This window comes from Anastrepha ludens, chromosome 2, assembly GCF_028408465.1.
Source record: "Anastrepha ludens isolate Willacy chromosome 2, idAnaLude1.1, whole genome shotgun sequence".
NCBI classification, from domain to species: Eukaryota; Metazoa; Arthropoda; class Insecta; order Diptera; family Tephritidae; genus Anastrepha; species Anastrepha ludens.
Window position 1 is genome coordinate 82075565 of NC_071498.1, and position 65266 is coordinate 82140830.

Genomic DNA, 65266 nt, shown 5'->3' on the forward strand with positions numbered 1-65266 from the left:
GGAAAACTAATAGGTGTTGCTGACTGATTACCCGAAGTGGAGTTGGCTGCAGATTTTTTGGTTGCTTGTCTCTTCTAAACGTCATGCGACCAATTACATTCAATTACATTGTGCCGCCATTACATACACACACATATATATATTTACAAATTTATAAGCGTTCAAAATGATGGCAGATTTGCATCAGACGGAACTTCCTTTTTCTTTTCCTTTGTTGTTGGGTACGCCAAATTTATTGCAAAGTAATTGAAATTAAAGAAATTGAAATGAGTAGCTAAAAAATGAACATCGAAACCGTACAGAGGTTGCTGTGCACACTTATGCAATGCCTCGACATGACTATTTGTTAGAGCAAATATGGCTGCAATTTTATAGGGGTATGAACATATGCACATAGGCATCGTCAATTTGTAAGTTGCATTGTGCGTGTATGTGCGCGCACGATTAACAAAATCACAAAAAGGTGATCGCAGTGGCTCGTCATCGTCCACAACCACCGCTCTGTGTGCATTGCCGGTAAAAGTAGTTGTAAGTTGCTGGTGCCAATCGGTATTTCGAGGCTTTGAAGCTCCAGCCAATTGGTGGCTTATTGTTTTGTGAGCTTTTAGTAAGCGCGTTTTACGCCAACAACAACTGCAACACAAGTAATAACAACAATTATGGCAGTGGCGTAAATTTTGTAATTCAATTAAGGCTTCCAACAGACAAACACAAAATTGCAGCTCAAAAAGAGCAATCGGGCAGTCAGACAATAAAGTCGGGCCAAAGCCGCGCTGGTAGCAGCCATTTTAGCCACTCAGTCATTTAGTCATTTAGCCATCAAGCTTAGACTAGAGCTGTATCATTCAGGTGGTCAAAGTTACGAAATGCATTGAAATTGTTATTACTCGCTTTGTTATTACTTTTGATTATGCTTTTTTAATCCTTTTTTCATTCGATTTTTGTTTAATTTTTTTTTTGTTGTGTTGCACTTTATTGTTGGTTTGGTCATTTGATGGCGATTTCATTGCTTTTTTGTTTTTATATTGCCTTCAAATTGTGTTGTCGTTGTTGCATATTTTTGTTTAGCATTGTTGGGTTTCCATTGTATTTCGTTCAACGGTGTTGCAATTGCGTTAATTGCGCTTAAAATGTAATTAGTTGATGTTGGATGTTCAGATCTCTGTTGCGTTTGTTTGTAGTTACTTGTAAATGTAACGCCACAAGCTGCATTTTTGCTGTTAAATTGAGCAAAGATTTGATTATTATTTTTAAATAATTAGTTTGCATTTTAGTTTGTAATAATTATTAATAAATATATGTTAAAAGCGCCCGCAAGGATCATTTTATTTTATTTCATTTTATTTAGTTTATTAAATTTCATTTCATTTTATCCTTAATTTTATTTATATAATTTATTTTATTTTATTTTGTTTTGTGTTATTTTATTTTATTACATATTCATTAGTTTAATTTCTTTATATTATTTGATTTAATTTTTTTTTATTTCTTAATTTTATTGCATCTTATTTTATTTCAATTTGTTTTATTTATTTTAGTTCAATTTAACAGCATTTGCATTTGTTTAAATAGATTTTTTACTTTGATTTATTTGTTTTATTTTATTTATTTTATTTCATTTACTTTATTTATTTTATTTTATTTGCTTTAGCTTAATGTAATATTATTTTTTATTTATTTTATTTATTGAGTCATATTAACAAAAAGTAGTTTTGCTCAAATTTGGAGGAAAAGCTGTGATTTGGGCCATTTGCTCTGTTTCATATTGTATAAAACTTGTTTAACCATTTACTGTATTCGAAACCTAGCATTTGGTCAGATTCGTATCAATAAAAAGCAGGAGTCTAAATATTTGCAGAAAGAATTCTCAGCCTGCTGCCTAACTGACTCAATACTTTTTTTATATTTTTTGCACAAAAATGTAGCTAAAAACTCAACAATTTTTTATGTAAAAATTGATTTACGCATAATATCACTACTGCCGCTCTTGGTCGAAAACGAACTTCGAGGGAAAAAACATTTTAAAGAAAGAACAATAGGAAGCGGCAGGTATTTTAGGCTCTTTTCAACAATAATTTTCGTTAAATTCTCCTCGTCTTCTGAGTGTAGTTCGTTCTTGCATTATGTAATATGACGCACACAATATTAGAACTGAAAAATAAATGTTTTTGTTTGTTTGACAAATAATGTCAAAAGTAAAACAAATACTTGCTTCAAATCTTGAAACTTTCTCAACTAATCTTAGTTTCTGTTCATATGACTTTATGAAGAATTACTGCTTTTACGTTGCTCAGAAATTTTTCTAGAATGAACTGTATTTAATTATAATAATAATACAAAAAATTCATTTCATTTTGTATTGTTTTTCTTTATTTCAGTTTGTTTCATTTTATTTAAATTTTTTTATTTTAGTTTAATTATTTTTTATTTTAATTTTCTATTTTATTTATTTTCTTATTTATTTTCGTATTCATTTTACTTTATTTTATTGTATTTAATCTAACATTATTTTGATTCACTAATTTAAAAAAATATCGTCAGTGGCAGTATAATATAACTGACAAATATCACGCAATTGTTTTGGAAGTCTTACCTCTTAATGAGATTCTCCCGGTGGTCTAGAGCTCGAATATTTCGGACTTTTCAGGACTTTTTTTTTTATATTAATAAAAAAAAAAACGATATTCAAATTTTCAATTCGTTTTATTTAACTTCTTTTACAAAAATATTTTTTTTTGTTTTTTAAAAATTGCGCTGAAGTTGACCCTCCCAGAAAATTGTACCTGGAAGGTATTTTCCATTTTGGCTCTTTCTTTATCTGAAACACAAAACCAAAATATTATTAATCAGTATGACTGCAGCTATGTTCCGTACTAGAATAAAAAAAATTTATAAAATGGCGCGGTTTTGAATTCGACACTCTAAAAATCTGAAATAATAAAATGATTCTAGTACGGGCGATAGCCATTGATGTTGTGAACAACATATTAAAATTTCAGACAATAGTTGAATAGTATTTAGTTTTTTGACAACACCAGGCCGAAAAAAGTCGTTTCGAGATAAATGAGTTTAAAGTTTGAGGTACAGGTAGTTAATGGGCTGTAGAAGCTATAATATTGGGAACTTCCGCATGAAAATTTGACAGCATATTCTTAAGTTACTATCCTTTGGAATATCGAAAAAACAAAAAAATCGATGTTTTGAAATTTCTAGACCATTATTAATTAAAACAAAAAAACAAACTTAAGCAAAAAAAAAAAATAAAAGACGGGTTTCTCTTTAGAAAATATGCCTATTCGTTTTAGTATTCTAGACCTTTCAATGCTAGATTTTGTAATTTCTTTTAGTTATAAATCAACACTGTGAATATTTCAATCATTAAAATATCATTTGTTATAAACTAGGCATTGCAAGCGCCCTCCGGATTTTAGTATAGCTGCGAATCATAGTTTCCACAAAATAAAAAATGAATTTTATGATGATGATTTCTATCGGTCACGTCGTTTAGAACCTTCAAGATCGCTAAAATACGCACCGAGAATCGAGTGTTATTTACAAAGTTTTTAAATTTTATTAAGAGCTTCCGACGATTTGGTTGAGTAGAACTTGCTCAAACCACGATTTCCTCTCATATACTTTCCCGTCGAAAAGATACAAAGATATATTTCACACTACAACAAAAACTGTATAACGCAAAGTTTCAAACTTTTGTGTGACGTTTTGAAAACTTTAAAATTTTTAACCAGAATTTCTAGAATTTTTCTAAGTATGCAGTTTTATAGGCCATTGAATTTTAGAAAGTGCAATTCTCAAGTAACTAAAAATGCCGTTGCTTTTTCATAATTTTTTTTCGCTGTGATTGTAACGGCTTCTCTTCCATACAAATTGTAGGTATGTTCTAATTGTTTTATGTGGAAGCAAAAGCCTGGCAGCCGTCAACAGACCAACCAAGCTGGAATATGTACTTGAATTGAATGGTGTTACAGAAACATTTTGCCGATATTTTCAATGAATGGTTGTCGCATCCGAAAATAAAGGTGCTTGAAAATGAATATCACCATAAATATCCAGGGCTAAAAATTTTTGTATGTGACGTACTATACATTTCATTGAACTTTTTGTTCATTGCTTCATTGAAAATCATTGGTGTTATAAAAAATTTACGATATACATATTTGTATGTATATGTACAGTATATCTGTATTGTATGTAATTAAAACTAAAAATAGGCAATATCTCCCATATCTTCGATTTATAGAAATTTTCAAACGTGACGAAAATGGTGCATCACAGCCAAAAGTGGCCTGTTTTCAATACCATTGATGAGTGAACTCTTTTAGCCTATGCAATCCTTACGGGGCGTAAACATAATGTTAGCGATATGTGTAATAAAGTTTTCCGCTCAATAACTTTCGCGCATATTTTATTACTTCCACTCTCTATGCTCGTGCTCGTAACTCACCGCTGACATCTTCATTTAAGTTCGGCTTTTATGTAAAGGGTAGCATACGTTAACTTGGTGGGTGTATATAATACGATTTTCACCAATGTGCGGTACTTACAATTTTACTTCAATTTTAGTTTATTGAGTAATTAGTCGTATACGACCGTAAAAATGAGATCACAGAGTGAAATCTCTTAAAATAAGTACCCAAATAAAATAGAATAGAGGACTCTCACTTCGCATAATATTTGAGATTTCCATCACTCAAAATCATTTTTTAGTAAAAAAGTTATTCAAAAACAAAATTGGATGACTAATATTGCGCCGCCTTGTATAATTAAGGTGATTGAAAAACGCTTGACCCTTATATTACATATATATCTCGCTTTCAATCAATACGGCAGCTGCGGAACAGAAATATGGATCTTGTCTTTTTTCATATGGAGAAAATACTCAACACCGTCAAGGTTTTTTTTTTAATTCTGTTTTTTTTTTAATTCTGATAAAAAATTTGAAATTTGGAAGAACTTGCCGTTTACTTTTTATAAATCGCATACAAAGATCAAAGTTTGATTTATATTATACCTATGTAGTACAGAATGCAATATATTTTTATAAAAAATAATAAAAATCTAAAAAAAGGGAAGAAAAATAGTCAAAACTAGTCAAAATATTGCTATAATTTCAGGCAAATAGAAATTTGAGAAATATTTGACCTTTTAAAACCAGTTTTTCCATGCTAGTTTAACACTATTAAATGTTTTAAGCTGAACGATTCTACAAACTGCGATATGCGCAATCACTGAAAATGTTAGCTGCTGCCTATGGGGACTCTGTGCATATGACATCTAAATGAAGAAGCAATTATTGATATGGCGCTTCCCATAACTGGTAAAAAGCCTATCCAAAATCATGGTTTTGTGGACCAGTTTCCACTTTCTTAATTGCCGCAATGTTATCCACTCTGAATTCCTTGCGCAAGGTCGGACAGTGAGTAAATAGCATTTCTGAGCAAGCTGCAGCATTTGAAGAGAAAATATAGTCTCAGTAAGGCGAAATTCTGGAGAAACTACTCGTGGTTCTTCACCAGGACAATGTAACGGTTTACGTACAAGTACTGACCCGGCAATTTGACTTAAAATAACAGTTTCGCATGCACCTATTCTATTCCTATTTACTTAATCATGACCACGTTTAATTTTCATTTTTTTTTTAAGTTACCACTTCGTGAAGACAACCTGTGAAATCATGCAACATTAAACAATTTGTTAGAACGGAATGAATTCTGGAAGGCATTTATTTCTTGTTCAATCCAGTGGTTACTTAGGTATATACAACGAGAACGCTTTTATAGGTACTGAAAGTACTGTTAGTTGTGCTTCTCTAGGGAGTTTCACGCAGGTGAAATGAAAGTTTTGCTTGAGAAAACTCCTATGTAAAATTTTGCGAGTAATAATTTTCTAGAACATTTTAATCCTCCAGCGACTTTCCAGGTTTGTTTTTTGAGAGATTTCTTAAGGTTTTAATTGGAATCTAATGGGTTAAAATATTCTACGAAAATATTTCCCGCAAAATTTTATTGTATGGTATTTCAACTTTTCCTTTCGCTCAGACGTATATGTATTTCAACTTTTTTTTCACTTGTTTTTAAAACAACTCGGCCGGGAAATGAAAACTTTAGTAGGCCGTAAAAAGAAATTCGAGTTAACTTTTCTTTACTTTCAGTAAACATTAATAAAGAGCACGATCAGGTTTAAGCAGCCATAAAATTGTTTTACAGTGTAATTAAACCGTTTACTTTTTACTGACAAATTCCCGAAACTTTCTGGATATCAGCTACTTAATTATGTATATGTATGTACGTTTGCAAATGCTCTTACTTGCATGTTCACTTAAAGATGTAAAAATATTAATTGATAGCATCGACACAATACATAAGCTGTCATTTGCCGAACACAAATTGCCAACAAACTTTTACGGAAATAAAAGTCATGGTTGTGATGGTAGTAACTTATCCTTTGCAATTCATTTTTCATGTTGACGAAATTGCATAATATTATATTAGTGATGAGGAAATGTTTGCTGGTGGTATAAAATTAGTTTTTTGCTATTTTACCAATTTACCCATGAACGGATTGTAATATTGAGAAAATGTTAAAACAAATTGCTAACGGCTGCTACGGTTGATTATACTCATATGTGTCAGACATATCAGTCTAAGGTGATGGGTTCAAACCCTACAACGTAGTGGGAATACCAAAATGGGGAAAACAAGTTTTCTATTGTAATAACTGCTGCGCTTCCTAAGCAACGAGCCATGCCTACGAAGACATTCCAACCACAATAAATCACTTGTAGAATATCACCACGCTGCAAGTTGGAAGAGACGAGTTCAAGATTGGATGATCTAAACTTTTTTTTATAAGAAACAAAAACGCTTCCTACTGATTTTTCGAGTTCTCATGGAAAATTTCGGGCGTCATAGAACTATAGTGCTCCATTTTTGTGTTCAACATCTAGAACTGAAAGAAAAGTAAAGCATTAACATCTGCCAGCTCTCAATGTTCATAATAAATCTTATTAGTGTTATTTGTACTTCAATGCAATATAAGGAATATCAGCGCCAATAAGGTTTCTGTAGCAACTTTTTGCTGTCATATATTTGTGCACAGCAGCGAAGCTAACGCTATGTAAGATGCATAAATTGTCTTTGCCGGAGTTGGGGGAAGTGTGCAAAAATGTTCATCAAAAGCTAAAGTTAATGAGTTTTTGTTTTGCATGTCGCAATTTGTTTGTCAGTTTAATTAAAATAATCGAACAAACAAACGAAGCGACTCACTTCGCGACGACCTCGAAAAGTCGCTTATATAAACTGCATTGGGTGCGCAGAGTGGAGGGGGAATTTCAGTGCTCTTGATAGCCAACAACTAACAATGATGTTGTTGATAGTAACAAATAGAAACAGGGTGCTGTTTTTAAGAATGTTGTATTCAAGGAAGCTATTTGGCTGTCAAAGTTCGTTTGTGTTATTAGTTCATTTTGTTTTGTTATGCACTCAAAGCTATCGTTAAAACGCACCAAGCGCTCAGTTTTTATATCCTCGCGCTTGTGTGAACAAGGTTTTCATAATTTTGGTACACATAACGGTGGCATGTAATAGCATAAAGAATGATTGATATATAAATATGTTGCAGCCCGCGAAAAAAAATATAGTACCTAAACATTTTTAATAGTTTGAAATATTTCTCTTTTTGTTCGAAAAATTGTACTAATTTCAACCTTTTTAATCAGAAATAAAAAGAAACATTGCCATCAAATTTTAGTAAATATAGTAAAGTGCTAGTTTGAAGTTACTAGAAAAATTCGTTAAGTTTTTATAATTGTTTGTCTTGACGGTGCGCATTTTCTCCACATAACAAACAGAAAATACGTAACACCGTCAGTGAAAAAGAAATTGATCAAAAATGAACAAGAATTTTAAGCCATTTTTTCATACTAAAATTGAATGGGTCATGAACGGCTTACTCGAAATTTGAAATTTTAATGAATATTTTTGGGATTTCTTTAAATCGTTTCAAGCTGGAGTAATATGATCTATATTATATAATGAACCATATTTTTATAAAAAAGAGTTTGTAGAAGTTCGTTTGTTTTAAACTTGCGTTTTATTATTTTATAAGATATGTTAGTGGGTTCACAATTTCCCAATTTCCCAATTTCCAAACACAAATGAACGATAATGAAATTAATATGCAGGAAAGGGAAAAAATTTTTGCTTACAAGCAAGCTGTCACAACTTAAAAGTGCTACCAGACTTAACTATACATACTAATTCGTTTCCACGACAGTCGGAGCGACCCCGATTTATATCCGGCCAAGGACTGTCGCTTCCAATGCCGAAATCGGTTAAAAAACCACACCCACTTCCCATATGAAATTAGTTTCCAAAAGAGGAAATTTCATGATATATATCTGTTTCGAAAAAGAAAAATGAATAAAATTTAGTACAAGATATAAGAAAATAAAGATATATGACACAAACAAAATGGTGAAAAATGGGAGGTGCCAAGCCCAACTCATAGGTATATCTGAGTTGCTATACATTTTGCTACCCACTTCATTTAGATCCGACAAATATGATTGAGATTGGATAAAAATCTCGGCTACTTCTTAAATGTTAGGACTAAACTTCCGTCTGTCCCTTTGATATCACAAGCCATATATAAGTATAACACTCATTGTGCAAGAGCTTAATTGATCCCAAAAATTATTACTGTATGTGCGTATCAGAGCGACCATACACATTTTTAATAACCCGGATTGCCGTCACCTCATCGCATCTGTAAAGAAGCTGTAAAATATTCTATAACCAGTCAACAGGTCAGGAATATAATAAGGAAAATGATGCATAACCAGTTATAGAAATCAAAATCATGCGTTGTCACTATGAAAAATGTAGAATAACAAAAACAAAAAAAAAAAACAAGCAGAAAATGTAAAATGTATATTTGCAAAGGCTACATCCACCCATTCACCTGGTTAGCAGCCTTAATGAGTAGCAGGTATTTAATAAAAAATTGGATTAGTCTTTTCGTTTTGTTGCTCGCTTAAATATTTGGCAAGATGTGGCAAATTTGAATGTAACTATTTATTTCACATTTTTTTGTTATGTGATGTGCATCAAAAGAAAAGTATTGTAAAATTTTTAATTTTGTAATTTAATTTTTTGTATGTATAGGTATATGGTAGGTATAATAAAATACAGATTTTTTTTCTTTATTTGACTTTATAGGATAAGTAAGAGGGATAACAATAAATTGTGAGTAGATAATATCTACGTAATTTATACAAGTGTGACTGGGATTCAAGAGAGTGAGTAAAGATCGGTCAGCCTGCCAATTCTCAATCCACAACTTGCCAACAATCGCTGACAACTCGTTGGCCCTGCAAAGGGCATTCATGTTGCCGACTGCCCCGCGCTGTACTTCATTGTACATAGAGTTTCTTATGGAATGACATTGACTACACCAAACCACATTGGTACTAAATATTTTGTATTTATTTCGGAAACATGGGCCGCATCGTCAGATGCTTACCACAAATTAGATGCTTATCATGCATCACAATATCAATATTCCTTTCTGATACTATTGCCTATGATACTATTTTAGGTGAAAGTTTCTTAGAGTCTCGTTTTCTGCAGTAAATATGCTATTTTTTCGGACGATTTTTCGGCCCTACACTCATCAATCACAGATTTTTCTTATCTTTAAAAAAAATTTATTGCAAAAACTACCCTGTCAAGTTGAAAATGAGAAAAAGCAAGATGACAATGAAATAATGTAAGATTATATTAAAAAATATCCCTTTTTATATTGGGTGTTTCTTGAGCTGAATTAGAACTATCGATACGATAACTATGGTTTAACAGCTGGTAAACTAATTTTGTTGACATTTCTGTTCAGTGATGGTTGGTAAGTTATCATGAAACGTTTAACGTCAGAATAACTCCAAATTGTGGAAATTTACATTGAAATAAATAAAAATAAATCTGTTCCTGTGGTTATTTCTTTCGAAATGTGTACTATCGAGCCATTCTGACTTAAATTTTGCATCCAAAAATTAATCAGCTAAACATAGACATTGGTTCCAACCAGTGGCGGCGCTAGACCAAATGTGTACGTCGGCGACATCAACTTCGCGAGGCCTCTTTACTTCGCAGTGAAAGAAAACGAAAAATTAAGGGAACCAAATTATAAAATAATTTATGAGTATACGGAGTTTTATTGTTAATAAAATGATGACAAAAAATTATTACACACAGAAATTAAAATAGTCGAAGTTTTCGTCTTTCAGACTCACTTAATTTTTTCAGGATTGTGTCGTAGTTAAGTCTAGCCGCTATTTCAGCTTCGATTGACAGAACTGATAACGCGGGTAGTCTGTCTTGGCTCATTGTGCTTCTCAAATGGGTTTTTATCAATTTCAACTTTGAGAAGCTTCTCTCAGCGGAAGCTGTGCTGACCGAAACTGTGAGCATGATTCTAATTGTAATATAAACATTTGGATATATCTCCTCTAAATTATTTTCTAAAATGTATTGGATGTGTCGTTTCGCGTCGTTGATAGAGTCTAGTGAATTAGTTTTAAAAAGCAAAAGTTCTTCATATAGTTCGAAAGGCTGTATGCCACTGTTTTCGCCTTCCCGAAGTCTTGTACCTAAATCAGTACAATGTTTGAGAAGATCCTCTTTTGGCATAGATTTCAAATAATTGATATCATAAATAAAACTAAATTGCTCAAAATATTCATTGAGCGCTGTAAATCGACATTCAGTATCGACTATTATAGCATCTACCATTGTGTTAAAATAATTAACTCTGAACTGCATTTCAGGAGATTCAACTGGTTCATCAGTATGTTCGTAACTAAGCATTCGTTTTTTCCTGGCTATTCTTTTTTCCTTAAATTGAGACTGAATTTCATAAGTACTTTTCTCCACAAATAATCTAGCTTCTGTTACGCTTTTTTCAGATCCTGTATTTTGGAATTCGTGAATCCAGCTACAAAATGAGCGGAAAGTATCAATAGCGACTAGCAAGTTGACTTGAACCGATTGCCATAGTTTACTTATAATATATTGTTTACACGTAGCAAAACCTCATACCACACGTGTAATGCAACAATAAACTCAAAAGTTAGCATTTCCTTTAAGACTGCTTCACTGTCGCTTAGAGTTTTGGAATCATCAGTTTTATTTTTCAGTTCATTCACATATTCGATGACATCATCAAGTTGTAAAAATATTGCTTTTACTGCTCCGATTCTACTCTCCCATCTCGTTTCAGACAGAGTTTGTAAAGTCAATTTTAATTTATTTTTTACTATCTCCCAACGCTTGCTTGACTTTGAAAACAGCACATAGATTTTATTGATACGAGTAAAGCCGAAAAATGTTTTGGCTGTTGTTGAAGAGTTTGCTGCATCTATCAATAGTAAATTCCAACTGTGGCATCCGCATGGTGTAAAGAATGTTCTTGGATTTATATTGAGCATTCTTGTTCTGATACCTTTGTTAATTCCGACCATATTGGCGCCATTATCATATCCCTATCCTCGACAGTTTTGGATATCTAGATCATTTCTTTCCAGTTCTTGTAATATTGATTTTGTTAAAATAATAATAATGTTATTTTATTAACAATTTTCTTTTTCGGAGTTATTGATATGCGCCCCGACCAGTAAATACCCCGGCTACGTCTCGGCGCCGCCCCCTCCCTTTGACTTTAAAGTCGTTAAAAATTTGAAGTTAAAAGTTGGCTTACCTGAACATTAGGTATGAAATTAATAACAAATAACGTAAAACTTTTATCCACTAGAACTGTGCACTAGAACGTCGGGGTGATAACTTTACAATACAATAAAAAGAAACTTTGCGTTTGCGAGTCTGCAAGTTGCCGTATGAAGAAAATTACTCTCACAGACAAATGAAATATAGATAAATAAATTAAACAACACGGGGATTCCCCGTCCAGAGTCTCGTACGCCGTGCGCGAAATCGAACGTTTTCGCACTACCCGATTATACGATATTGGTATCGGACGCTCATAATGAAGAGCACACACACACATTATGTTTCTATATATGCTAAATTAAGATCTTTTGCACTTAAAACTAATTTATTTATTGCATTCATAGGTTTACCTACACCCATGAATTCAATAAATAAATAAATGATAAATGCCACACACATTACTTACAAACATTTTCACCCAATACAGATATCGTGTCGGGTAGTGTGTGTGAGAACGCTCATTAGGGCGAAGCCAGGATGATTGGCGAAACGAAAATAAATAGGTAATTCGTTTTTCTGCGAGGCCCCCTCAGGCGCGAGGCCGTCGGCGGTGGCCGACGTCGCCGACGCCTAGCGCCGCCACTGGTTCCAACAAGACGGCGCAACTTGCCATTCAGTGCGCTTAAGATTTATTAGATTTAGTGGAAAAAGTAGCCAGAAATTGGATTGGTTGAGTGGACTATGTAACTCGTAACCACGGCGAGCATATGCGGGATATAAATATTCGAATGGGATGATTAATTTGGCGCCACCTAGTATTATATTATACTCGTATTGAAATGAGAATTGCAAATGTAAGTTCAAAATGAGAAACCATAAAAATGATATTGGGAAATGTAAATGCATTGACTTTTCGTATTATCCGCTTATTTGTATTCAAGTGTCCCTCTCTAGCGCAATTCACATGAAAACGGCTACAATAGAAATGATAATCATAAAGCACTTTTTACCATATTTTCCTAAGCAAGTGCAGGCATTTCCAATTTGTTTACTGGCAGCCGAAGAAATATGCCGCGCGCTGTGTTGGGTGCAAATATGGGTTAAGGATGCATGTGCTATTGCTGTAGTGATGTTAGTTGTTGTTGTTATTTGTACTAGTAATTGGTTGCATACTTACGGAATTGATTTGCAAGGCTTGCAAAAGTTTTGGGTTGCCATCAGACGTAGGCGTGCATGTTGGCGGTAAGTCGTACTGCCTTTGTAGCTGTGCTCGCGCTTGAGTGGTTGCGTGTGAAAAACCATTTACTAAAGTCGTGAAATTTGCATTTATCTTCCGAGTTCAGCGCGTGCTATGATTTACAGATTTTCTTTATCTTTGCATGCCGTGTTCTATTTTTCTCTCTGCGTTTTGATTTTCCTTTTATACGAGTAGTCTCCTATGGCTTTTGCAAATTTTCCAAAATGTATGCAGTTTTGCATAGTAAAAATCGATCAAACTGTGCTTTGTCGGATGTGTACTGCGATTTGTAGGCTCTTAGGTTTCCGAACATATTTAAGTATGTGTGCACATATCTGTAAATAGCAGCTATTACAAAGTGCAGTAGCGTGTCAGCAACGTCAGTGTCAGGCGCGGCAGCTTTTCAATTTTACTAGCGTTATGTGCTTCCTAACACATATTGACATCTATTGATTGTCGTTCGCCTGGTGCAGCACCCACGTGCACCCATACACAAGCGCATTTATTGGCATTTCTACAAAAATAGCATTTCTGATTTTTCTCCTTTCTTTTCTTCCACTACTGTTTTGCGCTACGACATGTTTCGTTTCCATAGCTCTGCATATTTAACATACATCTGTACATTTGTATGTAAATGTTATTGTTGCAAACCTTCTTACTACATACCTGGCGTAACTTTTGTTATTACTTACCTATTTATGCAAATTTATTTATGATTCTTTATCAAGAATAGTTATGGCGCTTATTTCTACAATATTTACTTACATATATGCCTATATTTTTCTCATAATTTTCGGCTGTTTGTTATTTTCCATCGTTGCTGATGATTGACTGACACTACCACCCATCAACATATTTTTCGTATCAGGCAACCCAGAACCGAGTTATATGACTTCATTGTTTACATTCAGTGCTATGCGACAAAACAGAAACTCGCTTTCGGTTGAAGGTTTTGTGAGAAGAAAGATAAAATACGAACAAAATTTCTATTATTTTGATGTTTCATTTCTTATGCAGGCTTTGAACCAACGTCCAGCTGTTGATAAACTGCATGCATTAGTTAGGCTGCAAGTATAGACAAATTTGGTTGCATAAAAAAAAAATCTGTGAGCGTCAAGATAAAGTGTACACCTTGGCTTTAATATTTGATGGATTTATTTTTTATAATTTACCAAGAGGATTTGAGGAAAATATTATTTTCTTTCAAGACTGTATTGATATATCTGTTAAATAACGAAAAATAGTTTGATTTAGTTCACAACAACAAAAGCGATACAAGAAAAACAAGAAATAATACGTATTTGTAGCATCAAAATAAAGTGAAAAGTTAACAAAAAACTTAAAAAATCTATATATAAATACTTTGTTTGCGTTCCTTTCAACTTGAGAACTGCTTCTAGTCTTCTTTGTATTGAATATAGTAATTCTACAGTCAGCCCAGGTAAAATTTTCTTCCATTCATCCTGTAATATAGTTTTTAAGGACTAATACCAGTGCTGTTTTTTTTTCTTTCGAATTGGTCGATTGAGATGTTCCTATAAATGCTCAATTGGATTGATTGGATTGTGGAGGGTGGTTTGCAATGCAGTTAAGCGCCTTGGTCAGCCGTCACTGCCTGATTTTGGAGTTGAATTTAGCAATGATTTTTGTGACCGCTTTATGGCTTCGATCAACAACTAATGCAATTTCGTGAACAGATTTTCCCTCTCTATGAATTTCGAGAGACGTTTGTTTTCGTATTTTATTTTTTATTCAACGCTTCTTCCCATATATGGCTACGAACCATTTAGTAAAGTATAAAAAAAATATTAAAACCAGGGTGTGCACTTTATTTTGACGCTCACAGTATGTATTCAACACAATTTTAAAATATAAATTTTGAATGAGAATTTATTATTTTCTTATTGACAAGTCGAGCCCTGTGCGCAAAATAGACTTATCTGCTTTAATTTGCGATTTTCGTTATTTTTTATGGGAGATGATGTCAAATTTTCATAACTATATAATGAACAGATACGAATTTAGAGCAAAAGCAATTTTGAGGTAAGTATGTATACTTGATAGAAAGTGAGCAACATATAATATTTGTGAGGAAAAAGAGGTTACGAAAAGCCAAAACCATTACATAAAAGGCTACAAAATATGAAAGGTCGCGATGCGAGCGTCTTTCCGACTAAAAGTGGGAATAAAATATGTGAAAATAAAGGATCTCTCAAAAGTGATGCCTAGATGGCAGTAGTGAATAATTTCGGTACCTTTTTTATGTCATATCTGACATTTGTCAATTAGTTAGTTGTTCAAATTTACACAATAGAACAACGCGTTAAAATTATTGACATTTTTATTAAGATGGTCGGCCTTTCAGAAAAACATATCGCAAAATTCGTGATTGTTTTGGTGAAAATAATGGAGAATAAGAATTTCGAGAGACTAGTTCTGTCGAGGATAGAAAAAGGACTGGCAGATTTTACCTGTTGACGAGCTCATGGCGGACCTTTAAATGATTAATTATCACCTCAAGAGCCGTAGTTTGAATAAAAATAGTGAAACCTTTTATTTTAAAGCAACATATAGGCGCGCCTTTTGAAGGACCCTTTATTATTTAGGTGATTTCTGATTAATTTGTTTATCCGACATGATGTCCAAAACTCAACTTTTGCAAAATATTCGATTTTAAAGATTATTTAAAACAATTTGTTTGTGAATACATCTTTGCGCCATTTATGTGTAGCGAAAAGTTCACCGAGTGTGATCGGTTAGAAAAAAAGAACCAAAAGAAGATTGGCAACAAAATAATGCAAAAGGACTTGCTTGCATGTTTAATGAGCAAGAGCGTAAAAAGGCGTAGATGAGGCAGTAATAAAAAGCCAGTAGTCTCAAAGAATGCCAACAATTTCTGATGAAAGTTTTCATATATCACAACAAATTTTAATATCCGTGAGAAAATGTAAAATTTTAGGAAAACTTGCTGTGCTGAAATAAAGTGATTCACGCGTTATAACAACTCTTGTGAGACTTGTGAACACTTGGATTGAGTAGTTACCAATTCTACCCCATTACTCCTTCAAATCTCTCAACATAAAAGGAGTATATAAATGGTAATAACTGAAAAGAATCAATAAAGAGTATGCATTTTGAAATATTTTTGAAAATCGTTTTCATTTGGGATTTTATATCGGATTCGGATTTCTTTTGCCTAAAAAAGCAACTGCGAAACATTTTTATAACTTGAATAGTGAAGCTCACCATATTGTAGAGCAAACAGAAGAATACCCAAGCAATAAGATAAACAAAAATAAGTCCAAAGAACTTTTTTTGGAGCAACAGAAAGTTGGTAATGCAAGTTCGAGATTTATATGTGCAGGATTCGGACTTCAAAAGATGTTAAATACATCTCATGGAAAGAGTGTAACTTTTATATTTATACTTTGTGAAAACTATTAGATTTATTATTAAAAACTTATTTTTTACTTAAGTGCAAATAATTTAAAATAATAAAAGAGAAAACAGAACACCAGCTTTGTTTTAAAAGAGTTTTTTTACGTAACTGCCACAACATCAGACAGTAGCTTGATATTGTTTTTTTTTAATGCAACATCAAAGCTGCCGTTTGGTATGTTATGGTACTAAAAAACTGCCCCTCGGTTGGAATCTTCGCCCGTATTGGAACCGCTTTCGCATTACTTCAGTGTGGCGTTCTATCTTTCTCATTACAAGATTTATGCTTATGTGCCTGCATCCAAGCCCCGCTTTTCATCCGGAGTATATTTTCCGCGAATCCACTGATGATTTCCCACGTTTCCTTGCTGCTTAGCAATTTGTCGATTACAGTTTCGGTGGCTATATGACCGACTGCATTAACCCACGTTCAACGTTATTGTTCCCAACACGTGCGTTGGAAAAAGGTGTGTACAGCGTAATCTTTAGCTGCATTATCGTATAGCCTGTGGGGTGTTCGCTTTTACCTATTTTGAACAGTTTTTTTTTTTGTTGAAAATACCAGTGCCCCGAAAGCATTTGAGTTGTATAAAAACTTACTTCACCGAAGTCCCTGCTGTTACATGTGGTGACGTATTTATAAGTCTAGCCGTCCATCTACCACGAGCAACATCAAGACGCACTCCACAAATAGGAGGAGGAGCTCGACTAAACATCAAAAAAGGGTGTACGCGCCAATTATATAATATACTCGCTTATAGGATTGTTTGTTATAAAATATTTCAAATTTTTATTCCTTTTTTTTATTCAAATCACCTGTGTATATCTTTGAGATGGCCACAAAGAAAATAGTTATTTAGCCTAAAGGTGTTAAATCGATTGATCTTGACGGCCAAATTGCTGCAGAAGATCGTGAAATTATTCTTCTGCTTTTCAGTCTTTATTGGCCATTTTCCAGTATTAAAAGTTTGTGGACTTTTTAATTCTTATTTAATATCAATTAATATTATGTCATAGCGCAAGTCTGTACAAATTTAATTTTTGTTTTTGCATATACTAAAGGTAATTTAGTACAGACATAATCACTTAGCCAAAGCCTCAAACCGCTCTAACTTCCCAAAGCGCGTTTTCATTTACAATACTCTTGACTATACTTGCATACTTATACAGTGGTGGTCACGATTTTAGCACACTATAATGCAGTGACATTCATTTTGCGTTTATTGCTTATATTCAAATAATCTAGCGGCAATATTTATCCCTGGCGGGTCTTTGTAGAAAGGAGAAAGAGAGGCCTTATAATCAGAACCTTGTTTTTTTCTCCTTACTTATTAAAACTGGTTTAAATACAAGCACCCTGTAATAATGGAGGACACGAATTTAGCACACATATGGATATTTCTCGTATATTTTCAAAGAACAAAACATTAGTGAAAGAAAAACTTAATATTTAGTTGGATATCCACCACTCTTGAGAACAGCATCGCATCGCCGTGGTAGACTTTCCACTAGGGCAGCACATCTCGTCTGGGGTATTCCATACCAAGCAGTCTTAATCTCCGACCACAACTCGTTCAAATTCCTCGGTTTCACGGCTCGAATATGCTTCTCGACATCATTCCATAAATTTTCAATCGGATTGAGATCCGTGTGATTGAGCTGGCCGCTTCAAAACACTAATTTTGTGATCCTTCAAGCAACTCTTCGCCAATCGTGAAGTGTGCTTAGGATCATTGTCATGCATGAAACGCCATATTAAGGGCATATTTTCCTCCGCATAAGGAATCATGACATCAGTTAGTATGTTTTTGTAAACATATTGATCCATACGCGAATCTATTTTGTGTATGGGTCCAACACCTCGCTAGGAAAATGATGCCCAAACCATGACGCTTCCACCACAATGCTTCACCGTTTTTAATGTGTAGCGAGGATCATGTTCCTTATTTTGCGGTCTCCAAACATATTGTTTCCCGTCAGATTCGAGACGACAGAACTTCGATTCATCGCTCCATAAAATATTTTTCCAGAAATTTATTGGTTTATGGATATGTTCCCTTGCAAAGTTCAGCCTGGCCTCCAAATTTTTTTTTTGACAGCAAAGGTTTGTGTTGAGCTATGCACCCACGCAACCCGTTTTCATTTAAACGCCTTCTAATGGTTTTGGAAGATATATTTATTCCATATTCCGATAAAACTTGCGATTTTGTGGCATTAGAACTCTTAAAAGGGTCTGTTCGCGAGGCTTTGCATATTAGTAAATCCTCCCTAGCTGTTGTCTTTCGGCGTCGTGGTCGTTGTTTTACCTTCTTAAATGTCTTATGGCGCTTAATATGAGCAAGAGCATTATAAATCATTTTGCGTGAACACCTTAGAAGTCGGGATATCTCAGACACAGAGCTCCCAGAAGAATTCATACGTTGAATTACTTCCCGCTGCGCTTCGGAGCACCAAGAACCTTTCGCCATGTCTAACATATTTTTTTTCACATTAATTACAATCAACATAATAGCTAAAATATAAAAACTTACCATAAAGTTCAAATACTTAGAAAAAATTTAGTGGGAGGAATTATTTATTGATATGTGCTAACTTCGTGTCCAGCTCAAACAAGCAGCTCTTGCACTCAACTGAATTTTAAGAAAAAAATTGCAAAACAAATGCTACGGATTATAACGGTTCTTGTTATTTTAATTGTAAACAACACCCAGAGAAAAATATTCGTAGTGAATTGTCGAAAAGCAAAGAGGAAAGTGGGACAGTGTCAAGGTTGTGTATAGTGTGCTAAAATCGTGACCACCACTGTATATGCGAAGCTTATTACGCCTCAAGGGCTTCATTGTAGCCTTGTCATGCTTTTTCGGTAGAAGCGAGCAACAAGTACGAGCACATACATATACATATATGTTCATAGCCTTTATATTTGCATGCATAAGTGTGTTGTGTGTATATACGGCATTTTAATTGAGTTAATTGAAAAGTATTATATATATAATTTTTCTGCTCAAATGACATTTTAACTGCTTGAGAGAATTTGACCGAAAAATTGTATTGAAAATTACTTTTTATGTGACAGGTTGCAAACTGAACGAAGTAGAGTGTTCTGTGAATATTTGCTTTTTTGGTATTTTTTATGAATACTTAATTTTACAAAGTGGTAATTTTGCACTGGCTTAGTGAAGATCCAATTTTCCGTGGATATAAATCGGAATGGATGACGTCATCAGAAATGTTTATTTACGCATTTTCATAAGAGTTCGGTCTGATTACAAATTGTACACAGAAGCATCGCTAGTACTACAAAATATTAAAGCAAGGGAAGATGATATAAAAAAAGGGCGTTATCATGTTGTGGAACACGATCAGGCTCAAATTTGGAGCTCACCAAAAACCCGACAAAGGATGTAGGCGCCAATTATTTACACCAGTGCTCAGGGCGGAATAATGCAAGGTTTTGAGCTTTTCTTTATTTTTTTATAAATATTTTTTTGTTAAGTTTTTATTTTCTATTTTTTTATTTATATATTTTTATTTTAATTTTTTTTCATTTAAAATTAAAATTTTTTTGTTTTATATATATATATATATATTTTTTTTTTATTTAATGTTTTTATTTACATTTTTGTTTTTTTATTAAATTTTGTTATTTTTGTTTAATACTTTTTTTTATTTAATTTTTTGTTTTATTTATTATATCTGTTTTATTATTGTCTTATACTCAAACTAATTTATCCGTTTTTAACATCCACCTTTTATCTTTCCTATCTCTAATCTTTCTACTAATATCTATCCGGGTGTAGTACAATGGTCTACTGACTGAGTGCTTGGACTTGTCCAATCCCCCACAAATCTAATCTAATCTAATCTTATTGTCTTATTATTTTTTTCTGTAGTTTGTACTACAACAAACACCATGCAACTTAAAATTTCAAACTTTGTAGAAAATTTAAAAAAAAAATTCAACAAATTTTCATAAAACTTTCAAGAGTCTGTAGTTTTATAGCCTGCACAATAAATAAAGGACAGGTCCTGCAATAAAAAAATGTAAAGATAGAGTGAAATGGGAGGAAATGAACCATGACAGGGTCCCAAATAAATAAAATGTAATCTTAAATTATTTATTGACAAAGCAACCACAGAGCGGGGGCAGAGGGGATACTATTACTTTTATATATAATACAATCTGATTTTAACTCCCCTGATTATTCTCCACGACCAGGATATTCCATGGCATTTTTGTAGGAAATCTGTATGGATAATTTTTTTTTTTTTATCTTTCTATTCATGCGCTTGGGTACATTCGCCTTTGAAGATTATACTAATATACATTTCAACTACTTCAGTTATAATTCTAAATAAATACCAATTCGACGTCTGTAATAATAAGGTTTGAAGTTGTAGCCAGTGTATCTCGTCTATCTTTTTCTCTTTTCCGTGAAGAGATAAAAGATTTAAGAACTGGTCCGGTCGAACATCATTTTATTTGCAAAGATTTATTAACATTTGTAATAACACAAAAAATAACTTTACTCGCATTTTAAACAAAAATGTAGGAATCAGCAGAAAGTGTGATCCGAATTCAGTGTGTGAGATCAATGACACAACGAGTCGGCCAATCACATGCGCTGCGCTCACTTACTCTCCGTGACATACACAGATCGCACGGAACCAGCTCTTCAAACTTGTTAGAGCGTTGGCAGCAGCGCAGCAACAATAATTACAAATAATGCGGATCACCACTTGTTCACGTCACTCTATGCGCGACACCTCATTTGCGCCTGCGCATAAACACGTTCATAACAAAATTTATTAGTTGGCACTGACGGCGTTTTTTTGCTACCTAATTAAAACGATTTCTAAATTTTTGCATTTTTGTTGTTACACTTGCTTAATAGGGAAACTGTGATTTTCAGTCTTGTGTTGTTTGTTTGAGTGTGACGAGAGTACGAAGCCTCAACGTAGCGACACGACGGTTTGGAATGTCCCATTCCTAGTGTGCATTGATGCGTCGTCAATGACGAATATCTTAGAAATTGAAATTTAATCGGCAATGATTGTCATTGTTCGGCCGCTCTACCTATGTATGTATATGTTGTTGTTGTATTTGTTGTAATTGTGTTTTATACGCTAAAAACAGCTGATAATTTTTTTTTTGTTAGAGGTGCTGGAAAAAAATGAACTCGCATTACAGCTCAGTGCGCCAAAAGGGTTAAAGACCTGATCGAAAGAAATGTGTAATTTAAACGAGAAATATTGGGTATGAAAAAAATAAAAAAAATATGAGCTAAAAAATATAAAATAAAAATAAAGGAAAATATGTAAGGAATGAAGCTAATACTAACAAAGTATATTAGAAAAAATAAATTAAAATAAAACAAGTGATATATCGAGATTGGATTTTTTGATGTAATGTAAAGAATATATGTAAATAGGATATCAAAAATATTTATAATACATGTATTTTTTATTTAGATTGAGTGAAGATAAAAAAGATTTGTATTTGAAACAGCTACTAGGCGAGGACGATGAAGATATTTCGGATCCTTCGGTGCTAGTTAAGACGACGAGTGGTTTCGGAGCGGGAATAGAATGCACAATTCTCGTGATACTGAAGCGTCAGATAATCAAGAATTCAGAATCTTTTTGCGCCAGCTTTCAGAAGAGGTAGCTATGCCGGTGATTCAAGAGCGAGCTTCCAACCAGCAGGTTATGCGAAACCACGCAACGAGGCTTGCAGTCGGAAGTTAGTTAGTTAGTTCGAAAAACCAGTAGTGGGGGAAGTACCTGCTGACAACCAACGTCGAGACGTCACTGGCAGAAAAGTTGTAGTTGGGTCATGCTACATTTGTAACGAGCAGTCTATTCGTAAGCGAAGAAAGACAAGGAAATGTTGTGTCGAGTGCGAGAAGCCCGTTTGTGATGAGCACTCAGTCAAGATCACTAAATGTTTACATTGCGATAAGTAATTTTGAATTCCGCTACAGATTAATCATTAAGATTTAATTATTTATATGTATATTATTTCTCTATTTATTACTTTTATTCTTTACTTTATTAATTTTTCACGTATTACTGACTGTGCAAATAGTGCAATGTCGATGTTTTTTTCGTAACAATCATATTGTAATAATTATTATTATACCTATACAGTATATTTATTCAATAAACAATTTAAAAATAATATAATATATAATTATTCTTATTAATTTATTTGTATAAATATAGTTTCATGACATAATACATGAATCTCGTGTTTTCTATATAGGGGTACCCGGGTGGCTTATACATTTATTTTTTTTGCAAGTGTAAAAATTTTAAAGTAAAAAATATTTTCAAAATATGTTTAATGCATATTTCGATACAAAATAAGTCAAACTATGGGGATCCATGAGGAGGTTGACCTGTCTCTTTAAAAAAAAAAAGTTATTCAAGAAAATGTACGTCGATTGGCACCCTGGTACCCGGATGGCAACACAAGAGTTAAAAAAGAAATGTAATAGGACTATGAATAAGTTCGTGCGGTTTTTTTCGAAATTTGAAACTTTATTGACGTAAAATGGTTACAAATTTAATATTCAAAATATTGTCCATCGCTTACTACTACTTTTTCCCATCTTTCTGGCAATTCACGGATTCCCTTTGTGAAAAATTCGGTCGGTTTTGCCGCAATCCACGAATCGATCCATTTTTTGACTTCATCGTAATTACGGAAGTGCTGGTCAGCCAGGCCATGTTGCATCGATCGGAAGAGATAGTAATCGGATGGCGCAAGGTCTGGACTATACGGCGGGTGGGGTAGGACATCCCATTTGAGCGTTTCTAAGTATGTTTTGACCACTTGTGCAACATGTGGCCGAGCATTGTCATGTTGCAAAATAACTTTGTCGTGTCTATCGGCGTATTGCGGCCGTTTTTCTCGCAGTGCTCGGCTCAAACGCATCAATTGTCGTCGGTAGACATCCCCCGTAATCGTTTCATTCGGTTTCAGTAGCTCATAATACACAACACCCAGCTGGTCCCACCAGATACACAGCATAACCTTCAGGCCATGAATATTCTGCGCCGACGTCGATGTTGAAGCATGGCCAGGGTATCCATACGTTGCCCGACGTTTTGGATTGTCGTAATGGACCCACTTTTCATCGCCAGTCACAATTCGATGCAAAAAACCCTTTCTTTTGTGCCGTTGAAGCAGTTGTTCGCATGCCATAAAACGGCGTTCAACGTCTCTTGGCTTCAATTCATACGGCACCCAATGGCCTACCTTTCGGATCATTCCCATGGCTTTTAAACGTTTGGAAATGGTTGATTGATCAACTCCCAAAGTTTTTGCAACCTCTTCTTGCGTTTGAGCCGGATCTTGATCGAGCAATTCCGCCAATTCGGTATCCATGAACTTTGGCGGCGCACCCTCGCGTTCTTCGTCTTCCAAGCCAAAATCACCACTTTTAAAGCGTGCAAACCACTTCTGGCACGTTCGCTCAGATAGAGCATGCTCACCATAAACTTCCACCAAGATACGATGACTTTCGGCTGCTTTTTTCTTCATATTAAAATAATGAAGAAGAATTCCCCGCAAAAACACATTATTTGGCACGAAATTCGACATTTTCAAGTGTGGTAAAAATATTGTTGTTTACGCTTCAAATAAAAAACTTATACTGACGTTTGTGCCTTACGACAGTAGCTCTCCAATGAATGTTTGGAAATGTGGATCGATGGAATAATAATCAAGTTACGCCATCTGTTGTAAAACCGCACGAACTTATAAATAGACCTATTATAATACATGTATATAAATATATATATATTAGGCCGGGTCGATTTGTGGGGAGGCAAAAAAATCGCCCATTGCTCTGTGAAAATCATACCTCTAAAACGAATTCTGACGTCCCCCAATTTGGGGGACACAACATTAACTTATTAGATATTTATTAAATCATTCAGCAAAAATTTCTATTAGCTGCAATAACCTCTTCGATTCGGGTGCAGAAATGATTGCATGGCCGAGTCAAATACTCCCTATTCATATTGGCCATAACGGTATTAGTTGCAGCCTTTAGAAAAGAAATGCTGTTATAAGGATGCTTATTGGTTTCACCCTCAATTACTGCCCATAGGTAGTGGTCCAGGGGATTAAGGTCTGCGATGCTAGGCGGTCATAGGTTTGGTGTTATGTGGTCATGGAAATTTACAGTCATCCAATTTTGTGTCACCATCACTTTATGGGAAGAGTCCGACTCTTGCTGAAAGAATGGGGTCTTAAACCATAAAATGGGGTGGAAACTTCATGCGCATGACAACAGTATCCTCTGTAGGATTGGAATGTAGCCAATTGCCATTCTGGTAATATCTTCCGTTGATCTTTTGGACTTGGTAATATTTTTTTCGTCAGAAAAAAAGGCGTAACAGTTCAAACGCTTCAGGGTGTTTAGTTCCGTTTACTTATAGAAGGTCTTTTGATGGGATAACTCGCTGTACTCGTGTTTGTTCCGGAGAACTTCCTGCACAACTTGACGGATGAGACCCTCAGAAACATTAAGCTCCCTCGCAGGGGTTCTCTTTTTTTGAAGGGTCTTAGTTAATGATTGCTTGCAGTTGTTGAATAAATTCTGCAGATCGGACAGTATCAGTGCGTTTGTCGGTCGGTCGTGTTAACTTGATGCACAGCGACGATGGCTTATCTGAAAAAGAGCAAAAAGAAAATGATTAGTTATAGTCAAAATGGGAAGTTATAGCCACATATGTATATGCTACTCAAGAAAATTAATTTCAGTACTCCTCAGTGAAGCATACGGAATCACGATATTTTTTGCGTAGGGATGGTTAAAATTAATTATGCCTCCAATGCTTCGATTTCTGGAATAAACGAATTGTTAAACTGAATTCTAAGTATTATCTAATATTCTTTCTCTGTAAATTATAACAAATGTTACATTTTCTTAAATTCATTACAATGAAACTAGTAAATTGTGAGTGTAATTTGTTTTTGATTGAATTATTTAGCATTAATCAATTTTTCATAGTGTGTAAGAAATACTGCATTTTCCGATTATTAAATGAATAAATATGCATGTCCTCAACTTCCGTATGCACCCTGTATATACGAGTGCATATACATATATACATAAATGCTCGAAGGCGATATGCACATACTTGCTGTCGTTAATTTGTCGCAATATCGATCAAACAAACTAGCAAAAACACAACCCAGCCAAAGAAGAAAACATTTCTCAGTGTCGAAACTAAAATAATATTAAAATGCCACTGGTTAAAATCACGAAGCCAAAACTTGAATAAAGTTTCAAACAAAACCAGAGCAGCGCATAAATTTTGCAATTTCATGTTTGATGGCAAAAGTTTGAATAGCCCGAGCTTAACAATTTCATTTTAATTACACTTATCTTGTTTTTTTTTTATGAAGTACATTTATTTAATTTTTTAAGTTGCTGTTATTTCAATCAACCGTGTTATTTAGCCCCGTTTTGCATGAGTGCGCTCTCAAAGGCAAACGAAAAAACTGGACGAGGCGAGGGTTGTCGCTGGTTGTAGGCCACTTTATATGTAAATATGCACATGTGTATGCGTGTATGAGCATTGCTTACAGCTTAGGCCAATTAAAGCGCGCACACGACGCATATCACTTATTAAAAATATGTTTCATGGTAAAATTTAAGTGTTTAAAAATGTCTGATCACGACGATTCCATTATGGACCAGCTGCTCTCCTATCAGCCAGCTTCTTTAGCGTAAAAATTATCTCATCGCTCTCTACTGCGGCTTATGCAACTTTCATATCAGCTACATATACAAAATATAAATACATATGTATACATGTATGTGTACATATGTATGCCACTAATAACCCGGTAACCGATTGAATTCAAAGCTATCACATTACAATTGTAAATTGCGGCTGAGGCAAGCGGCTGTTGTTGGCAAACCGACACAGCGGGCCAACAGTTAAGCAAATCAAGTAACCAAACAGCCAATCAACCAGACCCAAAGTTGAGTAGCAAAAAATAGAAACTGGAACGCTTTTTTATATCATCATTATGTGGACGAGTGTATGGCTACCCTTACATATACATATTTATGTATGTAAATGCTGGTATACATATGTGCATCCACCCTCTATTAAAAAAAATTAACTTTTTATAATTCAGTGTCAAATATTTTGTCTACTTCTTACAAATTTAAGATGATTTTCCACGCTCTATGCTCCGCTAGGAGTTAAAGGAAAATATATATGTATTTCAAATTTTCAAACAGGTTATAACAAAATAATACGTTTGAAAAATTTTCTATCACTGAATCCACGTGAACTCGAAAAAAGTGCTGCCAAACTCAATTACGGAATCTTTATATTTCGACACCAGCTGGCACGAGGTAAACAAATGAAAAGACTTTTGCAATTATTTTCCTTTTTTTGCTAATAAGATTAATTCTATTGGGAGTGCGATCTGTAAAATATATGAATACTTGAAATGTAGCGGAAAATCATGGAGCGTATCCTTTGAAATGCAGGGCACCTTGTAAAAAAATTCTTGGATGCTAAAATGTATATCAAATTTAAAAATTTTAAAAATTAAATTAAAATTTTAAAATTTTTCTATCGAACATATCGGCTGTTAAGTTCTTCTGCAACATTTTTCCAAAATCTGCCTACCTCCACCTTTTGGCATTTGATGTAACGCTGTTAAAATTCTGGATTTTACTTATTTATTTTTAATTTATTCATTTAATAATCTAAAAATTCACTTTTTATTAAAAATTATGAAAAACAGATTAACGCAAAATAATTTTATTGAAAATAAATTAAAGTTATAATTTACTACTTTCATTTTAATATATAAAAAAAAGTGAGATTTCTTATAGTTTACAAAGAAAGAATATTAGATAATGCTTAGAATCAAATCAATTCATTTAGTAACATTTTGAGTGGTACTTTGTGGAAGAAAAATTTAGAAAATTCATTAATTCCAGCAACCGAGTGTATTTCGGATATGGTGTTTAAATTTTAGACCTCAAACCCAATATTACATGAAAGCAAATGGGTGGTAAACAATCATCAATAAAGAATTTCTAAGTTTGACATAAAAATCAATCGCAGCTCTTGTTTGAAACTCATTTTCCGACTGCAATATAAAATGTACTAACAAAGATGACCCAGTAACTATGTAATAGCCTAGACAGAAGACGGTGTTAACCGGGATTATCAGCGCAGTTATTTCTGATTAAAATTGCAGTGCAACAGACGGTTGTTACGCAGATTAGTGAACAGCTGAATTGTGTATTGGATAGTTTTGGCCGTAACAGGTGGAGCGCAGGGGACAAATACCTGTATTAGCTAAAAAAATTGCTATTTCTCAAACTGCTCCGAATTATAAGTGCAACCTAGCATTGCATCCAGTCTTTCTTATTCTTTTCTTTCAAAGTTTCAATAGATATTACTATAATTTTTCGCCAATGTTACCATGGAAAATTCCCCTAATCCGCTTAAATTATTAGAATTAAGTGTACTTGTCAATCCGCATTAGTTGAACTTAATTCCTGAGATAAACACGATTTAAGTTGTTAATCCCGTTTAACGCCACCGTCTGTCTAGGTTCTAAAGTTATTTATATCCGAGCGTCGTACATATTTCATAGGATGACAATACCGAACTAGTTTATCGAATTCCAAAAGTTTGCAAAAAATGGCACTAGCCCTTATTTTAATTTATAAAGAGTTTGGTTTTTGTGGAAAACAGGGTGTATGTAGATTTGCAATGTTTTCAGTTACATTTTTCTGGTTTTTAATGCGAGCGTTGTAATTAAATATGAAAACCGCAAAAATGTATTTACGTATATATATTTTTTACATTTTATATATTGCACTAAATATGGATGGCGATAGGCAAATACCTATAAGCACACACCACAAACCGAATAAATGCATCGCAATTTCATAAGTGGATACGTGGATTTGATACTACGAGTACAAGGACAATGATGTTAAAACTTGTTTTCTGTATTAAATATGTGAGTAAACTTCTAGACGAATTTGGGTGGTGTCCATCAGGACATCTGAGTATCTGGGAAGCGGTAAGAAGGGTTTTGGCATGAAGGCATTAAAGGGGGCTGACTACTGCTAGATGAAAATTCGAGTAGGTTTTTGACCTTTTTAGACCTCATTGAATTTTATAAGAAATATTTAGCTTAAGTAACAGTTGGAGACAAAATCTGTTGAATAAAATAATTTTTAATGAATGGTGGTTTTGACGTTAAGCGTCACAAAAGATGTATTACTTATATGTCAGTTTATCGGCAAGTTTGGGTGATACTTGGAAATTGAGTATTTTGTGCACTCTCGTGTACTTTTTCATTTTTTTCTATTTTAATGGTCGTAAACGTAAAATCCAATGCTTAAACAATCTATCTTTCATAAAAACAGAAAGTCATACCTTTGTTATATGGAGAAAATTATAAAACATCGACGCGATTTTTTGGCAACTTTAAACTTATTTAGACTACAATAAAATTTAAAAGTGGCATAGCAAACATTTTTCTAGAATGTCTGATTACAGTTTTTAATTTAAATAAATAAATTTTTTTGAAGTTTGTGGAATTTAACTAGACAAGATCTATAATTTTATTTAAAAAAAAAAAAAAAAAAAAAAAAAAAAACAGCACCTCTGCTTGCTTACATCCAATTTTTAATTGTGCTAAAAAGCAAAACAAACAGCGCTCCCCGTTGACCGCAACATTGCTGCCGTGTTAATGTTCGAGTAAAAATTGGCCAATAATGGACCACTTTTAAAAGCACACAAAACAGACACACGATCGGGATACATCGACACCTCTACGACTATGAGTGAGCTTTCCGAGTCTTAAATACGGAAATTTCTCAGCAAAGATTTTTTGAGCAAAATTGTCGACATTTTCTAGCTGCCCAAAAACTCAAGCAGAGGAGAGCTCTCGAAGAAGACGAAATTTTGAAGTTTTTACAATGTCGCATAGCTCGACAATAGGATCCAGATTGAAAGTAATTTTTCAAAGTGACCCATTTCATACCAAGGTGGCAACGTTGGTGTTTGTTTTGCCACTTTTTCGAGCGCGAGATAGTGTCAACACTTAATTTAAGTAGAAAACATGATGATTTAAGATCTTTTTTATTAGACAACTTCAGGGAAAGATGCAGGGTGTGCTTTCTAATGCTAGGCATACCTACTATGACCATCCGTCCCGTTGTTATCAGGACCGTACTGTCTCCAACGTCAGCATTGCATAAAATTTCAAAACAGAAAAATGTTTTGTTGTTACGGAAATCAACTGCACCGATCTCAAATCAGCTTGCTAAATTTATTTTTTGTTTCCTTTACGACGTTTATGTAATACAAACATCTTTTTTACTTCTGATTGTCTGGTTGACTCATTTGCATTGTGCAATGCCTTTTCGTATGTGCATGAAAGATCAATTTACGGCTTAAAGTCTTAAGTGATTGTTAAATCGCATTTGTGTGAGTACGTTGTTCGCTGACTCAGACATTTCTGAAGTCTTTTGTGATTTGAAGCTAATTCTATTTTTATTGCTTTTTGTTTAATCCATTAAAACTCATAATTTCAAAAATAGAAGGAAATAATTAAGGAAGATTAACGGTAACTTATTTTAAAGCTATCGTAATATACAACTGAGATTTAATGCTTTTTCTTTCTATAGTTACAACTGATTTTTAGTTGATCTTTGTTGTATGTGGCCATAGGTGATGTCTTGTTTTTGATAATTTTACGGTTTTTATAATAACAGAAAATCTCTCGTTGTCTCTCCGAGACAATTAATACAGTGTCAACGATTTTTTTTAAGTCTAGAAATGCATACTCATCCTTAAAATTGTATTGTAAAATCCCATACTACAGTTTATGAATCGGAAGATTTTAATTATGGAATTGGCTTTTTTTAAATCATAATGCTACATTTTTGTATGCAAGAGATATTTCTTCAACAGCAAGATTGTAGTTCTTTTTTTTGTTTTTTCTTTTCCTTTCGAAATTCCCGTTTTTTGTTCTACAATTCGAGCTAATTTTAGCTAATTTCTAATTAAAAATCACCACAAAAGAGAAAAATTCCAACGGTTTGGCATCGCTGTGTTGTAAGAGTTTGATGGGTGTCTAAAATGTCATCAATCGTAACTTTAATTTATTTTTAAAATAAAAAATAACATGCTGACTGCATACAAATATACCAATATGTTTTATGTGTGCATATTAAAACTTCAAAAGTGCTTGTCATCACAGTTACATATGCACATTTCATAGTTGCAATCCGTTAAGATTAGCCGCCATTTCTACTCATACATGTGTCACTGCTTTGCATTGCAAGCCTGTAAAAACGATTTTCCAGTATTTCTTAGGCGGCATTAACTGCCATTAGCACGCCGTAATTGAGTAAATGAAATGTGTTGATCGGCTTTGGCTTCGGGTTTGATGAATAGGTTAATTGAAAGTGAGAGTGACTGCTGGTATACTATCTACTCATACAAACACATTCACATCAGTGTAAGGGGCAATGCATTTTATTTGGTTTTAAGTAGAAAGTTTATGCATTATATATATATAAAGTTCATACAAAAATAGCAATTTGTCTTTGACATACTGAAAAACGTGTTGAGTTATTAATCAAGCCGGCGCATTTCGTCGAAGCTAACTTACTCGCTAACTAATACATATGCACCTATGTAGGTATATATGTACGTACATGAGTAATATTTGTCACTTTGATAGACGCACAACTGTTTATTTTCTACAAATAGGGTGGTATTGCCAATTACTCTGGCAAATTTGCTCGGCAACACCCACTGCCAGCTGCTACATACACACATAAACACATTCCCACCTATATTTCTTTGGCGAACGTGCAAGCAACGCATTCGCGTTGGAATTCAGGGTTCGGTAGATTTGTTGGCTGGTTAGTTGATTTGATGGTTCGTTGGTTGACTAACTGTTGAGTTGCTGGTTGCTCGAGCAGCTAGCAATTTTATGTAAAAAAATGGTACGTAGGTGGTGTTTGTGTTGACAAAAGCCGTGGAACGCTGTAATTGATGGCAAGGCTTAAGTGAAACGATTATGTGATGACCAAAAATGGTGATCTTCTATTACCAAATTGATTCCATTTTATCTATAAACTTTATGGAGAAACATACATATGTACATACATACATGCAGAAAAAAAAAAAAATATTACTATCGTAAAATAAAATTCACATACGAGTATCAAACTAAACTTTTTTCTGCTTTCTTCATTTATAGAATGACACTTGTGACCTTGCGCTCTGCCCTACGAACAATAGCGGCTTCGGAGCAACAACCGCAATTATTGGCACCATGGACTGTCTGCCCATTATGAATGGCAGCAGTAGTAGCAGTAGCAGCGGTATTGGTACACTTGGCATTGGCGCTGCACATCATCACATCATGCCCAACGGCAGCAGCAGCTCCACCGCTGCTATTGGCGGCGGCAGTGCACCGACAGTCACCGTTGTCGGCTCATATCAGCAACACCTCGCCAATTTACATGCACATCATCCTCATCTGAATTTGGTTGGCCATCACACGGTGACGCCGTACAGCAATAATTATCCGCTACATCATAGTAGTAGTCATCATCACATACAAAGCGAGCAGACAAAGTCGCTGCAAGAGTTGCAGCATGAAGTTGGTGCGCTGCTGGAATTTCGTGATTTGGTCATTGAAACTTTTCCAGACCTCAAACATAAAATGGCCTCTATGTCTTCGTCGTCGGCTGCTTCCACAACGATAGCGACGGGTGGTGCGCTGATAAGCGGCACATCGGTGTCGGGAGCAAACACACTGATTCATGGAAATAGCAGTAGCGGCATGCCAAATGCGTCATTGGTGTCGAGGTGGGTGTTGAATTAATTTATTAGAATTATCAGAATTTTTAATACTTTCTTGTGTGTTTTTTTTCCATAGACGCGAGTGGGAGCCTGGTATACGCTTGAAGCGCAAAATTTCGCAAAAAGAACCGTCCACACATTTAGCTAATGCTGCAACAGCGGCGAACACAGCTGGTAGCGTTGCAGGCGTCGTAGCCGGCGAATTGTCCTCATCGTCGCTAACGCGCAGTCGTAGCAATTCGCACAGCGGCAAAAAGGAGCCAAAGAGCGGAGAGAATAACAATGGCAGTGTTGTGCAAGACTCCGGCTTCTCGACGGAGACGAGCTCGTCGAAGGAGGGCCATAGCGCTTCGTCAACGAACGGTGCTATGACGGTGAGTGGGCATATCTAAGAATTGATTTAAGTATGTCACTATACATTTTCTATATTCTGCAGGGTCCCACCGCGATGAATCGCCTCTCCTGCCACGAGTCCGATGACGAGCTGCTAAATTTACTCGACGTCATACACCGCAAATCGAATCGTTTACGCGAAGAAATGGATCAGCTTCAGCAGTATGAGCGACAGAATCTGCGCGGTGGTGGTAGTAATAATAACAACAATCTAGCGGATGAGTCCACAACGACAGTTGTTGCTGCGAGTGAAACGTCCTCGCCAGTGGCGCGCAGTTCTTCGGTGTTGGCAAAGTCAAGTAGCGGCGGCAGCAGCAACCACAGCACTGTGAACGGTGCCGGACTCACGCCGAAAACTTTCCGTGAACATGTAGAGCGCCTCAACAAGGAGGATATCAAACAACTACGTAAGGAGCGTGATCGCCTGTTGGACAAGTTGGCCGAAATGGAAGCTGAAACATTGACCGGACGTATTAAAGCGGCCAAAATGAATGATCAAGTGGAGGAATTGATAAGCGTGAAAAAAGATCTCGAGGAGCAGCTGAAGTTGGCGATGGCACAGAGATTGGATTTGAGTGCGCGAGTGCAGCAATTGCAGATACAACAACAGCAGCAACAGCAACAGCAACAGCAGCTGCAGAGTAAAAGTTCATCGAGGTGGGTGATATAAGCGAAATACTACGTGGAGTAAACATATAATTAGAGGATAATTGAAAAGATAAAGTAATATTTATTTACATATACGTACATATACTTTTTTCAGTCAATCGGATTATTCGAGTCAACGGAACTTTTTATCTTCCGCCACAACGGTGCTATCCACAGGTAGCGCTGCTTCAGTGCAGCTTTTAGAAGCAGGCGCCGCTGCCACCACCAATACTAGCATACTATCGACCGCACAAAGTCGACGTCAACATACATTCCAGCCGGTGGTGGTGGTGGATCAACATCAACTATATCAGCGCCCATCTCACGCAACTCCTCCCGAGGACGTACATATTGCATTCCATCAAAGCGCAGGCAGTGATAGTAAAAGACAACAGTCGGAACAGTCCGAACAACAACAGGAGCATTTGGGCCGACTGGATGGCATTGTGAGCACACCAGGTGGACGATATAGTAAATGTCGTATGGTCGATTCGAAGCGTTTCGCCGCGATACTTTTGGAGACAAGTGTGGTCGAGTTGCAACGGCATCTACTGACGCTCACCGTGCAGAATCAGGTAAGATTTATATTAAATTAAACAAAAAAAAGCAGTATTTCTTGAAACTAACCTTTATCGGCGCGAACAGGTTCTTATGCAGAAGCTGGATGCGGCGACTAAATCAAAAACACATTTAGCTAAAAGACTTGACAAGTCCAAAGATGATGTTGAAGATTTGCGTTTCCAGGTGAGATCAATTTTTTAACTGAAGTTATTTGAAAACTCACGCGTTTACTTTTTTTCACAACAATAATTTCTTTCTAGCTGGAAGAGAAAAACATCGAGTTGGAGGGCACTAAAGCGCAACTGCGCGTTCTAGAGTCTCGCATTCACTCGGTGACGCCTAGCAGTGGAGCACCAACTAACTCCTATTTGCACTCGCAAAACGATTACGAAACCAATCGTTCATCCGCTTCTACCACATTAATGTTGAGTAGGCGTGGCATTGGTAGTGGCGCTAGTGATACCCTGCAGTACAGTGATTTGCGTTCGGCGACACCAGTTTCCACAACAACGACAACGATGGCGATAACCGGTCAAATGCCCGCACCACAAGTTACGCAAATCTCCACACCCAGCATGAAAGCGATGGTGCATCTACCGATGGATGAATTGCAACAGCATAGTAGCAGCACGGAATCAGCACATGATCATGATGAGCTGCAAGAGATTGGAAATGCACATGCGATGGTGAGCAGGCTGATGAGCGCAAGTGTGGGCGGTGTGAGTCCGTTTGAGAATGCGCTGCGTGGTAAAAAAGTGAGCATTGGCAGTAAACCGAGCAAGATTCCTTTGCCGGGCAGTAAAGCGGCGGCATATTTTGCAGGTGAGTGTACGCATATTTAGAATTATCGTACTTTATATAGTATTTTGCAGGTGAGTGTACGCATATTTAGAATTATCGTACTTTATATAGTATTTGAAATGCGATAAGATTTACAAATAATTGGAAACAAATGCTCTGAAATGCTCACTTCTGAAATATTTCTCTCTTTCGCTAACAACGCAGGTAAACCACCTAGTGGACGACCCTCTACGGCTGGTCGTTCACCACCTTCCACCCACACCTACGCCGCCTCAAACTCGTCAAGCAAGTCATCACTGTGCCGCAGCACAGGTAATCTGCTCTACAGCAAGTCACCGAACAGTCTGAAGCGCGCCGACTCCGCACAAAGCATACGTAAAGACAATTCGTCGCTGAGTACCAATACGAGTCGAAGCTCTACATCTTCCTCTATACCGCTGGCGACACATCATTTGTCAAACGCTACCTCGAAGTCGCCGATCGGTGCAGCTGCGGCGACTCCAATTCCGTCCCCGAGAGTTTTGCAGAACTCTCCGCTACCGAAACTAAAGCGTGAATCGCTCACTTCACGCGTACGCCATTTGGATTCACTGTCGCGTGTGCACCAACATAATCATCATTCAAATATTAGCAACGGTGGTGGCAGTGATGTTTCCTGCACATCACCCACCGCCACCTCACACACCAATAACAACAATACTAATTCGACTATACTCACATCCAGCTCGCCAACTGCACTCTCTGCCAGCTCGGCAAATAGCTACATCGTGAGTAGCACGCCAAAGCCAAGCGCCATAGCAGCGCATCTGAATGCAACGTTGCGCAAGGACATGCAATTAAATACGAGCAGCTACGGAGCTCAACAATTTTTGAGACGCGCAACTGGAGGCAATGCTTCCGCCAATAGTTCCGCCATTTCCGGACAAAGTGGGGTGAACAGCAGTGTGACAGCACGTCGTTTTAGCAGCGCCTCGGCGATGGGTGCGCGCATAGCTAGTCGTAACCAATCACAAGATGCAGGCAATGGGGAGCACCAACAGCAGCATCAACAGCAGAGCGACAGCGATAGTGGAAAGGTACGCACTTTAAAATCGACTTTTTTGGGTTGGCTTAAAATCTAAAAAAAAAGAAAAAAAAAATAGATAAACTATCAGCAGTAATCTTAAAAATTTTAAATTTGCAATTTGCAATAAAAAAAAAACAATCAACCAACAGAAACATGAAAGAGCAAACATGTGTACTACTGCGCTGAACGCGGTTCGTTTAAAGCTACATGCTACATACCCACATTTAGTAATCGTTACATATACCCATAAATACATACGTAAATACGCATAGCATAACTACGCCACAAAAGTAAAATAAATTAACTGAAAACCTTCTAATCAATAACGATAACAAAAGAGGAAGGAAGAGAAAATTCTAATTTAACCAACACCGGCACACATACGTACATTCAAACACTCATCCCCATACTCATGCATACATATTTAAACGCATCGTATACAGTGTGCTGCGAAAGTATATAAACTATAAAAATAATATAATTTAATGCTATTAACGACGATTGAAAATCTCTCTTTTTAACAAAATTAAAGCTAAAAGTGTTGGGAGTTTTGAAATAATGGCTAAAATGTGCTAACTCATCAAATAATTTTCTAGTTGTTTTCCTGTATTTTTTTAAGTATACCCTAAACAAACAATCACTACTTACATACAATCATGCTGGTATAGCTTATAAACACATTGGTATTATACACTCATATCAACATATATACATACACGCATACATACTTAACACTATACACGAATACGCTAGAACGTATTGAAAATTAAATAAATTTTGACAGCTGGTGGGTGGATTGCATGACATTGTTTGGGCTAAACATTATAAAAGTAAAAAAAAAAAAAAAATAATATATATATATATATTGCAAACCGAGAGTTGAGCCACCTGTGATTCCAGCAGTAGTTTTTCATAAAGATAATATTTTTGAAGAGCGTTTATGCTGTTGCAACAACTACATATAAAATTCTTTACATTTTTAAAAGTATGCCGCAGATGTTGCATATTTTTTGGTACAGAAGGTACTCGTCGATTCACAGCAAGATATTTAGCGCTTGGCGTTTCTTTAGTCTTACATACGAAATCAAAAAACTTTGTTAAAAATATACTTTAAATATTGTGATAAAAATCCATAGAGTGCTTAGACTTCTCGTAACTTCGGAATTGGAGTTTTAATTAAAAAAATTAATATCTCGGTATTTGCTTTTAAAAAGTTAAGTTATTACAAATTATCATCTACATACATATATATTCCAGTCCCGTAACTAATCTCATGCAATCCCTCCGTTGTTCAATTTCGATAACTGTACATAAACTATATTCGCTGGTAGCAGGGATTTCTATTATGATTGTAACCCATCGGAAATGTCCCTAAGGAAAGGTCAACATTTGTAATATTTAAGGTAAAAATGGGCTTTATGAAAAACAATATTATATGAGTTAGGTAGAGGTCGGTGCGTATACCTTGAACTCTATAAAGTAAAAGACGTTTGCTTTGGGAAAATTTACCTGAATATGCCTGTGAAAATTATTACATGAGCATAGAATTGCGCAGACATTTTTTTGCTAATAAAAGCGGCATTGTTTTTTTTTGTTTTTTATTAATTGGACTCAATCATTTGCTTTCCTTTGATGCTCCTGATTTTTTACGAATACTACTGGGTATACGATAATCGAAGTTCAGGTTAACTTTGGTATGAATTTTGATCGCGATTTCATTATTAACATTTAGGCAAAAATATTAAATAAAAAAGCTCTTACTAATTTTTTTTTGTTTTGTTTTTTGTGCTCAAAGGAATACTTTGGGTGACCCCTTAAAGCCTAATTTGATCAATTTCTCATTTCTTAATTACATATTTTTGCAGGCCATAAATTTAACAATTTTTTTTTGTTGTATTCCGTGCAAATAGAAATTCGATTTATTACAAGGCACTATTAACCCTTCGTTGCACATTTTTTTTTTAAAACCTTTTGACCTTTTGACCTTTTTCATCCTGTTCGAGGATCCTTTTTAAAGGGTTATATCCATTAATCGACAGAAAATTAAATTTTAGGAAGCCGCCTAGAAGCTCAAGTTCACGTCCAAAGTCGAAAAAGTCTGGCCACACCCGGGTGCCCAACAGGTTCTTTACCTTTCAAGTTTACGTACTGAATTTATTTGGGGAAATTATACCCGCTGTATACTCCCAATAATGCAATAATTACATAAATATATTTTGCATTCAACAAAAGCTCGTAAAAATCGTAGTTTGTTATTCCTTAACCTCCTTGGCAGTGTAAATTGCTTTTGATTTTAATATTTATTAAGAAAAGGTATGATGAAATATACGGTTTTTCAGTAAGAGCGCTTCAACATTTGAACTTTTTTGAATAAAACACAAACGGTTTGACTTTTTTAACTAATTTTTTTTTATTATCGAGTTTGAACATATACATTTAAGTATGAAATTCGATTTCTTTTGCATGACCACCGCGTGCACGTTTTACGAAGTCCAATCGTTGAACCCAATTTTCGACCACTCTTTTGCATAAATCGGCCGAAATTCCAGCAATTTCGCGTTCAATATTGGCTCTGAGCTCACAAATCGTCGCCGGCTTGTTATTGTAGACCAATGACTTCACATAACCCCAAAACGGGACGGCTTGTTAAATGGACCGTAAAATGGCCGTAATGCTCTTAAAGTAGCAGCAACAGAACGATTATTTTCATAAAAAATTTGCACAATTTGCAATCGTTGCTCAAGTGTGTAGCGTTCCATGATGAAATGTATACTAATGAAGTTTACAAATGACAAGCGAAAAATAAAAAATATTGCATCGTTCGCCCTCCCTATCGGAAAAAAGTTGAAGCGCACCTATTGAATAACCCTAATAAAAAGGATAATCATGAGCTCCTTTTAAATTTCGCTATATGTTAAAAATATTGTTTTTCGGTGATAGAAACGTAACGATACGCGTTTTGTTAGTCCCCTCCGAAAGCCGCAGAATAATTTTCTCTTAACTTCTTTCCTAAAGTAGCCCTTAGCAGTTTGTGTTGAATCCAGTGTGATCACCGTAAATACTAAGAAGTTGTAAATGTTCTATGCACGCACACGGCCATACATAAATAAAAGCTAGAAGAACAAATAATTCTCCTCACACACACACATGCTGTAATAAAAATAAAAAAGGTAAAGCATGACAGACGACTGTTGTAGCCACTCTGCGTGCATTGCTAAAATAAAACTATTATGAAAAAAAATAAAACACCCGACAAAAACAATTCTTTGTTGGTAGTCATTTGTATAGAAGAAATATTACATTGTAATTTTTGTTTAATTAATATTTAAATGTTTTCTTGGCATATGTTAACCGCTTATTGCATATGCAAGTATAAATAGAGTATCAAAATTGTATTAAATGTATTAATTAATGTATGAATTTACTAAAACAACAAACAACTAGTTACAACTTCAATGTCAATATTATCGTTTTAAAGTTTAATATAATATTATCATTATTCTCTTAACATGTACGCGCTTAATTTTAATGCTATATATATACATATATATTACGTTTAACAAGAAACAATCAGTAAGGAACTAAATTTATGGGTTTTTACGTACATACATATTAACTTGTGCGCGTTTTGTATTAAGCTAAATACTTGCCGGTGTATTAGTGACACATCTACATGAATTATAGCTATTTATACGCTATGCTACATTAAAAAAAAACTTGATATTTGTTTTTTCACATCTTAATTTTATGTTATCTCAACTATTACAATAATTAATAAAATCTTACCAATTTTTGTGTATTAAAAACAAATGTTTTTGCCATTATTTTTTACACTCATTTGTAACTCATTTTTATTTATTTTCTTATGTGTAAATGTGTACATACATAAATTCAGCGGCACAAGTATGCATATGATGAGCCGCTTTGAAAGGAGCAAAAGTTCACGGCGTTATGCGCATTTGTGTTAAAAGTAAATTGGGTTAAAAGTAAATGTATACATATGTTGTTTTTGTATTGACTTCTGTGTGTTCACATGTTTTGTGATGTAGTGGGTAGCGGGAAGTAGGAAAACATGTACCGTCGGCAAAAAAAAAAACAGCACATTTTGTTATAAATTTTGACATTTAATTTTATGAATTTAGTTTTAACTACTTTTCAATAAAAATATAGTTCATGCTTTAACAAAAGATCTTTAAATCAAAGTCTCAAAATTGCTATAAAATTCAAAAAATTCATCAACATTTTGTAAAAATTTCCAACTTTTTTAACAGAGTTTTAGAAAACACTAATTGTGTAGTTTTCTAGCCCATTAAATTTTTGTACAATAAAGTGAAAGTTTAATGTGCCTCCAAAATTGCGTTGATTTGAGATAATGAACTATCAACTATGAATGATGAATTATGTTTGTATTAAAATTTAGTTAAAATCAAATTTCGCAATTTATAGTCACAAAGAGTGCGTGGGTTTTTTTGTCGACAGCTGTATAATTAAGGTTTAATAATTTGATTCTTTGTACAAGTGGGCCCTCGCTTGACAGCCATTTACCCTAACAGAAGGTTTAGTATGTCCCTATTGCTCGAATATTTTTTTATCGGGAAAAAGTTCTTCATCAATATTTCCTCAAATAACCCTATAGGTGAAATACAAAATAAATAATATGCATATCAGGATTTTGAAAATCGATGAGGTGTTTATTAGAGATGTTTGTTTGTTACTATTGTATTTGTGTACAATTTTGCTTCCACTAAAAAAGGAAAAATCTACCTTGAAAAGGTGATTACATATTATATTTATGCTTCGATGTATTGCCCATTGTTTATCACTACTTTTCGCCATCTTTCGGATAGCATACGAATTCCATTTCAATTCAATTTCAATGCTGATCAGACCGATCATGTGCCATCGATCCAAATAAATGGTTGTTGGAAGGAATAATGTTGGGATCTCGTACCCCAATTTTTCCAAGAATATCTCAACTCCTTTGGGACATTGGGCCGAACGTTATCATGCTGGATGATAACTTTGTCGTGCTTCTCTTGATACTGTGAGCGCTATCCAGTTCCGATCCATAATGATTCATCTCGATTTTATTACTCCATTAAATATCACATATAATTGGTACTACCAAATACGGATAATACTCGTTCCGCCTTCAACATTCGGTTCAGTCGCACTTGAAGCGTACGTAATATACCTCTGACGACACATTCTTTTACTAAATACAGCCGCAGTTTTCGTCTAGTTGAAGCAGAAAGTCAAAATTTCATGTAAACGATGAGAATTCGGCTCAAAAACTGACATCTTTGCCCTGAGAATAATTTTATGTTGAAACGGAGTCCAAGCAAAATATTTTAGGTCTATATTGCGTCTAGCGCTTACCACTGCAGCCGTCTATCGAAAAACGGCTGAAGCAAACTTTTCTAACTTAGTATTCCACTAAAAAGAATTTTCGAGAATAAATATTTAGCCATTTTTACTCACACTTCTCAGCAGAATGAATAGTTAAATTTTTGTTTTAAGAAAAATAAGTCACATTGATCAATTTTAATAAACAATGGTTTTAAAGGTTAACATTTTTGGCTTCACAATTTTGGTTCATATCAGTCACATTTATGTTATTTTAATATCAATGCACGAAATTGTAACTAGCAACTCTTGCCGTTATCTTTAAGTAGTTAAAAGGTTGGTTAAAATAATAGAAATTTGAATAATTTTACTTAAAGTCATTTGATAGTATTTTCTTATTTCAAACTAGCAAAAGTTAATTTCCGTTTAGGAGCTGGATTAGGTCGCCAGACATCGCAGGTTTGCCATTAAATTAGGGCAAAGGCATTTTGTTTCCTGCTTTCTTTTCCTTTTAATGGAATCAATTAAATACAATGAAGCGAGATTCTCTGTCTGCTTGCTTCCACTAAAATGAGTTTCATGGCTCTTTAGTGATCAGTTTCAGTTTCAAGGAAGTTTAATCTGAGCCAAAGGTTATTGAGAACATAATCAATATTGTTGAATCTCCTTATTCCTGATCGGTTTTTGAATATATTCTTGTCACTCGATGGCTTATTCATTGCTTTTATGCATTCAATTCTTTTCTTTATTCAATCTGGTTTTGGTTTTACAAATAACTTGGAATTTTAAGCACAATTAAGACGAAGTAAGGGCGCTTTTGTATGTAGATTTATAAGGAAGCTCCAAATTGATTTGATATGAATGCATTTCTTGTAGTCTGATATTCAATCTTTCTGGGAATATAAGTCACTGTCACTAGGGATTTTAATGCAGTACACAAATTTGTAATTACAAACAATGCATGTTTACAATCGAAACTTCTACGAAATGTATAAGTTCAAATCGTATTCATGTCTATATACTATAAGTGCATATATCGTTCAGTAATAACTTAAATCAGTTTTCACCCCACAGAGGCATTTCACTCTATGGTCGTAGATCTCAGCTTTTCATTCTAAAACAGTATACAGTCTCAGCAAAAGCATTTCATTGTCTCAACCACATTTCAGCGCATTTGTCTCAGTTGCGTTCACTAAAAAAATACAATTTGCACTTACTAACAAAACCAACAAAAAAAACTACAAATCAAAGTTGATTCTAAAAAAAAATCAGAAATATTAAAACAAATTTGAGAAGCAATATTTAACCAGAAAAACAACGACCAACACCATCAACTAGAAATTACTCATGCAAAATTTTGCACAAATTTAATGTCATATAAAGATAAATTATAAATTTTAACCAAACAGCGTAATCTAACTTTTTAATAAATGTTTGTTATCTTTTTTTAATGTTTGCTCTTCTACGTCTTCCTGCCTTAACTTTCGCCTGTCTCTCTTACATGACGCCGCTTGCATGCTTGTAAAATTACTAAACTAAACGTATGACTAAAATAATGGTAATTTATAAAAAAAAAAAATTTAATTAAGTGAATAAACAGATAAAATAACAGCGTGAAAAATTGTAAAAGGTTTGAACAATTACTAATTTAACGCTTAGCAGAATTAGGCAAACGCTCTTGAAAAACGAAAAATTCTAAAAATAATAAACGAAACCATAATTTGATTGAATTAATGAAATATGTATTGTGTTCCCGCCCCACCACCACATCACCACTACTCCAATCACAAACCACGATTATTGCTACTACTACAACAACAACACCACAACCAAAACCACCAACGACAACGACCAATATGCAATCTGAACAATTACCTATTTTTTAAAAACTGGTACACACCTACAATACATAGCTGGTTGCATGCAAAAGACACATAATAAATGGCCAGAATCGAAACAAACGAATGCCACTTAAATATATGTAACATATGAGTAAATAACGGAATGAGGGTTTCAGTATACTAAAAAACAAAAATCAAAAAACAACAACAACTACTAAACAATAAGCAAGTGTGCGAATGTAAAAAGTAAACTTTTAAGTGAAAAGTAGAAACAAAGTATTGACCCAAATTGGCAGTAAAACACAGAAGTTGCGCCAAATGCTTGCCTGGCTCGAAGTGGCCAAAATTTAAAGATTAGAACCTATTGTTATTTACCGAATTTACCGAACTGCATGCACTGAATTAACAACCCGAAAATTTTCTCGACAACAAATACACACAAGCAAACAATGCCACACTAGTTCAAGTGACAACGAGGTAATGCGCCAACAAAGTTGGCCGGAGGCTGGAGAGGAAGTACTGCGAACGCCGCGACGCTCCATCTGCCGCAGGAGAAAGAAGCACAAATATAATTTCGGAAAATACAACAAGGAAGTACCCAACAATCAATCAAACAAATCTGATTGCAACTCGTGGAGGTGACCCTTGGCTGCCGCTGCGCATTTGTTGTTTTTGTCCATTTTGTTTTGCACAAAATCCAATTAAAAATGCAACAAATGCCATTTTACGCTGTGCCAACTATATCCTTTACTCTGTCTCCTGTTTTCCTGTTCGCCTGCCCTCCACTACCACTACAACAACGTTTGCGACTACTATTGTTGAAGCAAGCAAGCAAGTCTTCCGCGTAAGTTTCGTTTCGTCTTAATTTTTTTTGTTTTTGTTTTATTACTTTAGTACTTAATTTGCTTTAGCTGGTTGTTTATTTCCCACTTTTCTAAAAATTGTAAGCTTTATTTTTGTTTATTTAATCGTTTCGCTGTTGCGTCGTAGTTTTTGGTTAGAAAAGCACTTTTATATCTAATTCACCAAAACCACAAACTCCAACCTACAATACACCGCAATTTCGCCTTACTAATGTTGTTGCCTTCCTTTGGTCTTGCATTTCTTTCCTATGTAGTTGTTTGATCCCCTACACAATCCCACACACACACATATGTATATTTTTTATGGAGAATGGTGCCCTATTAAGAACGGCCATTTTGAATTTAGCGCCATTTTTTGGTGTTGGTCACATAGCGTTATTGTTTGACAGCTGTTATGTGAGGACATTGAGTTGCAGTCATGGACAAGGAATTACACGGAGGCCCTCTTATAAATTATCATAATCTACTACCGAAATGGTAGTTTTGTGAAGACGGTTCGGAAATGCTATTGGAATTCCTGTATTTTTGGTGATAACATAAGCGCAATTCCTGAAATGAAATGCCCGACACGCCGTTGATGCGTTTGAACCGGCGCTGTACGAAAGTTTCTTCGAATGCACCAGCACCACGGATATTGTCTATCTCTTTACTACGTTTAAGAACTTTTCAGGTAAACAGTGTGTTTGAAATTTGTAAAGAGGCAGTCTTAGTGGGGCATCTTATACTCATATTTGAATTTTTTGCCATTGGGCACAAACACAAACAATATTCACACAATAATACAACACATTTTATTATTTATAGTAATAGAGGCAAAAATTATGGCCAAAATTTAAGTTAGTAATGAGTGGTTTTAAGCTCAGCATTTATGACTATCCACTTGGAGCCGAAGTTTGGCCTTAATACCTTTAAGTGGTAAATATATACATGAGCCTATTATTATTATGAGAGCAATATGGCAGTTCAATGTCTGCAGCTCTAGCTTATGGACTTATTACTTAATAATTTGGTTATTTGTAGGATTGAGAATAATAAGAACTAAACTTAAAAATTTTTAAAATGTTTTTGTAATTTTGAGATTTATTCGCTGTTGCAAATTTTGGTATAGTGCTTTTTAAAATAAAATATCTACGGTTATTTTTAACATTTTTATAATTTTTTGAGCATAAAAAATGCTTTTAAAACAATTTTTTTTGGAATTTTTCTTTTATTTTTGTTAAACTGTTGTTTTAGTGTCATTTTAGAAAAATAGCCCCCTCAGATTTTTTTCTTTTTTTCTTTACTAGCTGAGAGATTATGAAAAGAGATTTTGCTCTAAAGTTTCATAGAGGAATGACCAAAGTGAAAAATTTTCGGTTCTTTTTTATTTTGTGTTTTAGTTTTTAGGATAAAATATTTTTCTCAAAAAAAAAAAATATATATATATATACATATATATATATATTTATCACTTCTCATTATCATCTCTCAAAAAAAATATTTTTTGTTTAAAATTTTTGAAGGAACTATTTTTTCAGTTTTGGAAAAAAAAAATTTTTTTTCTTTAAAATTGTGGCGACAATTTGTGTGTGTCAGTTATGAAAAAACGCCAGATTGTTTTCAATTTTTTTTTTATTAACAGCCTAGGCAGTAATAAGTAATTAGTTTTTCGCGCTTCGAAAAAGCAGTATTTTGCACTGATTTGCTGTATGTATTTGAATATAACACAAAAAGTTAAGCAAGGATTACCGAGCATAGTCTGAGTTGTAATTAAAAGAATCAAATAAAAATCTTAATCAAAAATTGCCAAGAAAAATTTTTTCCAAAAATTTCGAACCATAGATTATAAAATTTTCTTCGTATGTATTTTTTAATAAATATAACTATAAACTAAAAACTTAAAAAAAAAACCGAAGATATTTACACAAAAAAAACTCGATGCCAATGTTTTCAACATTGAATAAATCTGAAAATTATAAAATACATTTTTTTTTTTGACGATTGATGTCCTGGATCACGTGACATTAAATTGCTTTGTTCCATAATAACCTTCAATACACCTCATATCTCCTGCCTCTATCTCTCTACAAAGTATGAAGCTTTTTCTTTGACAGCTCCAAACGATTCAAATTATTTTATTATACCGGCTTCACCTTAGGAAATAAATAGAAATCGCACAGATCGGCGAATAAGTACTTAAATGCTGAGTCTAGCATTGTTTTGCTCTAATATCGGCAATTTTCCGAAGACACACCAAAAACCAAAAAAAAAAAAATGTCATGACAAATATTAGGACATTTGAAGAAGCAAATGCACTTGAATGCTAAATTTTTTACTCTGTTCCCTGTAACTATTCAAAGTTAGGGTTGAGACATCCAAAAATTATCATTGCGAAAGTGTTGGAAATGCAAACAAAAAATAAAGATAAGCTATGCCCAGAATGCGTTAAAAATCTGATTTTTGTAGAATCTAAATATCTTATATTAGAAGCAAAGCGCTAATTTTTGAAACTTTGTGGATGATTTCAGTTTGGGCTTCTCAAAGATAGATAGGGTTTGTAGTGTTTAATAAAATTGCACTGTTTTCTATAAAGATGACATATAAGATGAACATATAAAGCCAACATTGTTAGTGAAAGTATCACCATGAAGAAATTATCTGAATTTCAGCAAAAATGCTACTAAAAATTATATTGCAAAGTTCGAACCAACACAATTCTAATTATTGTTCTCGAGTTCTAAGAGATGTGTGGAATTATTTTAATGGATTACCTGTTTCAATGTTTTATTCAGTTTCAATAAGTGCTGACTGTAAACATATGAACTGATTAACTGATTATTTGATTCTGCGAAGCAGCGCATTAACTTTGTACTCAATTACACCTAATTGGTAGTATGAACTTGTTTCGAGCCAATTCAGCTTTCGATGCAATCAATTATTTATTGTGCTAAGTGAACTTCTTTTAAGTCATGCGGTTCTTCAATTAGTTACATGCATGACGAACTGATTCAATTATGACATTGATTTAGCCATTATCAACTTCGGTAGGTCGACAAGAAAGTTGGTTATTTTTAGTGAAAAATCTTCAGAGCCAATTTTGAATCCTGTGTATACTGCGTATTGTCAAGTTTTGACATTTTATTTGTTTCTTATTTAATTTAATAATAAAAACAAAAAAAAAAATGTAGCTCATTTTCCCGCAATAGCCATACAAATCCGCTTTTCAAACTTTGTGCATATTTAGGAAAAAAAATTTCAAAAATTTTCATCAATTGTCTATCTTTTTAATTAGAGTTTTAAAAAATATTTCCAGTATGCAGTTTTATAGTCCATTGAAGTTTGGTAGAATGAAGTGCAAATATCAAATAGCTCGAAAGGCGCGTTGATTTTTTTGCCGGTGCAGTCCATACAGGTGTACGCGTACTTCACAGCGGCTTTCGTGCTTTACGATGGCTAGGCGCATATCTGAAAAAATTCAAATAATTCCCGAGCTTTTACTACAATATATAAACTATATGCGTTGGTTGTTTCTTATCTGTTCTAATGAGTTATTCAATTTCTATTCATAGCCACATTGCAATTGTGTTATTGCCTGTGGTATAATAAGTTTTTATAGAATTGTGAATTTCAATTTTTTCTTTTCGAGTTTCAGCAAAGCAAGGTAATAAAATGCTAATTTATTTGTTTCAATGTGAGCTTAATCAAATAAATCAAAAATATTCACTTTTTTAATTACAAATAGGTAAGAATGTTTTTATATCAGTGCCTGTATTACGCGACTCGGGATCGAAATGCTTTTTCAATAATGTGTGAGCTCCGGCTACTTGAATTATATTATAAATATGGCTTTTTGATTTTTTTAGTTATTTGCACGCGTCTATCACTATAATTTCGCTACAGATTTGTAAACTTTTATTTGTAAATTTGTTTTTTGAGTAACTAACTTAGAGGTTTTTGTTTGTTGAAGCTGGTGCGCGGTATAAACAAGCTATTTTATGTAAATGAATTTATAATTTGTGTTCCTTCTATCGCCAATATGTGTGACTAACATTCTGAACATAAATGAATAATTAATAATTATAATCCTGTATAGCTCTCCTCTTCCCACTCGTTTTGTGTTGCACAAATTATTATAAGTTGCCAATCACTGATTCATAAATATGAACTCATTCCCGTCTCCTTATTGCTATCCTTAACTTTCATTAATCACCAAACTCTGCCACTACTTGCATAATAATTTTTTGCTTTCTTATTTTCTATTTTCTCCCTTCTTTTCCAAAAACCAAAAACCAAAAAACAAAACCTTTGGCCTTTCTTGCACGTTTACAGCATTCGCTACTTTACGAGCTGCTGCCAAATTTCAAAAATCATAATAAAGCCACGTCAACGATAACACCTGTCACGTCCTGGCGTCAACAGCAATGGCAGCAGGTGCTCACCCAAGCTTTAAACAGTCATGCGTTTATCGGTGATGGTCGTGGTGATGTTGATTGTGGCGTCGATGTCGGTGGTAGTGCCCTCTCTCCCACAACTTTTGCAGCCCGGCCACTGCCACAGCAGTTGGTAGAACCCCTACAGCTGAAAAGTAAAAGCAAGGATAACTATAATTTCGTGCGCGCCTATGAGTTGGAAGAAAAAACTAAATTGCAAGAACAACATGTGAACAAAATGAATTCCCTACCGGAAGCCAGCATATCCAGCTATGATTACTACTACTCGAATGAGTCCTTCCGTAGTTCAGATCGCGGCAGCGATAATATATTAGTCACCTTTGATTATGGTTTTAGTGACTCACTGCTCGAAGAAATATCTGGTGATGATTTTAGTGATGAAAAGAAGAAAACACACATTGCTTTCGCTGATTTACGCACGGTATACCCAATCAAGGAGGAAACAGAGTATGCGCGTGCGAACGATGAGGTGAATGTTTGGCAGCGAAAACCGTTGAGTGTTAGTTGCCTAGAAAAATATGAAGGTGACGATTACAGCGATAGCTGGGAACAGAAGGATGAGGACGAACAGGAGGAGGCTGTAGGCGCACAAATTTGGTTCAATACAGCGCTGACACGCAGTAAATATGAGTTGGGCTGTGGTGCAGCATTCAAAGTGCATCACATGCAGCATGCGCTGGCAGAGGATGGTGATGAAGAAGATGTGGACGAACAGAGTAATAATTCCTCGTTGGTGGAGCAAAATATCGTTTGCGAGAGTGGGCGCAGTGCCAGTAGCGCCAGCAGTTTTTATTATCGGCGATTGGCGCTGGACCAATGGGGCGAAGAGGTCGTTGTCGATGATGCAGACATCGCACAGAAAGTAAATGCAAATAAAGGGGCAGATACTGAGGACGAAGGAGAGGAATTTTTCGATAGCTTGAACTGAGTGTGGTAGCATTTGTTCTATAAACTATATACTTTTTTTTAGTAGTTTGGTTATGTTTTTGTATAATTTAGTGTACGAATTGCACTTTTTTGTTTTTTTTTTTGCAAACATCGGATGTTTGTTATTTGTGTTTATTTGTTATTTTCTTATTTCAATTAATGTTTCATGTTATAATAGCGCGGCTCATGCGTGCACGTGTAGGAGAATATTTTGTTTTTTACGTACCACAACTTTAAAAGGTACAGTTATCGAGATTTTAAGTAAAAAATTGTTCGGTCTATGCTTTCGTAAAATTTGCGCAAATTGAAGTGAAAGAAGAAACGAAAAAGTAGAGTTTTGCGTTAATCTGTAATATGGAGATATACGCCAAATGATTTTGATGTGCGTTAAATTTTCACGATCGTAACTGGACAAACTATTTGTAGCTACTTTGTATTATTTATTGAGTATTTTTTTTGTATATTTACTAACCACCAAACACTACTTTTTTCCTATCTACTACCTTATTTACATACTTATTTGCATACATACATATATTGAGCACTTATTTCAGCTGAGCTGAAAATTGAAAAAGAATTGTTAAAAACACAAATGTTTGAAAACAATCTGAAATATTGGGCTTTACATTATGCGACATAACCAAAACGAAGCGGTTTTCATTAATATTTTCTCAAAGCTCACCTATCCAAGAATAAAACACCTGCTGGGTATGGTAAAGGGGGGGCTCGATTTTTTGTCATGGTTACTTTGATTTTTATTTACCTAAATCTTATTTCTGAGATTTGATTTATTAGGAGCTATTCGAACTTTATGCTTATGATTGGTTGAAAATATTTTTTTTATTTTTCTTTGAGGAAACTATATCTTAAAATATATTTTGTGTGGTCAAATTATCAAAAAACGTAAATTTGTTGCATTTTTTAAACAAAAATATCAAGCGAATGTACAAGGGGGCACAAAATTAATCATCCCTTCTTGTTTTTGCATAACTTTTTTACTAAATAAATACCAAAAAATGGTTTAGAGTGATGGAAATCTTTATTTTGACTTTTATGCGCTCCATTGCTTTTCTGTTTCTATACGACGCCACTTGCAAAAATTAACAATATTCCTCGTATTTAAAAACTATTCACTCAAAACGCATTAAATAAAGTCATCTTTTTCTTTGAAAAAATCAATTTATTAAAAATACAATTCATTGAAAATAAATGAAAATACAGCCAATTGAAAATCTAGTTTATTGCAAACACAATTCATTGAAAGTAAATTGTTTTCCAGATTTTGTTTACAATTTTATGTCTCCTTTTACGCAGAAAAATATGGAAAGTAAGGCGATTTTACTACAAGAGCAGAACATCCAATATGGCAGCCAGATTTAAGTGTACAAAAATTCCATGGAGGGGGAAAAAAAATTAAAGTGACCATAAAAGAAAATTGAGCTAACTTTTATAAATTCAGCTGAGCTGCAAATTGCGTCAGTATCAAAATGGAAATTATTCATAAAAAAAACAAAAGCAAATTTCTTACGTAAACCCATAGTCTTTACATTTAATAATATTGGGTTAGGGAATAACTTCGTAGCGTAGGCCGAACGCTATTATTTAAGCAAATCAGAATAATTATATCAATGAGTTAATCAATTATATATTCGCCGTTGTTGTTTACAACCTCTTCCCACCTCTCGACCAATTTGTTGATGCCGTTCCGTCAAAAATCGTCTGGTCTGGTGTAAAAGAAGTTGTTGAGCCAGTTTTGATAGACCTCTTTGTTATCGAAGCTAACGCCCTTCATATGGTTTGACAGGGAGCGGAACATATGGTAATCGGTCGGTGCAAGGTCCGGAGAATACGCTAGATGCTGAACGACTTCTCACTCGAGTACGACTTTGGCGACTAGTACAACATGGGACCTCGTGAAAGAGTATGGTTTGACCATGTCGATCAGGTCTTTTCAGTCGAATAGCCTCATTCATGCGATGTAGCTGGGCAATGTAGAACTCCTTATTGATCGTGGCATTCTTTTCGAGCATTTCCCAGGGCACCATGCCCTCCCAGTACCGCCAAAGCCATATCATGATCTTCTTTGGATGAAGAATTCGAATTCAGAAGGCCGTCCGCTGAGGGACGTGTCATCGACGTCAAAGTCGCTATTTTTGAACTCTGCAAACCATGTTCGCGCTGTAGACTCACCTATGACACCTTCTTCATACACGTATGACACCTTCTTCATAAATGCCCCAGGCTGATTCGGCAGCTTTTTGAACTTGATCAAAAGCATAGAAGAGCAAGTGTCGAAAATCTTCATTTTTGCCTCCTAGGTATTCCATTTCTAAGCCTCAAAATTAATAAAAAATTAAATAACTCAAAAATACAAATAACATAGTTTTGTAGAGCAGAAAGAGTTCTATCGAACCTTTGCCAAACAGCAAACAAATCGTTGTGAAATAAAAGAAAATATAAAAACGATACGAACTTATTCCCAAACCTAATAAATTCAATTTAGAATAAAAAGCGTCGCCATTGTTTAGAAAAGCTTTGTAGGGCATTTTAAAAGAAATATCGCCATAAAAAAGTTCGTATATTTCAACAGTGTTTAAGAGTTCATAAAAACTACGACGTTTGAAAGTTGTTGTGAAGTATGTTCAGGCGCGTACTTTGAGAATACTGAGAAATCTTGTTTTCGCAAAATGCCATTTAGGACCTTTTCACGGGACAATTCTATAACATGCATCTGCAGCATCCGTATTTCAAGCTTGCGAATTTGAGCATGCACATTTTCAAATACATACAGACATATAAGTATATAGCAAATAAATAAAAAAATATGTGAATTTATAATTTTTTTTTCGTTTTTTGCTTGTTTTTTGTTAAAAGCTATCTCGACCTTTATAGGAATGAATTGAATCAAAATCTATTCCAGTATTCGTTATTGTTACACCTTTTTTATAATGCACTTAGTTTTTCTTTAATATTTATTTGGTTGTTTGCTAGAATTTCGCTTATTGTATTAGTTTTCCTTATCACAAAAATAAATACGTATCATTTCACTTTGCTCTATAAAAAAGTTCCTTATACGCATTACAGGCTAGGGAGAAAATAAATTGCATACGCGTAATTTACTTATTGGACTTAAAATAGTTTAAAAAATTATTAAGGGTTTAATTATTAAGAAATGATAATTTAAATGTAAAAAAAAAATATATATACTAAAAACGAGAAGTAGCAATAATCAAAATAAAGTGACTTTTTAAAGTTATCATTAAATTTAAGATAAACAAATGTTTTGATCATCAATGTGTGGTAATAACTTTGAAGCCTGCATGCATACTACGCGCATATAATACATAATAAATACAAATGTATGTATGTAGTTCTTAAGAAAATAAGAGGAACTAGTCTTAAAGGCACGCATATGCAAAATTTAGTGGTTGGTTAAGCATCTTGAAATTTTCTAATTAAAAGATAATTGTAAAAAAAAAGAACGCTGCATGAGTATTTAAACAAGTATATAAGCACCTACATTTAACATACGTATGACTAAACCGATGTCAAAACAGAAGCATTGAAACCACTCGGAATGTAAAACTAGGCAATTATTTGAAATTCACATTTTCTAGCATTTATATTTAAATTAATTATAGCGTTAATATTCTTTAGCTGTGTGCATAAACCATTTGACTCTTTCGAAGAAATATTATTTTGATAAAAATTCAACCTTTTGCAAGTCTGTTAAATATTAATTAGTTAAACGTAAATGTTATTTAAAAAATTTAAAAGTACTTTCGTAAAAACGTCTTTGTTTTTTTGATTTTGTAAAATCTATGCTCGTGAAGTTAGTGTGTAAACAGTAATTTTTTTTCCAAATAATTATGTAATGCAAAAGCCGCGAACATTCATGTTTACATATACTATGTAAATTTTGTGTAAAATATTTAGATTTAAACTTATCAATTTGAGTTCATCTGCTAATTACGTAATTATGTATGTATATCTTAAGATGTGTTAAGTGTCTGTATATTTAAACTTTTTCTATTGCTCCTCTATTATAATATTATTACTAGAAATAGTAAAGTGTCATGAAAGAATGAAAACACACACACACATGTATACATACATGCATAGATAACGTTATATTATTTTCTAAGAACGCTGTTAACTGTATATAGCATACATAAATACCAATACATATGAAAAGTTGCGTAAATCACTATGCGCTATTAAAAAGTTTATTTTTCAACTGATTATTAAAATGTGAATATGTATTATTGAATATTTATCACACAAGTACTACGAGTATACTTAGAAGTGCATTCATGCATAAAACAACACATATATGCTACACATACGAGTATATTTATATAATATATCCTATTACTGATTATACTATTAGGTTTTTGCGCTGCTATTTTGAGGAATGGATGCAAATTATTATTATTATTATTATTGTAATAATTATATTTATATACAACTGAAGGATGCATCAGATAGCAAGTAAACAAATACATATAAACGAAAATATAAGAAATAAAGAATAAAATGTGAAAGATAAAAAAATTGTTATTATTTTATATTGTGAATTGGTAAGTGATCATATTACTATACACAGGGCCCGCCATCTATCGTTACAGATTTGAACTAGGTATTATTTGAAGACTGGCAACACTTAGCTGTCATCTGATTTGACAGAAAATTAGTTTTATTCTTCCGCTGAACGAAAATGGTTGTGTATACGCTCAAAGAACGCTGGGAAATATTGCGACATTACTTTGAAAATCATGGTAATGTTGCAGAAAGTGTACGAAAATTACGTACGGCAATGGGAAGCAGAAAAGCACCGAATGAAGCGTATGTGCGTTACTTTGCGAAAAAAGTAAGAGAAACTGAGTTGCTTATTGACAAACCAACGCGTGACCGACCAAAAACCGTGCGTACACCCGAAAATATTGCTGCTGTGGCCGAGAGCACCACCAGCAACAATTGATGCACTGAAGACCAACATACGCGATGTCATAGCTGAAATACATCCGCATACAATCGAAAATGTGTTGAAAAATTGGACCGATCGTATGGGATGGTGCATGGCTAGCCGAGGCAGCCATATGAATGAAGTTGTGTTCCATCATTAACCGGAAGGATTGTACTTAAAAATAAAAAAAAAAACAGTTTGGAAAAATATTGAGTAGTTTCTTTTTTATAGCATTTTTAATTCCGTAAAGTTATATGGCGGACCCTTTACATATATAACGGGTGGTTTTTAGCCGCATGAGAAATATCGATACCGATAACTATGGTTTGCTGCTGAGAATGGCGAACTGTGTTGACATTTCTGTTCAATAAGGTTTGGCTAGTCATCATGAATCGTTTAACGCAAATTGTGGAAATTTACTTCGAAAAAAAGTTAAGTAAAAGTAACTTCGCGAAGTTCATAGAGCCCTGAAGGCGTCATCGATTCTTATTTCTTTCGAAATGTGGAAGGAGCTGCCGTTACGGTATGTGGTGAGCGCTTTCGAGCTGTGCTGACTGATTTTTTTTTTTCAAAAATTATTCAGCTAAATATCGACGACATTTGGTTCCCACAAGACGGCGCAGCTTACCATACAGGACGCCTAACAATGGACTTTTCAGTTGCCGCGGACATATCCCGGATATCATTAAAAAAATGAATTCCATGAAATTATTTACCAAAGTACTATGAAAAAAAATTAATTCCAACAATATTTCCGTTTGCATTATCATTTTAACTTCTCAACCGCTTAAAAAACAGCTGGCGCACACACCTTTTATTCGGTGTTTAGCCGTATGTATCTACTGAATTTTGGGTTTTCCCAGTAACTATAAGTAACTGTGAAATACTTGATGTTGGTTTGATATTTCCGATGAAAATTTGAATATTAGATATGAACGTCGAAAAATTAATTGACTGGTGGAAAATTATCCGTCTTCTTATGACAAAATGCAGACAATATGCGAGTATAGTTGTTAATGGCAACATGTCCCAGCAAACTGGCTTTAAGAGATACTTAGATATATATATCAATGCAATATGTAAATACTGTAATATGTATGTATGTAAGTATATGTAAGTCTATAAGTATTTTCCTTGATAATTTCGATATTGACGGTAATTTGCTATTGAAAATGGCAATGAAAAGAACGAAGGAGTCGTGCAACTAAAATTTGCGCGCAACTTTGACCGAACTCATTATTGCAAAGTTGCCAGAATTTCACATCGAATGTGATACTCTAACAATCATGCAACACAGCGCTTGTGAAGGTAACTCGAACAAGCCCTATATCTTAAATTGGAAGCCTTCAAGGGTAATTGTATCCAAATACGACAGAAACTCTGCCGCTTTTAATCCCTTGCTTTGCGAGAAAAGTACGCTTGCAGGCAATTAAATTCAGCAAAATTCTATGCGTGGAACATAACAAAATAAAACATAGGTATTTTGGTTTTTGTTTAATATATTTATATATTATAAAATAAAAATAGATAAATTCTTCAATTGTTTATACAATAAAAAAGATATAATTAAATAAAAATTGATAAATAAAAACTTTAAGTAACATTGGAATTAAAATTAAAATTAAAATTAAAATTAAGCAAACCAAAAAAAAAAAAAATATACTGCGGGCAACGCCCGTCAAATTCGAATTTAGTACAGAGAATCGTGATGGCCAAGGCCGTGATATATGAAATTTGCTATATATTCTCTATCAATTTATTTTGTTATTAGCTCTTGCTTAGTGTACGTTTTTCCTCGGTTTAGCGAATACCATGGAAATTTTTAGTTGGCAATTTAATTTAAAACTTCTATGCTTATACAATATTAAAACATATTTATAACATAAATGAGTTTTACCATGATGTTACACAAAGAAAAATTTGTAATCTTCATCTCAGTCTTAATTTCCACGAATACGATAACTATGGAAGAAATTTATTAGAATCCATCAATTTCTCAATTTTTGCCCAGCCGCTGTACTGTGTGTCGTTTACTCTTTGTGTATAGGAGCAAAGACATCGTTGTTTCTCTCTATATTTCGTCGCGATGATTTACCTTCCTCGACTGGCATCCCGCTTACAAAATAATTTTTGTTCGAGACTGTGACTCTGTGCTGTTACTTACCCAACATCTTAAGCTAAACGGTAAAAAGCTATCATAGATAAAGCCATATATAGAAACACGACTCAAAATAAATAATACTTTAATGTAGAACTTACCTCTCAGCTATTGAAATAAAAAGCAAATTATCTTTATAGTTTCGAAAGTAATAGTTTCAATTTCTTTTATTTAAGTATATTTACCATTTCGAGTACATATCTTTTCACAGTACGAGTTTGCATTTTTATACAGTAATTGAAATTTATGTAAACTATTTTATAATTATTTTTTTGTAAGTTTGTATTGTATACGAATTGTTATAGAGCTGTATTAAATATAGAAGTAAATAAATGTACACAAAATTAGGTGTTCGAGTCTTTTTATTTTCTAATTATTTGCTTATACCTTTGCCGTACCTTTTGTCACAAGTTCACTAGAAATACAAATTGCTTATTTAAAAAATGTATTTGTGCGGATGTCAAAAATTATTGAGTATTTAAGTTTTAACCGAGATTTAAAATAATAGGTTAGTTGAGTCAAAAGTAGGTTCATGGCAATATCGACATCTTTATGATGTTATTGAAAGTTAAAATAGGTTCCAAAAAAAATTGGTGGTCGTGATGTAAGATCTAGCGGAATTCGTTAATGTATTGCTTCAGGGAAAATTAATCACTAGATCTACATACCTATGCAGTTCTCTCATAAAGAGACCACACAACGTTTAACGAGATGTTTACTCTTTTATATTTATTTGCAAGTGGCGTCGTACTTCAATCATATTTGACACTAGACACCCGCAGCACCTATACAAACAGGCAAGCAATGGAGCCCGTAATGCTGAAAATGAAGATTTCCATCACTCAAAATAATTTTTTTCTTTTAGTAAAAGAGTTATTTAAAATTGGATAAATATACTACATATTTCTTAATTTATTTTAATTTGTTTTTGATGATTTAATATTTACCCGTGCCGCCAGCGCTTTGAAATTTACCATTGAATTCCCATGGTAAAAAAAATTAACCTTTTCTTAAATTCGGTATAAAATATTGGGTTGGGGAGTAAGTTCTTAGCGTTTTTATATTTTATTTTATTTCACAACGATTTGTTTGCTGTTTGGCAAAGAATAACTATTCGTTCGATAGAACTCTTTCTGCTCTACAAACCATGTTATTTGTATTTTTGAGTTATTTAATTTTTTATTAGTTTTGAGGCTTAGAAATGGAATACCTAGGAGGCAAAAATGAAGATTTTCGACACTTGCTCTTCTATGCTTTTGATCAAGTTCAAAAAGCTGCCGAATCAGCCTGGGGCATTTATGAAGAAGGTGTCATAGGTGAGTCTACAGCCCGAACATGGTTTGCAGAGTTCAAAAATAGCGACTTTGACGTCGATTACACGTCCCGCTGCGGTAGGCCTTCTAAATTCGAATTCTCCATCCAAGGAAGATCATGATATGGCTTTGGCGGTACTGGGAGGGCATGATACCCGGGCAAATGCTCGAATACTTGTCTGAGTGACTGAGCCCATGCAAAATTAGCACAAAAGATGCAATTTTGATACACAGCTTATAGAACCACCACTTTTTATTAGTCGAACCATCTTGATTTTAGAATGAATCTTCATATGTCGTCTATTTTCTGTTTTGTTTGCAGCTACTACACCTGTCGACTCACTTTGTAGTTATAGAACAAATTGAGGATGTGTCATCAAAAATTTGTTTTGGGCCAACCCATGCTTCATTTTTGAATTAAATTAATAAAAATTGCATGCGACTGGCTTCATACAGCCCGAACTTAGCGCGCAAAAGACTATTTGATGAATCGTACGCCAAGCTGACCAAAGATCATTTGATGATAAATTTGTGTTCTCGGCAAATTCGAGCACTAAATTCGACACAAATTCGAGATTATTTATCTGGTTAGTGAAATGCTGTATGATTGAGGCCGATTACGAGAATATTGCTGGTTGAAATGGGTTGACAGAAGTCCCATTTACTGCAGTGCGCAGTTTAAGATGGCCATAAATTATTCAAGATTAAAGTTGAGATTATTCATGAAATTTACTGAATTGAATTCGAGATTTCGAAGAGGAGGAGGTTTTTAGTGTCAGAACAATATATTAAATTTGTAGAAAAAGTTTTCCTTAAACAATTAATGGTTGTTATCGAACGCAAACAAATAATCCCAAAACTTCAGTTCGGTTTTAGGAAAGAGCATTTGACAATTGAGCGGGTTCATATATTGGTCAAAAAAATGCAAACAGTGTTCGACCAAAAACAAGTGTGTTCAACAGTTTTCCTGGACATATCACAAGTTTTCGATCAAGTGTGGCATACTCTATAACTTTTAAAATAAAAAACAAATTACCGCTAAATGTCTATTAGCTCTTTAAATCGTACGTAAACCAACGACTATTCAATGTAAATTATGAAAAGGAGTATCCAATTTGCTACAAATTAACGCTGGGGTCCCAGCAAATCAGGTCCAATCCTGTATCTAATTTTTGCACACGTTCTGCCAACAACAAATGGTGTTTTAACTTTTGCTGATGACATTGCTGTTATGACGACAGCAGCGGACCCAACAAGAGCCGAAGAGGCTCCAAATCAGTATAAATAAAATCTCCAAATGGATCCGGTTGTGGCGCTGGAAAGTAAACAAAAATAAATTTTCACACGTAACTGTTGCCACAAGGACAACCACCTGCTCAGAACTTAAATCTTGCATCAGGACTTAAATATCTTTTTTTAATAAAAGAAGAATTAAAAAATTTATTCAGTAAATACCGAGATCGTCTTCAGTTATACACAAATGAACTGGCCTAAACTCTCCCATGCCACCATTGCGTGCAAGGACAACACCTATCTAGCGCATCTACGAGCTACCCATAAAATGTTAAATTTGTGTACTAGAAAGAATATTCCACGGGAAATATACCTTTAATACTTAAGTCAAAATACAAAATAAAGTTAAAAATTTGTATAAAATAAATTTTAGGTGGGACAATTTGTTTGCTTTAATAGGTGTTTATCTAAAAGTCTGTTTACATGAGGCGACCAAATGTTATTGCTTCGCGTTTCAACTTAATTTCACTTACTAAATACAAAACTACAGTTTAACTATGTAGAAATTGCCTCGTGGTAGACTACTTTTTCACATTCAAATTTCTATTCAACAAATTGCCTGATTCAAAGCATTCCAGTTGTCATTCAAACAGTTTTATTTTTGAGTTTTTGTATTATGATTTAAAAAGTTGTACTTCACTTCAAGTTGATAAAATATCTGAAATTAAAATTTGTAAAAGCAAAGCGACTATGTATTTATGTAGGTACGGCCAGTCCAACATTTTAATATGCAGTTGGAAAATGCAGATATTTTTGATCGGAGGGAAAGACACAGTAAATAGTTGCTAATATTGAAAATTTGTATTTAAGTGCGTAGGTTTGAGGCTATTGCTCTGCTCTTTGTTTCCTATTACTCGTATTTTCGTATGTGCACACCTTAAGCCAACTTTTACTAAATGCATTCTTTTTTTAATACATTTCTATTGCAATTCTCTACATCTTATTGTGGTTTTCTCATGAACAGTTAAACAATTTTCCAAATTTTCTTTACTTTGTTGATCACTTAATTTGCATATTTCGCAAGTTTTAACAGTTGCAAATGTGCAAGCTGCTTTGCAATGGAAACTTACAAATTTTTACTTAAATTTATTCAAAACTTTTTATTGCATGCGAAATATTTTGTTTTTATTAAATACAATAAACTTTTGTAGAACAATATATTTTTTCACCAGTTATTTAACTCATTTAACTTTTGTTGTTTTAGGTATTAATTTTTGTTGGTAGTTATTTTCTGTAACACTTTTAGGTAGGAAAATTAGAACTTTTTAATTTTTATATATGTATGTATGTATGTATATATTTTTGTTTTTGAATGGCAATGCCAGTATAATAAAGTTTGGTGCGTATGTTCCTGCACCACCAAATGTTTTTATTGACTTATTGAGACTTAAATGTAGTTTATTTTCTTTGTTGTTTTCCGGCCCATTAATTGGCCTTGCAGCTGCAAATAATTTTGTTTATTATTATAATTTGTTATTTTCTTTTATTTGGGGTCTTGCTTAAAAATTACAAATATTTTTATTCATTACTTTTTTAGTTTTTCATTAATTTTTTTACTATATAATTTGTAGGTATGTATGCATATTTTGAACCATTTTTCACTTATTCGCATATTCGCATATTCATATACTAATGCCGATTTAATAATTATCTCACAATTTCTTTAGTTTTCTACTCATTTCTTAATTTCTAAGGTAGAACTTGTAAAGAGTGTAACAAAAGAGCTCCGAAGGCTTCAAATATTGAACCTCCAATGGCTCCTCTACAGTAAGTATAGCACCATATGGTAAGTATAAATGAAACATTTCCGATAGAATTTGGGATAGTAGATTAATTGTTATACTAGAAAGTAATTAGGTATGTGTGTATGAGCGATATACAAAAACAATTTTTTTGTTTTCATTTTTTTTCCTTTTTAGTAAAGATAGAAAGATAATGATTGTATAAAATATTTGTATGTATGTATGGACTATATGTGTATATGAGCGAGATAGTTTTTAGTTGCGCGAAAAATGTTTAGAAAATATTTTGTTTTTATTTGTTTTTATGCACAATGATTTTTTATGGTTATATGATATATTTTTTAACCATTTTTATGTTGCAGGGATCATTCATTATATGTAGGTATGAATGTATGTATAAGTATATGCATATATATTTTTAATAGCGGTTTGTGCCGCGATTACTTAATCTATTCATATAAACTTACTTTGCACATTATATTTAATTTTTATATTTTAAGTGATACTATTAGATAAATCAATTGAACTGAAAAATTTAATAAAGTGAATAAAATAATATAGTTCAGAACGATCATAGGCAGAACTCTCTCCGAAGAGCTGAGCTCACTTTATCAGATGTGTGCAACTTGGTTGCCTCTTGTATAATTTATGAGTCTGCGGACGTACATGAAGACTTCGCGGAAGTGTAATTTCAGAGAGTTTAATTCAGTTGTTGAAAGTTCAATTTAAACAATATTTAGGTGTATGATTTTAAGACTTGGATTATAGCGTATTGTAATGAAGGTCTAGATAAATGTGTGGGATCCCGAATTAACATTTCAGATACATACGTATCTAAAAAAAAAAAAGTATATACCTATGTTACCTGGTCTATGAAAAGGTACCTTACGTGTCAAAAAATCATTTTTCACTTTTTTGTTGATTCGAATGGTGTGTGAAAGGCTCTTTAAAATGGTGAAAACCAGAAAGTCATAATTTGTTTAAAAGTTTGTTAAAAGTAAAAAAAAAGAAAAGTACAAATACGAAAACGACTGATTTTTTTGTCATGATACAAATTAGAATAACGAAGACAATAACTTGTGCAAATTAAAAACTGAACCAAAAAATTTGTTACAAAAAATGTATTCATAACTTTATAAATGGTGGTTTTTAAGGTGGTTTTGTCAAAATTTTTGTCACGAATTGTGGCATTGTTTCAACATCAAAAGTTAATTAAAATATTTAAAAACTGTTATTAGGGGGTTTGCGAGGTCGCTGAATATGAATATGAAGTGAGATTATTTAAAATCAAAATGGCGGATCCAATATGTCGGACATGTTTTTTTAAATTTAACGGATCTCTTAAGATTCAATACACGGGGGTTTTGGCGTTGCTGATTACGAATCCGTTATTAGATTTCAGAAATTCAATATGGCGGACATATTTTTTCAAAATTCATCAGATCCGCTTGAAACTTTTCACTCCGGGGTTTTGGAGGTCGCTGATTACGAATCTGTTGTGAGATTTAAAAAAATCAAAATAGCTGATCTAATATGGCGAGCAAATTTAAAAAAATGCATCGAATTCTTTCTAAACTCGTTACTTAGGGGTTTTTGGTGTCGGTAATTGCGAATCCAATATCAAATTTAAAAGATTCTAAATGATGGATTAAAACGATTTCTGCAATTTGCATTCAGTTTTTCTTATTTATTTATATATAAAAAAATGTTTTTCACCGCTTCTGTGATTTTATTGATACTGTGATCTATGCTGAAGAAAATAAGCCAAACCGGATCGAAAAATATTAATATTTAAAAAAGTTACAAGGGTTTTTAGAAGTTTAAACTTTAACTAAGTTACGTAAGGTATCTTTTCGTAGACCAGGTCACATATATCTGTATATGGTCTATTTTTTTCTGGCCAAATTTACTCAACTTTCTTAAACTTAAGAGGTGCTTGTATGTGTGCATTGGACTGTTAAATAGCTATCGGGGCTTTCTAAAGACGCCATTGAATATTTATAAAGCGTCTTTCAGAAGTGACGACTAGATGTTAGAAGTGAATACAGTAGGTTTTTTTTTATGCGATTTTGAAATAGTGCGGTTTTTTTTTAAATTACAAAATGCATGTCGACCTATCGGGAATTATACATATTAACAAGATTCTAAACCAGCTAAGCAAAAACTCATCACAGATTACATCAGAAATGCTAACCCTACAAGTATGGAACCGCCTGCATAACTATCTAGATCAGACGTGTACATTTCCTCAAGTGACGAAAGTGATTTTACGCCAAATCCTAAACGAATGCGCAACATGTGGGTATTGTCTGATTCTATTTCTGACTTAAATTTATTTTTCGATTCTGACGTTTCTTAAATAAAGATATAATTTTCAAAAATACAATATTTTGTTTATGCGATTTTATTTAATTATTTCAGATTCATGCGGTCTATGGAACGCATCTATAGTTATAATATGGGACTAGTGCCCTTTTTTATGCGATTTTATTACATTATTTCAGATTTATGCGGTTTTAGCATTTGAAACGTATCTATAGTTTTACTATAGAACTAGTAGCCTTTTTTATGCGATTTTATTACATTATTTCAGATTTATGCGGTTTTAGCATTTGAAACGAATCTATAGTTTTACTATAGAACTAGTAGCTTTTTTTATGCTGTTTTTTTTTATGCTGTTTCTTGCGGAACGTATCTACAGCATAAAAACAGAACCTACTGTAATTCCTATACAGCACCTTTTTTTGTGTTCTCTTTGATATTTGTCAAGTAGAGAAATGTACAATTTTACATGATAGAACAACGTTAAAATTATTGAAACTTAAGCATAGTACCTAGTTCGCGATTTATGTGAAATGGCTGTCAAAATCCATACAAATTGCATTGCCGTAATTTTTGTATGAAATTTCGTATGCATTTCACGGCAAAGTGGTACTCAGTTCACGCCATGAAAACACTTTTGCTTATAAATTTCACGTTTCTTCTCATTTGACAGCCAATGTTGCTAGCAACATTTCATCGCTGTGAAGTTAGTGTTAGCCTTTATTAAGAAAATGGTTTATCTTTAAAAAAAAATTCAACTTTAGTGATGACGCTCATTTCACATTGGTTGGATTCATTAACTAAGGAGTTTTGCCGCGTCTGGGGAAAATAATTCAGACAAATTATTACATTCACTAAAATGTACTGCATGGTGTGGGTTTGGGGATATTGGAATAATTGACCCGTTTTTTTTTTTTTCAAAAATGGAAATGAAAGAGCTGCCACTGTCAATGGACATCGTTATATGCAACTTATTGGAGAGTTTTTGAGGGCAGAGCTTGCAGGAATATACTTAGACGTTAATTTCAACAGGATGGCGCCACAAGTCACACAACACGGGAGAATATTGCATTGCTGCGTTCATACTCAAGTGTGTTCATCGTTGTAATGCCCTATGATTTTACTCTCATTGCAGTATATCACATCAATCCAGTGGCTATCTGGTTGAGTTAGGTACGTTCTAGCGAAAGATAACCGTTTTTCAATGTGTAGTGCAGAAATCAAAGTCTTCTTTCGAGCAACTCGTGAAGTATAATTGTGTTTTTGCAAAACTTGGCTTGGTGCGCTGTTTATTGAGATATTTCGACCCCATCACTCATCTCTAAGCTCATAAGCAAGATTTCTTGTCGAAATCTGCGGCTACTTTTCTCAACAAAATATCTTCGGCACGGTCAGATATTTTCCATTGTCTCCCACTTGCAGAGTTGGGTTCAACTTAGTTTCATTTTTTGCCCGATTAATTATGTCATAAAAAGTTTGTCGGATTAAATAAATCTATTGATACCTATTGCAAATTTTTTTCTATTATATAATATTATTATAATGGAGTGACTAAGCCACCACAAGCGGTACCCGTTTTCCAGGCATTTTTGCGTTCTTTATAATTTACATGCGATTTGATATTTTGAACAAGAAATCACTCTTGCGATCACTTTATGACTGATTGATAACTAACGCATGTGTAACAACTCAGTGAGATAACGGTATATAAGATGAAAATGAAGGATCTGTAAAAGCTACGTTTCGTAAAAGTCCTTAGATGCATTAATTTATAACCTATAGTTTCGATAAGAGTATACCGTTAGTCATGTTAGCATGGAAGCATGAAAGCCGTAGGATGCAAGCACTCGGTTTTATCAGCCATATGATCGTGATTTTATCATTTAAACTTCAGCTGGCGCTGGAGAATAACTTTCGAAGTTTTTTGCTGAACGGGTTTGTTACTTCGAGAGATGCTCTGCCTCACAAAAAAAAAAAAAGAGAAAACAAAATAATCGTTACTGAAATTTAATAAAAATAAAAATGGTGTCTCTTTAAAGAACTTGCTTCTTACTTTTCATTCACGCATGGGCCAAAACAAAAAATGCAGAAGGTTCAAATTCATGTCCAATGGTTATTACCATGATAAAATGCCTTAGAAGACTGATTCAACTTTACCATATAACCATATTAACTATCTGAAGGAGAGTGCGCTTTGTGACTATAGGACTGTGTATCACTCTTGCATGCTTGTTGATAAAATTATTCCACTCACAGTGGAGACCGAAAGTCTCCAAATGTGGCTATGCT

The 65266-nt window shown here is 34.0% G+C and overlaps 1 protein-coding gene across 1 annotated transcript; it reads left to right on the top strand.

Moving 5' to 3' along the window:
• The first annotated feature begins 31378 nt into the window (after nucleotides 1-31378).
• Nucleotides 31379-50794, top strand: LOC128871960 (uncharacterized). Its single transcript, XM_054114168.1, has 9 exons — nucleotides 31379-31442; nucleotides 31700-32313; nucleotides 32384-32681; nucleotides 32744-33357; nucleotides 33464-33923; nucleotides 33994-34092; nucleotides 34170-34731; nucleotides 34915-35786; nucleotides 48135-50794. Exons 1-9 carry the CDS (start codon nucleotides 31440-31442, stop codon nucleotides 49182-49184), a joined length of 4572 nt encoding a protein of 1523 aa, XP_053970143.1. The 5' UTR covers nucleotides 31379-31439; the 3' UTR covers nucleotides 49185-50794.
• The last annotated feature ends 14472 nt before the right edge of the window (nucleotides 50795-65266 follow it).

Excerpts from the sequence above, each read along its gene's own strand:
- LOC128871960 (XM_054114168.1), top strand. Across the intron at positions 33,358-33,463 it reads CAGAGTAAAAGTTCATCGAG|TCAATCGGATTATTCGAGTC; the intron begins GTGGGTGATATA and ends TACTTTTTTCAG. Across the intron at positions 34,732-34,914 it reads AGCGGCGGCATATTTTGCAG|GTAAACCACCTAGTGGACGA; the intron begins GTGAGTGTACGC and ends CTAACAACGCAG.